Raw genomic sequence first — 53,125 nt, forward strand, 5'->3', positions numbered from 1 at the left:
ACCAATATCAAATGACGGTATTTTGTAGGAAAAAACATATCTAAGTCATTATTTTCGGTGGGCACTGGAGCAATGCCCAATATTAATAAAAATAAGGCTTAATCCTCAAATTAGTCCTTTTCTTTGTCTCGCCGTCTGATCTAAGTCCCTCATCGGAAAATTTTGTGCAAAAGGTCATCATCATTGCAAAACGTATGGAGCCAGTCTGGACTCCGGCGAGTGATGAAATAACACGTTGACTGGATTAATAAAGTTGACGTGGAATTAAAAAATAAATAAAAATTACACATCAGATAATTAACAAAATTAAAACCTATTACTAATTTTAACTCTAATCTAATTAACAATATTAATTCCCCCCCCCCGCAAACTAATCCCAATTCCCCCAAATTAACCCAATTCCTAATTCCATAAAACCCTAGCAGCCATCTCCACACTAACGCTCACCATCAACACACCAATAGCCGCTGGCCACCACCACCACTCTTCCCCTCTCTCCTAGCCGGTGTCCACACCATTACCATAGCCACTTCCTCCATTACTTCTCTAAACCATCGTCGAACCCACCATTCCTCTTTCTGATCTGAAACGGCGTTGCAACCATCACCTCTTCCTTTGAATCGCATCACTGCACAGTCCCTCGGGTCCAAAACACCATCGCTTCCCCTTCTCTCTGTCCAAATTGCCACAACACAACCCCTAACCAGCGAACCAACCTCCATCTCCTCCGCTACCACTCATTCATCATCTCATCTTAGCGAGGAAGCAGATGTAGAAGAAGAAGAAGAACAACGGGAGAGGAGAAGAGAAGAGATGCAGAAGCAGGGAAGAAAAGGAGAAGATGAAACCTAATTCTGCTGCTCCACTACTGCCATCTCTTGTTCTTCCTGTGTGTGGTTTGCATGTTGATTTAGGGTTTTCCTCAATTTGGGTCGATCTGAGTTTCTGTTTCCCTTTCCTAGTTCTGCTGCTACTAAACACTATAGAGAGAAGGGAAAGAAAAATTATGAGAGAAGGAGAAGGAGAAGGAGAAAAGGGTGGGAGAGGTGATCTGCGATTGTTATTTGAACTCACTGTCGGTTGATTGCTTCCTCTGGTGTTGCTCATCTTGTGGTTAGATCAGAAGGTTGTTGGGCTCAGGTTTGATGTCTGTGTTGTGCTGCTGATCACAGATTTGGCAGCATACTATTCAAAGGCTGAATTGATTGTGGGCTCTCCTATTTTGTGTTGGAATTGGCTTGGGTTTTGTGGCTTCTCCCTACCAATTAGCCTTTGCGTTCTCCTACTGAGATGGTTTTGGGTCATTGTTGTTGCTCTTAATTTTCTTGGTGTAGCTGCTTTGTGTTTTCTTGCTCCTTACTTTCTTCTTTTCTTCTGTTTTCTGGATCCTTGTACTGTGGGTTGTGGCACCCCCTTAAGTGCCACTATTCTTTTATTCATTTTGGCTTTCCAAAACAAAAAACACCACTTCTGGATTTGGACGAAGGGGCTTGCTTTTTCTGGGTTTGTGTTTCTAGGTTTTGGTTTTGATGGTGAAGAACAGGGGAATTTAGGTTTGGGATTAATTGGGAGGGATTTGGAGGAATTTGTTTTTGTTAATTAAATTATGGTTAATTTTGTTAATTGATTTTATTTTTGTTAATTAAATTAAAATTTCTTATGTGTAATTTATACTTTATTTTTTAATTCCATGTCACCTTCATTAATCCAGTCAGCGTGCCATTTCACCACTCGCCGGAGCTCGGAGCTCCAACGAGGACTGGATCCATACGTTTTGCAATGATGAGGACCTTTTGCACAAATTTTTTCGGGAACGAACTTAAATCAGACGGTGAGACAAACAGGGACGGACCCACGTTGACAAGGAAGGGGTGAAGTGCCCCCACCTCATTTTAACTTTTGTTCCATATACTATGTAAATATTACATTGCCCCCATGTACTTGCTATGAGTGCCTCGTACCTTGAAAAGATTTACATTTAGTGTCATTAAAGACTAACTTTTGTTCTCTCTCATCCACATTTTGCTTTCTTTTTTCATTGAATAAAATGGAAGTCCAGAGATTCTTAACTCAATTCTTCATTTTAGTGACCTCCATTGTCATTGTCGTTAATGTGTGTCTAAACCGTCAGATTGGACTAGGTTTCTAAATTGTTTTTTTATTTGATATTTTTAGTTTTTCATTTGTGTTTTTTAAGGTGTCGGTATTTTATTGTGTTTTTCACATATTTTATATATAACAAAATTTTATTATGTGATATTTTGAATCTTTATGTACATATAAAATTCCATAGGGGCAACTATTATACTTTTTAGGAGTGTGAAATTAATTATGTTTATTTGATTTTAACTGATCAAATTTGTTAGCCCCTAAAACAGTTATCATTGTGTCCCCCAATCAAATTGTGACACATTAATTAAAAATCACTTATTTATGTTATAAATATCATATCTATGCATTTTTTATGTGACATGTCACAATTTTATGGAATGGAAAAAAAAGAGACACTATTTAAAAATAGAGTATCTTGATACGATTTTAACTAGTAATGAAAAAAAAAATCATAAGAAAATCAACATCAAACACTTGATAAATTGTTAGGTTAATGCTTAGTGAAGTGTTTTTTTTTTTTGAAAGGTGCTTAGTGAAGTATTTGATAGGTGTTGAGAATGAAAAATTTGAGTAATGTTTTCAAAATATGAAAACTTAAAGTAAATATAATTATAATGTTTATATGAAAAATTTGTTTCTCGCTCTTTGTGTATTACTAGTATTTTTTACCCGTGCGTTGCACGAAGGCATTCATTTTTATTTTGTATTGTGTTTTCTTATGATTTTTTTTAATTATTTATTCGTATGAAAAGGAGAAAAAATAATATTATTTGAGATAATTATGTTTTTTTTGTCGAAGTGTTAATTTGTGTTTTTAATTGTGTTTTTTTTTGTCGTACGTTTTTTTTATGAGTGTATTTTTTTTATTTGTGTTGTTTGTACTTGTTTATCTAATTGATGCTTTGGATTTATTCTTTTGATATAATAATTTTATTGTACTTTACGGATAGAAGTAGCATTTTTTTGTAAGATCTTATTTAATATTAAATAATAATAAACTCATTTAAAATAATTTTGAGGTTAGCGGTAGAAAGCTAGTATAGAATGACATTGATGGATGAAGTTCAAGGGGAGGTTTTTTTTTGCATCACATGTTTCTGATTTTTATTTTAGTATTCATTATTTATATCTTTTTTTAGTGATATCATATTTAATATTAAGTTTACCCCTATGACATTTTATAACTCATATGAATTAAATAATAATAAATTCATTTAAAATAATTTTGAGGTTAATGATAGAAAACTATAGACTAATTAATATTAATGGAGGAAGTTCAAAGGGAAATGGATAGTGGAGGTTTTTTTTATTGAATGGTCTTTAACTTTTAAAGTTTATTGTTAATACTAATTATTACTGGATAATGATTCAAAAAATTTAAAGTAATAATGTATGTCATGGAATTCTCTAAATTTTAATGTAAATTTTTTCCTATGAAATTTCATAACTCATATGAATTCAATAATATATGTGCTTAAATACAAAATTTGTTCTTTGTTAATATTAGGTTTTCCTATTCGTTATCATAAAATTAAGTATAGGTAAAAATTATAATTATATTTACGTTGACATATAAATTTGAAAGTAATAAATATGTAAAAAGTAAATAATTCATATTTTTTTATTTGGTTACAAATAACTCATAATTTGTTCATAATACTAAACCTAATCTAAAGTAGGATGAAATTATGTTAAACCCGCCTAGATAAAATTTCCACAATCTAAGTAAATTTGGACCTTCTCATTTTCTAAGGAAAAAATAAGAGAAGTTGTAACACCCCGATTTCGGAGGCATCACTTTAGTAACCAAAAAGAAATACTTAAGCGGAAAACGTGAATTATTTTTTTTGACAATAGTACAACTAAAGACAGGAAACAATAAACTTCTCAACAAAAGATAAAAGAAACTAATATACAACTATATATACATGCCCCGCTAATGCAAACCACGTCACGAGTAACCTCCAGTGACGGGTGACAGGAAGAAAGTAACGCCCGAAGGCAATATGTACAGTCCAAGGTAAAAATCCTGTGTCCGCAACACTATACCTCAAAAACTGAGAACAAGTTGGCCCAGCGGCCTAAGAAAAGACCTCCTAAATCCAACCAGCTCTCTGTGATCTCCATAAGAAAACCACACAAAAAGCTATCGGCAGGAAACTACCCTGTCCCAAATCTGAAAGCATGACGGTCAGAGCTACGACACTACTCCTACACTAATCCCAACTCGAGGAGCCCACACTAGCACTCAGTCCTACACGCTAGTGCGGTCGTCGTCCGAATCTGCATCCAGGACGACTAAGTCGATATGCTCAATCCTACCCTCTCTCTCTCTACCCTGACGCGCTCTTGCACTGGTCTCTCGGGCTCGGGGCCCGAACCATGATCCTCGATGACAGCAGCAGTAAACGAACTGGACTCCGTCGAAGTCCCACCCACTGGCACCTCCTCAGAGGGGTCCTCATCATCCGAAGATGATGGTGGTGGTGGTCCTCCCAAACCGGGTCCACAATGCACGCCGGGCGGCAAGTTGAAGCTCACTGTATATATCCTCAATACCCCCTCCGTCAAGCGTCCGAATCGGTCAACACGGTCTTCCATGATGCACCTGGGTCGTCCTGGTCAAGCATCTCGAATCTGGTCCCCCCGAAGGGCTGACCATCGTGAACCAGTCCGCCATACTCATCTGACAATGGCGTAGTCCGCCCAAACACACACAGGAGACGCGAGGGTCAACTCCAAAGAATTATATAAATAATAAAACCAGATATATAGGATAATGATTATTAGCCTCTCAGACTTATAAGTTTAGGGATAACATCCTAGGGTTGCATGACTCACAATGAATATAAAGAATTCTAATAACAATTAGCATGCCTCAAATAGGATAAACAAGTATCAATCACACTCAGCAACTAAGTCAGAATGTATGTTGCATGCAATGCAATGCTGATTATCAAGATGCATTCCGGAAGAAAGGATGGACATCAACGAGACGGCCCTAACACCAGCCACGGTGGGTACCTCCCTACTCGCGTGTCTCTTACACCACACAAAAGTAGTTAGATCAGCAGTGAACCCGTAGGTCTGCCATTCCGTCTGCTACTAAGAACCACCGTAGTGTTCTAAATATGGAAATCCGGGTCTTATGACCATTTTGTAATCCACCGAGGTCCGGTATCACGCCGCGTATTAACCTCAAAATGTGTGCATGAATGCAAAGTGATTAGCCAAACAACGTCTCCGACCTCACTCGACACGTCGCCACGTGTTCTAAATAACTTAAAGTCTCTAAAAGAATACCCTAAGGTAAATGTCGATTCTGCGACAAAATGAATTAATCAAGAGAAGAAAGAATGTACTTTGGAACTCATGGTTCCCGGCTAAACTTTAGATAGCCAAACAACAAACTGCTCCTCGAGCGAAAGGGTACCGAAGTACTTGGAAACTTATAGTTTCCAGCTAAACTTTAGATAGCCAAACAGTAAACTGCTCATCGAGCGAAAGAGTACGATTGTACTTGGAAACTTATAGTTTCCGGCTAAACTTTAGATAGCCAAACAACAAACTGCTCATCGAGCAAAAGAGTATCAACATACTCGAAAACTTGTAAGTTCCTCGAAACTTGGACTCGACGACCCTTCTCATATTTTCAAAACTAATATTCAGGCTCTAAGCTCTTATCTAAGGTTGTTATCATTGTTCAAGGGTTTTAGAGATTGATTAATGTCTTATGAATTTTCCTTGAGAAAATAGATTTCGTTTAGTCTTATAATACTTTCTATGAGTTTCAGGGATCCCATAATCCCAAATAATTCCCTGAAAAGGTCTCAATCCATTAAAACATAACAAGGTCCGAACTCCGTTCGTCCTTTCAAACTCTCTCAAAATCTCATAAAAATTCGGCATGACTTGCCCGTAATCCTCACTTTCCAGAAACACAGATATGAGTGGAATAGCATAAATAAATCAGCTCAATCAATAAGCATAAACAGCATATTCCAACACATCCTAAATTAACCATGTAGCACATAACATGTGAATCATTTAGCACACAACATCATGGCATCAAGCACTCGACAAGATCGGCCGAAGCCTCAGAGAACATTTCAGGCAATTAGCAATTAAGTGCATAACACATAAATCAAGTCGAATTCGTCGACACCTAAAGCATTATCTAGTAATTCAGAGAGTAGCCCTCACCGGTGGGTCTTCCAGCTTCCTCCTCACAAGCTCCTTCACGCTCCTCTCCTTGGTCTCCAAGAAACTCCTCAAATGAACCTTAAGCAAAAATCACAGAAATCAACACAATGAGTCAGAAACTCAGCAAACAATAAGTCCTAGGGTCACACGGAACACTACAACCTCCGTGGTACGACAATCTGACGCGTTAAGACAAGTTTTCGAAAAAGTCGGATTTCCTCCCCCCCTTGGTATAGCTCTCGACCACTTTTCCTAATTGGGAGGGTCGATTTTTCTTCGATAAACTTGGTTCCTAGGTTATCATTAGTCGTAACTAAGTCGAATCTAAGCTCGGAAAAATTTTCGGATCGAAAACTGATATAGGGGTATTTTGGTCAGAGTTTTAGCTCGGAAAATCAGAAATTCGAATTTTGAAAATCCAATCTGATAGAAAGGTCACTAACGACGTTTATGACAACTAATCCTACTGATACTAAGCTAAGTCGTGAGTTCTAAACCGAAAAGATGAGATTTTGCCCCAAAAATGGGTATTTGATGCAAAAATTGATTCCGACGGAATTCCGGCGACATTACGGAAAAACTAATCCGACAGAAGTGCTCTTGGGCACGTAGGGAAGATGTTTAGACAGAGAAATCGAGCTATTTGGACAATTTTACAAAAACCTCAAAACTTTGAGCTCAGAAAAGTCTGGAGAAAATTGACGGAAATGACGATCGGAAGCGAGGGATAGTAACTATACCTCGAGGTCTTCGATTAGCAACTATCGGTGAAGCAAACGGGCAAAGATCGGCGAAAATCAACTTCCTCCTCTTCTCCTCTTGCTGGTCGCGGGTTTGGGGAAAGAAATGGGTGAGTTTTTGCAAAATATCTCATTTTTCTAGCTATTTATAGGTTTTGGAAAATGCGGAAAAATGATTTTTTTGCGATTCCGATTTTTCCTGCGCGTTCCTCTACGAATTCTAAGATAGGTTCTGGCGACAGAATTCCAGAACTCAAAATAGGATTCTTGGAATTAAACCAAACGATCCAAAGTCTGTGTGAGTCGGTTTATCCCGAAAAAACTACTTTTTGCAGTGATTGTCGGAAGAGAAAACTTCCTTCTGAAGAAAGATTAGAAATAACGAGAGAAATAGGCGAACGCGGGTGGAAACTTCATTTGAAGCTCCGAATAGAAAAAGTCTTCATCGTCCGTCGATCTTAGGTTTCTTGAACTATCAGGGATTCCGTTTCGGCAAACTTCCGAGGATTGGAATTTGACGTTCGTACACCCTAGAGTTTCGCCTTGAAATGATTGTTATAAAAAGGAATAAGAGAAAGTCTTATATTCCTCTTGAAGATTTTTGGAATTATTCCTATATTGTTCCAAGGGTGGAACTTAGTCTTTTCCTAAGGTTCTTGTCCTAGGTTTAAGCGAATCGATCGTGCTATACCTTTTATCGATTTTGATACAATCCTTAGACTTTTCCTGAACTTTCTCCTCCATAAATTTATTTCATCCGATAAACTCTTATATTTTATTCACTTATCCAAAGCTTAAAAACTTGGGCCTTACAGAAATTGTAAGCTACGAATACTTATTTGTGAACATGTACCTATGAAAGTTATATCAGAAGAAAGCTTTGTATATATGTAATATGCATCTTGGAGAAATTGAGTATTAGTGGTTATTGAGGAGAACGATGCAATGTAGAGTAAAGTAATGAAGAACAGAAAAAAAAAAAAAGTAATAAACAACACAGTATTAGAGCCATTCACTTAAGGGAGCAATGTTAGAGGTTAAGCTCATATGGATTATTTTTATTTAGAAGATGAAATTAGTTTTCATGTGGTATTATATGTCTTTTATTTTATAAAATAAATTAGCACTATAAACTTTGGTTTCTTCAGAGATGATCAATTAAATTGAAAATGATGTCAACTATATTAAATTATACAAAATCAAAATTTGCTGTAGGAGTAATGTCACTTGTAGCCTCCTCAGTTTTTGAGATGCTCATTCAAGTAATCTTGTATTTATGCTTTGTGCTCTATATTTTCTAGCAGATGCTTGAACCATAACATTTTGAATCGCATAAACTTGTCTTACACATAATATGTCACTAAAATGTGGCATTTGAAAAACGACAATTTTAAAAATTCATTTTGTTATGGTAACAATAAATAGTTTGAATTAGATACCATGAAAGTGGGGAAAACAAAAAAAGTGATCACCTTTTCAACGATAAAGAGCAGTTCAATACTATTAACAATTTGAGGTTTATTGAAATCACTTATTTCCCACACATGGAGCACACGAACTTTTTGAGTCATCCTACACAACAAAAAATTGAGCAAATCCAAGAGAAATTAATTTTTTAGGTGTTTCAATTTTACATGATGAAATCAATTGAAGATCATCATGAAATAAAAAGCATGTTAGAACACATGTAAACATTCTAGGTCAGTACATCAATAGTTAGTCGTTGGATATATGTACTTGGAAAAATGTCTTGAAGCTTGAGCCTTTGAAGAAATAAAAGCAAATACCTCAACAAAGCTTATGTGAAGTGTACATTTTGAATGCGCGTTGACACTTATAAATAGTGGTAGAGGAAAGGGCTAGTGATAGTCTTTTTTTTCTTTTGCTAAGATCTTATTTAATATTAAGCATACTTTTTTGAATTTCATAACTCATGAAATAAATAATAGTAAATTTATTGAAAGCAATTTTCAATTAATATATGGTAGAAGTCTATAGAATGAAAAGAAGTTCAAGAGGAAGGAATAAGAATTTTTTTTTATTGAGTGACCTTTAACTTTTAAGGTTTTTTATTAATATTAATTATTAGTTAATTAATACTTCAATAAATCTAAACTAATAATATGTGTCTTATAGAATTCATAACTATATCACATTTAATATTAATTTTGACTTATAATAAGTTTATTTAAAATAATTTTGAGCTTAATAGTAGAAATTTATATAATAACATTGATGGAGGAACTTCAAGGGGAATATCGAACGGCTGAGATTAAAAGTTTGTTGACTATCGAACAGTTCTGAAAAATCACATATGAAATAATATGTATAATTACTTAAAACCTCATAGGTAAAAATAAATATATGAAAAAAAATTTATTGATAGACTATTTTACCCTCGAGGTTGCTAAACTTCTCCTTTATATTATATCTAAATAAATAAATATAAATATATTTTTGAATTTAATAACTTATTTGAAATAAATTATAATAAATTTATTTAAAATAACATCGATGAAGGAAGTTCAAGAGGAATGATAGATGGTTTTTTTTATTGAATGACCTTTAACTTTCAAGGTTTATTATAATATTAATTATTAGTTGATTAATACATCAACAAACCTAACTACTAATATGTGTCTTATGAAATTCATAACTAATATCATATTTAATATAAATTTTGACCTAAGACTCCATAACTCATATAAATTAAATAATAACAAATTTATTTAAATTAATTTTGAGATTAATGGTTGAAAGTTATATACTCACATTGATGGAGGAAGTTCAAGGGGAATATCGAACGACTGAGATTAAATGTCTGTTGAATATCGAACGGGTTCTGAAAATTCACATATGAAATAATATGTATAATTACTTAAAAGCTTATAGTAAAAAAAAAAATATGAAACATTGTTGAATCAATGAAATGTAAAAGGAGAAAAAAATGCTTCATTGTACCGAATTAGAAGAAAAGATTATCATTTGGTCACCTTACATTGGTTGAAGATTAAACTGTCAAAGAAATAGAAGCAAACATCATAATTGTGCAAGAAAGATTATGAAGAAAAATATTTTTGAAACGAAATAGAAGTTACAAACAAATCATAATAATATTGATAATCAATAACAAAGAACAAAACATGCATAAATTACAAAAATAAAATAAAATATGTAACTTTCATCTATTGAATAAGTGATAACAACATGCATATTGCGAACAATGAATGAGAAAACATAAGACCGTTTGGGAAGAACGTAGCATGAGAACAAAATCTAAAGAAGAAATGATGATGAAATCATAACAGATAAATCAAAAGGGATAAATAAGGCGAAAAAAAGAAGAGCTCTTACCGGATGAAAGATGATGATGGAGAGTCCAAATCGGAGTGATTTCATACACATGAATGGAGATGTTAAAGATCAAAATGAGAGAGATGAAAATAAATTTAAAGGGGAATGAAAAGATGTTTTATATATATATATATATATATGAGAGAAGAAGGAAGATACTTTTTTGTGATTTTGTAATCATAATTCATAATCAGGAGTTACAAAAGTAACAAATAAAACGGCCAAGAATATGAAAAGGTTGTATACAAAGGGTTTCATAAGAAAAAGAATGAACGGTTAGGATTAAAAGCAATGAATGACCAAGATTAATTTCATATTGAATTACTCACAAATTTACGTATATAACCATGGTAAAATATTCATTCATGAGTCATAGTCTATTGCATGACTATTTTACCCTCCTTGTTGCCAAACTTTACTTTTATATAATATATATAGATAGATATAGATATAGATAGATATAGATATAGATATAGATAGATAGATAGATATAGATAGATAGATATAGATATAGATATAGATATAGATATATAGATGTGTTGAGTATCTCTTGTACTCCCATTAATGCATTTCTTTGTCTATAAAAAAAATATTTTCTACTTAAATTTTTTATATTTGCTCTCATAACATAAAATTTCTACATCTGTCACTGCATACAAAGACAGAGATTAATTTGAGGATTAACCCTAAAATAAGTTCTAAGTAGCGAGTTAAAAAAAAAAAAATTATCCGATGCGCTTTGGGGAAGTTCTTGTTTTTCCGTTTCCCACGTTAATCTGATTCCACTCATCAAAAACACTCTTCTTCTTCTCACCCCCCACGCACAATAGCAAGCAACTTACGATTCATGTCATTCCAATGTGTTTTCCCATACCTAGGGTTTATCTCTCCCTCTCTCTCTTACAGGCCCACCCACTCTTACACCTAAAACCATCCTTCGTTTCTAAACCCTACCGTTCCCGAATCTCCGTTCAACCGTCGCGATTCTCTGTCACCTCCGTCGCGGTAAGTGGTGCGCACTTCGAATCTCCGTTCACCCGTTGCCGGAAAATTAAACTTAAACAACATGTATCGGTTTATGAAATCTGCTTCGATTCATTTGATTTGGTATTGTTTGTTTCTTTTATTAAATAATCATCACATGTTCGCTATTTTTCACAGTTCTCTTCCGTTTAAATTGTTCTGCTGCATGTATGTTGTTGTTTTGATTAGAATTTTTTGTGCTTTTGTACAGGGGAAACGGTGAAGATTGATTGGGCTTTTGGTGTTTGCTTGACTTGTAGTGTTAGTTGAATGTCTGGTTTGCAATAAAAGAGATGTATAATCAGGCGAATCGCGGTTCTCATCCATTGCCGCCACCACCACCACAGCCACCGGCTTATCAACAGGCTCCGCCGCCTCCTCCACCTCCGTCGCATTTTCAGCATTTTGCCCCACCACCTCCACCTCCACCGCCTCATGTGTATTTACATGGACCTCCAAGCACATCCACATTTATGCCAAATGTAGGACAGTCATATGCAACCCCTTCTCAAATGCACCATGGAAACGGCATGGCGCCACCGCATAGTTACTCTACCCTTGGTCAGAATAGTTACTCTACCCTTGGTCAGAATTCACAGCATTCTTTGAATATAGGGGTCCATAGTCATCCAATGCCGCCCCCGGTTCATCCTCCCCATGCGGCCCACACTCACCAGGAACCATCTTGGGCTCCAGGGCCGCCAGCTAGAGTATTGCCACCTCCCCCACCCCCTCCTCCCTCTTCTTCCCAAGGACAAATTTTGTATAATTCTCCTTTCCATCAACCGCCTTCGCAGCCTGGTGACATTCAGAATCTTCAGCGTAGCCATAATACTTTTCCTCCTCCTCCTCCCCCTCCCACTTGTGGGCCGGGTGGAGTGAATGCTCATTCAACTGTTGGGAATTACCAAATGCCTTCCATTAGTGCCCCACCACCACCGCTACCGTCCTGTCCACCACCAGTTGCACCATCTCCACCGCCTATTTCCCCTTCTGTGACTTCTGCATCCTCCCAGGCTGCACGGACTGATGACCTGAACTGCTTGAAGGTTTCTGGCTCTGAATCAAAGGATATGGATTCAGTTGACAGAGTTGTAGCCCCCTGTCCTTCTGGCACTGTGCCTTTGTGCAATTCTGATGCCAATCAGGGCGGTGGAAGTTGTAGAGAGGTTGCTGTTGCCGGGAGAGATGAGCTGTTGTCAACTAGAAGTGTAATTTTGAATCTTCCCCCAGCTCCAACCAAGCCAACAGATGAAAAAACTGTGCAGAAGATTGAAGGTTTTTGTCAGCTTATTGCTGAGAATGGTGCTGATATTGAAGACAAGATTCGTCAAGATGAATTTCAGAATCCTGAATATGCATTTTTGTTTGGTGGGGACCCCGGAACTGAAGCTGCAATTTCTCACTCATATTTCCTATGGGTGAAGAAAAAATATAAATTGGAACTTAGGGGGCATGAAGAGAATAATGAATCACAGTTAAGGCCTCTAGCAGTAAGCTCTTTTCAGGAACAGCATCATCTGCATGCTGCAACCGTAAATGCAGATTCTGACATGGAAATGGAAGGTTAGTTTGCGTTCTTATAGCCCTGACATAGAAATATGTTAAGATGCTATCTCTGTTATATTAATGCTCTCATGATAACTGATAATAATATATTAACATTTTTTTTCTGTTTTTGAATTATGATAACTGTTGTTTCGGCCCATCATATTGGTTCGAGTCCTGAATAAGTGAATAAATAAGCAATTGAGTCTGCTGTTTGTATTCCTATTATGACTATTTTTATATTAGATTTGGATGCTTGTACAAGCTGCATTTGAGAAAGTAAAGTATGGAGCTCATAATCATAACCATTGATGGAAAAGCCAACAGTTTAGAATTTTGTAAAATACAAGCGCATGGATAACATATCATAGATATGTGAGATTCAGCTTTATTTTCCATCAAAGGTTACTATTTGTACTTTACTTTGAAGAGTAAAGACAGACTGTTAATTTGATATAATATGAGTTCCAATGTCCTTGAGGGTGAATGTCTCAGCTATTTTATTCTGATATCATGTTCTCTGCTTGGTTTATGTAACTGAATGGGTAAGAAAAGTGTGCATTTTGGGGGTGAGGGTAGTTGGTTATTACATTTGTTGTTTGTGATGTAATTTTTGGATGATAGCTCTGAAAATTGGCAAGGAAAAAACAGGAGTGGGCAAAACTAGACTGATTATGCTAATATGCTTATTATCGTTACATTGTATATTTTGTTTTGATAAATCCTTACTTTGAACAAGTATAAGTTTATTGTAAACTTTGAATCTGATCTGCTCTATGTCATTTCTCTGTGGATGCTTTAAGATGATATCACGCTTTCTGACAAGGACCAGGGATCAAATTATGCAATTGAAGCCTTTACTAAGCCTCATGATCAGGTCAATATTGTGTTTAGCATTGATAAGCAGCAGCAGCAGAATTCAACAGAAAATGATCCTACCAAGGACATCTTATCTGATGGTGCGTCATCATTATTATCTAAATGATATGCCCTCCTTTTTATCATAACAGTAGTGAAAGAATATTAGGAGCCTAATCTCTTATTTGGTGTCAAAAACATCCTAGAGTTAAGTCTGATTATTATTCCCTAAGAATGTTTTGTTTTGATGTTAACAATACTCTTTAAAAAAATACAGGATCAAGGCTTTTATCTGATGAGCATATGAAGCCTGCAAAGTCAGTTACTAAGGTTAGCAGTCTTGTGAATGAGACAACTGAAGTGGTTGAGTGCCCCCTGGGTAGTGTTTTGGAGAGATCTTCAACTCCTGTAAGTATTGATTTCATACAAAATGGTACTTCGGATCACGATGAAGCTACTAATCCTGTTAGAGATTCTGGGAAACTTATAAGAAGTGGAAGCCCGATAAGACTTCTTCAAGATTATGCTTCTGATGGCACTTCAGATAATGAAGATGAAGTCTGTGCTGCAGATGCTAATGTATTTACTGTCTCATCCGGAGCTGACACTGGTGTTTCAGCTGCTCATAAAGATTCAAATAGCTATTTGGAGACTGATATTGGATCTAAGAGTCCCTCTAATACTCAAACAGAGCTTGAGATGCTCTCCAAAACCACACAGAATGATTCAGAAATATCTCCACATTTAGTTCAAGAATCTAAGGGAACCTGTAAAGGATCTGTCTCAAGTTCTAATCATGGATGTATTGAGCATAATCTTGAAAATCAGGTGTCTGCTCATTTTACTCGTTCAACGGAAGCTTTCCAGGTTAAAGATGGGTTAAGTGGTACTGGCATTGACAGTGATCATAAGGGTGGTTATGCTGAACAGGAAAATGAGAGGAAAAACCCAAAGATTAAACCAACTGTTATGAAAGTAGATAAATTTGGAAGGCATCTCAAAGAAGGTGCTACAGATAGCGACTCTGATGATTCTTACAATCATCAGACTAGGAGGCTGAAGAAAAGAGATAGAAGCCGTAGTCGCAGCACATCTCCTATAGACAGGAGGAGTAGGAGGAGGAGGAGGAGTCCTCGGAGGCGAAACGATAAAAGAAGCCGAAGCCGGTCTCGCAGGTATGTATTGCTGTTACTCTCTGTAGGATGCCCTGATTACCTGCTATTAACTTTAATTTGAACCTCCCTATGTTGGTGAGGATCAATTGTCTTTCTTTACATTTCTCGACTTGTATTTTGATCACTTCAATTATCTCTCTGAAGAATATTATATTTAGAATTTTTGTTGGTTTCAGCCGGTCTCCTCGGCGCCGTGGAAGCAGGAGTAGGTCCCCGATCTTAAGACGTTCAGGTGACTTTCATGGTGAGAATGTGAGAAGGGAAAAGGGCCAGTGCTTTAATTTCCTTCGTGGAAAGTGCTATCGAGGAGCATCTTGTAGGTACAGTCATCATGAACCTGAGAAGAATGCAACTTCTAGGCGTAATAGAAATAAACATGATCTCGAAGTTTATTCTCATGAAAAAGTTTCTAGGAAGAATGAAGGCATGAAGGATATTTCTTCTAAAATGTCAGATTATGAGCATGATGAAGTCAGAAGTCAGGGTGTAGATCTTTGCCAGAATGTAAATGGCCAAGAAGCAGTGCAGAGAAAAGAAGATTCTGGGATGCATACTGTTGTGTCTACTAACTTTGGTCTTGATGGTCAATCTGTTGATAGCAATCCAAATAAATCTGAAGGTCTCAGAGAAGTTGCTCCAGAAGTGCAGGAAACTTTAGTAGTCAGAGAGGTGCCTAAAACTTTAATCCATGAAAATGATGGTTTTCAGAAAGAAGTGAGTCCTCATCAGCAACACTTGGTTGATGGCTTCCGTGCTGATGCTTTTATACCATCTGGTGATACACCTGCGAATGTCATTGCCTCAGAAGATGGTTCATTTGTTCAGCAAGTACAGTCCAATGCTTCTGGTGGAGTTCCAGAACAATCAGCAGACCCATCTCAAGTTTTAAATGTGTCATTAAGGACTGATTCATCATCTGATAAAGGATCAATAATTTCTGCTAGTGCTGATAAGATTTCTGGTAGTGAACCTTTGCCATATATGTTACCATCAACTCAGATACAGTTAGCTACTAGTTCTGTTGATCCATGTGTCACATCTGAGCAGCCTTCAGTGCATGCTCAGGTTTCTAAAGAGTTACCCCCACATAGTGGTTCCTCAGTGGAATTTCCACTTCCTACCTACCAGTTGCCTGCCTCTGCCGTTTCCCATTCTCAGAGTGAAAATGCTGTGCATATGCCACAAAATTCAAGGCAACATGGTGCGGTGCAACAAAATTCATTCTTTCCTTTCCAATCCACAATTAGAGGAAAGTTTGAACCTTACCCAGCTCCGTTCCACACACCAAACTCTCACTTCAGTGTACCGCCAAATAGCTGTTGGACATCCTTGCCGCTGCCGCCACCACCACCACCACCATCATCAGTGTATAATTCCAGTTTAAACTCGGAAGTTGCTAAACCATTTGTTTCTTCAGAATTTAATCAGAGTCAATTGCATTTGAGAACAGACTTTGTTTCTCAGACTTTCATGAATCCTGGATTGCCAACGCATTCTCAGAGTTCTAAGTTTCAAGAGCAAGCATACCCTTCAATGCAGGATCATTCACAAAAGTTCATGCATACAGAACCTTTCTCTCCAAACCATCTCCCTCAGGGGAACCCAGCAAGTCAGTTGCTTTCAGGCCCTAGTCTCGGAAGAGAAAGCCATCATAATCTCTCAATGCAGGACACACATTTTTCAAGCTCCTTACCTTTTGGTGGTCTGGATCCTCAACCAAAGCAATTTTCCTGGGAGTCAGATGTGAACAGACTCAGACCTTGTTTGGATGGAAGGTTACCTCCTGAAGGACATTTCAATACATCTTCCCACATTCATCCATTACCACAGAAGCCACAATCAGTTTATAATTTTCAGTATCCTGCATCTAATGTTAATTTGGGTGTGTCCAGAGAGACTGTTAATGCATCCAGATATCCACAAGATGTTCTTGATAGTAATCATTCAACATCTTTTCCTGATTTTGGAGGATCAAGAATTACTGCTCACTATAATCCTTACGCGTCAACCTTTGACCAGTCTCTTAGTTCTAAATTCAGTTCAAGTATTTTAAGGCAAGAAAATGACATAATCAATGGTAACACTTGTGGTTCTTCTAGATCGAACCATACTCCTATTTATGGGGAAGGAGATGGTGTTGGACCAAAATCTGCATCCTCACCAAAATCAGCTAGAGCTGTTGGTCAACCTTTACCCAGGTCTGGTGGTGAACAATATGATCCACTTTTTGACAGCATTGAGCCATCATCCTCTTTGAAGAAATTAGATTTCGATCACAAGCGGGACACTACGGGTGAATCCAATATAAGGCTTAGATCCAAAAGTTCTCATGTGTCCTCGGACATGGAAGAGAAGAAGCATCAGGAGGTTGGGGCTGTTGCATCTACCAGCTCTCAAAATAATGATGAATATGGTGAGACAGCAGATGCTGAAGTGGGTGCTGTTGAAAATGACAGCCTAAGTAATCATACAGATGTTGAAAATTCAGGGGATGATGAGATTAATCAGATCAAGTCTCCTGGGAAAAAGAAGAAGAGCAAGGATTCGCGGTCTATGAAATTGTTCAAAGTTTCCATTGCAAACTTTGTGAAAGAGGTTTTGAAACCATCATGGCGACAGGGTAATATGAGTAAGGTGGCTTTCAAGACCATTGTGAAAAAGACTGTTGATAAGGTGTCAGGAGCCATGAAAGGCCACCGTGTACCCAAGTCTCAAGCGAAGATAAGTCAGTACATTGACTCGTCACAACGAAAGTTGACTAAACTTGTGATGGTAATTGATTTTCTCCTCATTTATCGTTTGTTTTTCCCTTCATCAGAATAAGTAGGTAATTGTTACATGTTTGGCTTTTATATGGATGCATCCATATCTGAAGTTGTGCATAAGCTCTGCATTTTATAAACAAATCTGCATGCTGAGAAATGACAGAGACTTCCCTCTTTCTGTATTGGTATATGACTGCATTTTAAGTATTTCCTTCAGTGATTTTAACTGAAAATTTGCCTCCGTGTTGAACTGCTAGTTAAGAGTTACTATTCCTCGACTGTTAGACAAATCTTGAGTTCTATTGAACTTAATCTGTGGGCTGTCTTCTGATGATTGCTTTAGTATTAATACGCAAATTACATTTAATGACGTTTCATGCCCTACATTTTCTGCAGGGTTATGTTGACAAGTATGTCAAGGTGTGAGGGTTGGAAGTGAGCTATGCCAATGTTTCTTCAAAATTAGATGTGGGCATTTTAGCAAGAAATGTCAATTCTTACCGAGAGATGTCCCTTTTCAGTTAAAGGGGGTACTAGATGATGATATGTGTGACAGTGGTTGTTCAGCATTCCAATTCCTGGAGATTTCTTGGTCAACCACAAATATGTATGTATTGTATTTTCATTTTGTGATTCTTGTAATTTGCTTTTATTTTTAGTTTTCATTCCATGTTATATAGTATTTTGAATACAAGAGGAAATGAGTCAAAAATGGGATTTTTTGAGAATGTTTAGTTTAGTTGGTCAAAATATGGAAAGAAAGGTAAATCTGAGTTTAATTTTGATAATTCAATTGCTTCATGTCACATTAGCTTAACTGCTTAAAAACGGTTACACAATTTTATATTTTGATTAAATTTAAAATTTATTTTATGATGTGGCCAACAACTATTAGTTTTTAATGTAAAGAAGTTTTACTCTAACGGTTGATATACATACATTAAATACAATTTTAACTTGCTTGGATAGAGAGTTAAAGGAGAATAAATGGTGCTGTGAGTAGAGACTTATGCCCTTTATGTAAAAATATTTAGGATGAATTACCAATTTGATTCCGGAGTTTGTAAGCCGGTTCAATTTTAGTCGCTTCACGACAAAAAGTTGGATTATTGTCCTCGTCAAAGTTGATTTCTGGTGACATTGTCTAGTGGCAGTAAAGATGATGTGGCACGTCACATGTATCTTTTATTAATATCTTATTTTACGCATAAAATTATTAATTAAGAAATAAAATTGTGAAAAGAACAAAAACACTTAGTTTGTGTTTGGATGAGGGATTGTAGAAATTAAAGGGATTTTGAATGCTAGGGAATTCAATTTTTGAATCCCTTGAATTTCAAATTTTATTGTTTGGATAAAATGGTGAAATTCCCTCAATTGTAAAATTCTTTGGCCGATTCTTAGGGTTATTGGCCAATTTTTAGGGTTTTGTGCTGACTTTTGAGTTTCGGCCGATTTTTTAGAGTCGTGCCGATTTTTAGGGTTTTGCACCAACTTTCAGTTTTTTATCGATTTTAGAGTGTCGGGCCAATTTTTTGTGTTTTGGGCCGATTTTTGAGTTTTTGGCTGACTTTCGAGTTTATGGCCGATTTTAGGGTTTTAAACTGAGATTAATTTTTTTGACTGAATTTAGATAGGGTTAAGGTAGAGATGAAGAATTTGAAATTCCTTCCTATTTTGAGGTGATTTCAATTACTCTAAATCCTATTGAGTAAAATACCTCATTTAATTACTAGTAATTTGAGAATTCTCCTCATTAGATATCCAAACAAGGTATTTTAATTGAAGGGATTTGAAATACCCTCTAAAATTACATTCCCCTCAAATATTCCCTCATCCAAACACAACCTTAATCTTGAGTGTTAGTTTTTGTGTGATCATGTGTTCATCTTCCACCAAATTCTACTTCTTCAGCCAATATTCAGCACCCTCTACCCTCATTGCCCAAAATGCATCATTTCCTAAAGCATAACACCCTCATTTCTCACCCGCGCATCATCATCCACAAAAATCCATGCATCTACTCTCCAACCACGCTCTCATTTCTCATCCACAAAAACCCAAAATGAAGAACACAAATCGTCACACCAAATCACAATCATCAACACCGTGGATATCCAGAGGATTTTGACCTCCCTCTCGAAGCTCAAACAACACCTACCAGATTCCAACCAAGACCCATTGAAGGTCTTTGTCAATAAAGATTGGTGTACAATTAATGAGTGTAGACTACTAGAAAGATATAAGAAGAAAGCAGAGATAAATGATGGATGTCATGTATGATTTCTTGTGATCGGAAGAGAGAAATAGAGAGAAAAAAGAGGTGTCCTAGTGTGTAGACAGTTTCATATACACATTGCATGCTACAAATATTGCTAATTGGGTCCCCAAGCACCGGATTCATTTCCCGAGTCGGAGCCGCTACAAACTCCAACAGCCACCCACTTCTAACCAAGCGTTCCACGTCCCGACGTAAGGTCCAACATTCCTCAGTGTTATGACCTACCGCTCTATGAAAAAGACACCGCTTCGTTGGATCTATCGTGGTTGGGAGTTTCCCGGAAACCCTAGGGTAAGTGACTAGATCTAGATGTGTCGCCTCCTTTAGGATCTCAGCCAAAGGCGCGTTCAGGATGACTTTGTCCTTTTCCCCTTCTGCGTTGTAAACAGCCACCTGTTGGGCGGGTCTAGGATGTGCTTGTGCCTGATTACCTGTCGTTGCGCCCGCTCTATCTGGCTGCACATGTGGTTGGTATGGTGCAGTCTGATTGTGCCTAGTTGGCTGAGGATTCACATACCTTTGGACGGGACGGTTAGCCATCTCACGTTGCGCATCCGCCTTGCTTGAGGAGGAGGCCTCGTCCCTCTTCTTCTTGTGTTTGTTGTCTTCCTCCTCCAAAATGTAGTTGCGCACTCGCACCTGGATTTCATCCATCGTCTCAGCAGAGTGCCTCGTCAAGTTCCCATTAAGAGGACCCTCTCGAAGACCATTTTTGAAGGGGGCCATACAAGTAGTTTTTGACAGACTCTCCATCCCGCTGAACCACCGTGAACAAGGCTGCAATTGCCACCTTCTCGGTCTTGCTCACTGATAATTGTGATAGGAGGAACTTCGCAGAGAAATATGTGAAGTCTGCTATGGAACCGAGAGGGAGAGTCGTAAACCACGTCACCGCAGACTTCTTGAAGGTGGAGGGGAGAAGGTTGCACTTGACGGCGTCAGTGATGCTAACGATCACCATCCTGGTGTTAAAGTAGCTATTATGGTCCTGCGGATTTGTATCACCTGTGTATGGATCCAAGAACAATGTCTTCAAATGCTCTGGTATGATCGTATTCGCCATCATCGCGGGTTTGCGACAAAGGGTTGGAAGTTAACAATCATCCCCTCGGTCCTCCGATTTGTGTTCTGATCTCGCGTCAACTGCACTATTCCTGTAAAGCCTCATTAGGCCATTGCACCCCATCCAATCTGTCGAGTATCACTTGCATCGCACCGGGTTTTGACTTGAATCGTCCGCCATGGCCGGCTGTGTAACACCCCCCTTTTTCATGATTAGGTTATTTACTATTTAATTTTAATTATTATTATGTTATATGGTAGCTTGATAGTTTATGTGATTTAATTAGATGACAAGGTGATTATGTGATTTAATTAGATGATAAGATGATTAAGTGATTTTATTAGATAATTAAGTGATTATGTGATATATGGAGTGAGTAAATTATTTAAATTATATATGAGTGATATATGTGATTATTATTTAAATCTTATGTGATATAGTATAAGATTTAGATAAATAAGGTTGTTAGGTTTTAGTTTGAGTAATTGAAAGTGGGACCATTAGTATGACTATTTGAGGGATAAGAGTGAAATAGAAAAAAAAAGAAATCATAATTTGAGAATTGGAGAAGTTAGCAGACAGAGAGAACACATGAAAAGCAAGAAGAAGAGGAGAAAAGAGAAAAACATATGTTATGCTGTCTCGTTTCTCACGAACTGCTGTTAGTGTTAGATTTTTCCTGAATTTTGTACTTCGAACTTCGACTTGAAAATTTACAGGGATTTACAAAACTTGTATAGGGAACCATGATAAAAATATTATATGTTTCTGAGTGTATTTGAGATATTTAAAAATTCACCTAGGTTGCTGTACAGTTTATAATCGTTTTGAATAAAATGAGTCATTTTAGGTGCAAATGTGTTTTCGAAAAAAGATGTGGTGCGTGCGCGTGGTGATGCGCAAGCCACGGTGGCGCGCGGCCATAGGGAGGGTTGCGCGCGAGGGTGGTAGCGCATGTAGGTAGTGGTGCGCGCGGTAGTGCGCGCATAAGGGGGATGGTGCACGGAGATGACGAGTTTTTGGGGAAAATTAGCAAAAATCCAGTTTTTGTATAATAGTTGCAGGATCTGTCTTATATGAATTATATCTAATTTATATCTGCTTAATAGTTCATTATACGGTGCCGTTTCTGAATTGATGTTATGTTTAAGATGCTAAGTTGTTGTGATTGCAAGTTGTATAATTGATAACGTGTAATATGTGTTTTGTGCAACTGGTGATGAGGTGATGAATATGCTAAAATAATTAAGACTTGGAGATGGTCTGCATATGCATATATTAGTTGAGTTTTGCACAATACACTGCATAGTTGTCAAGAGGCAATGTTTGCTAGTTCTCATGGAGGCTAGTGACTTGTCCCAAAACTGGAGTGGTTTTGAAGCCTAGAGCGAGGGCTTTATTGGTGGTTATCTGCCTGGTGTGGACGCGGTGATACCGCTAAGGATAACAACTTTGGTACCAAAGACATTTGCACGGGTCTCACTTGAGTCATATGTGTTAGGGAGCTGTTGATGTTAAATAATGATAACTGCGATATTTTTGGAGAATTTGTTGTTGTGGTAATTGGAGATATTTATATTTGCTTTATCTGAGCTGTTAATTATGGATTATTGTCATGTCTGTGAAGTAGATTGATTATATAAAATTACATAATTTACTATTCGTTAGTGAAGTGTGAGGAATTTAGGTGGAACACATATAAGCTTTTACATTACTTATTATTATGCTTATCCATATGATATGAGTTCTCACCCTTCTGTTGGAATGATGTTCTATGCGACATCGCTTAGGTACCGAGGATAGTGGAGCTTCTCGCGAGGGTTAGTTTGAGGAGCTAGTCTTTCATTTATGGTTTAGTTAGGGGAGTCATGCTCTGTTATGTAACACCGGGGAAACGCTTAGTTTTGTATATTGATGTTAAGAGTTATTTTATGAACTCTCTTATTTATTTTCGGATTATGTTTTATTTTGGAGTTGAAAAATAAATCCGCCGTGCTATGCATATAATGTTATGACACTAAAGTTTGACATTTATATCTAAATTATGAGCATGACAGGTGTTTTCATTTATGTTTCGGGAGACTAAGTGTGACACCCTTTGTGTTATGCATTTTACTCTGATTTATGCTATAATATTTGCGCGGGGTTTAGAGGGTGTTACAGGCTGCACTGTATGTTTCGCCGCTCTCGCCACCGCAGTAGCTGATCTAGTAAAATAAGCTAGGACTCTTCCCTCGAGGTCGAAGAAGATGTTTTATCGAAGCTGTAACGCCCTGATTTTCAAGGGTTACTTAGTGATCCAAAATTAAATTAATCATGCTAATGAACTTTCGAAATCATAAAGCTACAAGTATATTTTTTGAAACATGATACCTTCTAATACTTTCCAAAACTTGATCCAACAATGCATAATAAATACCCAATAATAAATACACTTACATCAAAGAATATGGTTACAGTAAAGTCTCCAAAAGAGTATAAGAGGATCTCTTATGTCCGTCGAGCTCCCTGCAATCTCCGCACGACTCGTCTTTGAAGCAGTAGCCCATAGTCACATCACTTCGCGGCGACGTCTCCTCTCTTGCGTCTATCAGTCACTTGCTCATCCATTAGAGCGGCGTCGTCGAACATTCATAAGAGGGGAAAATGTGCAAGGGTCAACTTCTTATACCACAAGGCCATATGTAGGACTTGCACACATACAAGCAAGTAAAAGCATGCATATTCACAATTATAATCACCTAGCAAGGTTCTCGCACAATGGCATAGTCATACGTTCCTAAGGAATTCCAAGTAGCACAAGATAAGGTAAACACTTCAACAAGCGAGAAACAAGGCCCATAAACCACACGACGTACCTTATAGGGTATTCATTCATCAAACACAAGTCACAAGACAAAAACCAATATTCTAACGTCGACGACGTTCAAGGGAACCTATGTGTCTCTATATTTTTAGCGTATGCAACATGCTCAATGCACACCATGATCTAGATAAGCGCCAACTCCATACCAAGCAGGCGGGACAAAGACCCTTCACCAAGTCAATTGCCACTTCTAATGAACCTTTTTTGATTCATTAGTGCTCGATTCAAGGGACCCTTTTCACGGAGTACCCATGATCTGCCAGCGTTGAACCTTTAGTCCAGCTCCTCCTAGCTACCAGCGTTGAACCTATAGTTCAGCTCCTCCTAGTACAACTATGCAATGATATGCTCCATGAATTAGTCAAACAACGAAGTTATAATCTCTTGTCGTCGATGACGACTTCACCACACCTCGACATCAATGGTCGGGATCACCGACTCATAGGTGACACCAACTACCCGTCGCCATGGTAGCCCAACCACCTTAGGTTCCACCCTCGATCACGATCGAACAACATCACCCATACATCGCATACTAATTGATAAATTTCAAAGCATACTTCGTCATGCATCATGTGAACATAAACAAGGCATGTACTCATCATGCATATCATAGAAGTTCAGCATATTATGTTCAACAAATATTCATGTTCTAAACATCAAGGTATACAAGCATTTCATCATTTATATTCATGTTATTCAAACATCTAAGCATATGAGCAATCCATAACTCATCATGTTCATAATAAATTTCTCATGTTAACCATGCATTCTTAACTCATAAACTTCACGTATATCATGCATAACATTCAATGATACAACTTTTAACCAGAAGTGCATACAAAACAATTCAAAAGTAGCAAAAAATGTCACTTGGTGCTGAAGGGACAGTAGTCCCCCACGCATGTGCACCATGTACCCACGCACATGCGGCACATCTACAGGTCTCCCACGCATGTACGACACTCACCCACGCACATGCATCGCAGTCCTGTCCCTTTTTTCAGTTTTCATGCTTTTTCTCACTTTTAACTTGATTTTTAGCCCCGGTCTTAACATTCTAGTCCCTTTACATGATTATAAGGTTCATATATCATGCTAAACCTATTTCCATTAGTTCCTCATGGAATTAACATGTTGACAATCATCATACAAGTCTCATGCAATCCCTAGCAAACAATTGTTCACGCTGAAGTCCAAGACCCGAAGTGCCCATACCTCGATCGTTGCCTTTCTCCTTAGCTTCTCCGGTCTGAGTTCTACCAAGGTGTTCTTCACGTTCACACAATCACACAATACACACAACATTAGTCACCCAAAACACATAGTAATCACATATACACTTAACTATGCTTAACTCATCATGAATTAACTTAGCTTTAAGAGTTTCAAGGGCTTGAGTTTTGGAACAGCACTTAGAGGATTTTGAGAGTGAAAGACCTGAACTTTAACCCTCAAAGATTTTAATAACAAAGCTTGAAAACCTGCTTTTGAAGTCTTTACTTCATGAGGACATTGAAACATCAAAACTCAACCTTTTTGGACAAGAAAAAAGGTTTATGGTGAGTAGTTCCTTCCTTGGCCTCCATTTTCGAAATCCATGGTTCAAAACACAAGGGCTTGAAGACCTAACAACAAGCTTCAACCCTTTTCAAAATCATTTTCACAAATAAGAAGCCAAAGAAGTCACAAGCTCACTACAAGCACAACAACAACAACTCAGGTTCGTGAAGAGATGAAGAGAAAGATGACTCCTTTTTGAATTTGGAAACCATCACCATGATCCCCACATTGAATGCTAGCTCCTTTGTGAAGAGTGGAAGAGGTAAAGATGAAGTCTTGAAGGTGTTTGAGAAGGATTTTTCTCTAGGGTTTCCTCATGAAGATGAAGAGGAAAACCCTTCTCTATACACTCTCTCTCTCTCACTTATCTCTCTAAAACTCACCTTTCCTTTACTTTGATTCAGAAATAACTGAGTGAATGGCCTCATCGAAGGGTGATCGACGACCATCACACACAAAAGGTAAGGTTTGTGCTTTTGGTTTTGCTCCTTCCCTCATGCGTACCATTTTTGGCAAAAACCATCATGGTACTAGCCTTTTTGCCTTGGTTCATGAGTCTACTTTACTCTCCTTTTCCCTCCAACACTCAAACCTGAATACTCAACTCTTCCTTCAAAAATTAGCTGGCCAATTTCGTGATTGGCTCGTTTACGAGTCGAACTCGACTCTTTTTCTAGTCGAGAACACTACCAGGCGAGTTTCTCGGCCCTATATCGATATTACAGTCAAAATTCTTGAAATTACGCGTTGTAACACCCCCTTTTTCCCATTGTTTTATTTAAAAACGTTTATCAGAGTTTAGAAACATATATAAGGGAGTATTACACTTCTTCACGAAAACTCATTAAAATTAACACTGATTGTGTCTGAAAATTTATAAGTTCATATGGTTTTCAAAGAGTGAATTATTCCAGCCAATAAAATTTCTAAACCAGCCAGGTAATCCTAAGATGCATGAAATCACTTATTTAAATAGGTTTATCTTCCATGATATTCCAATAAAATTCATCATACTCATAACTGAATTTCATAAGCACTTCGACCATCAACAGTACGACATCGCCATAATTTAGAAAATCATTCAACAACTTCCATAAGGACAGATTATAAAATCCTCTCAACAGAAATGTAAAAGTAACGTAAAATATCTACCCAGTGTTACATTATAGAGCAAGACACTTATTTTATTATTATAATAATAATAATAACATAAACTAAGACTCTCCGAAGCTACTCCTCATGAGCCACATCTCTATCTCCAGTACCTGAGCGATGTCGCATAGAACATCATTCCAACAGAAGGGTAAGAACTTACATTGTGTAAAATATAGCATAACAAAGAGCAAGTAAACAATTCAGATTCTACTCTATAAACTCTTCACCTTTTCTTTAAAATCTGAGTGATTATAATATTTTCTCTCAAGACAGTTCCACAATTCTTATTAATGTTTCGGAAAATTATAAGCTTTAAGAAGAATAATAATTCGACTTTACCACAACAGCAAAACAATTCACCAAACACATAAAACCACTGAAAACGTGAAACTTAGTGTGTGAGACTCTAATGTATGCATGTGGTACCAATTGTTAACCTTAGCGGTATCACCGCGTCCACTCCAGACAGTTAACCACCAATGAAGTCCACTCCAGACTTCCAGAACCACGCCAGTTCTGGGACAAACCTCAGTTTTCCGATGAAAACCGACACGTTGCCTCTTGACTAAATGAAGTGTATTTCGTGCAAAAACTCATAATTAAAATATGCAAATTGAGACCACTCCAGCCCCAAATATATAACATATTTTCTCACCAAATTCCATAACGGAAATTACACCAAAATTGCACAAAATAACACTTCAATATAATTATTAAATCATTCACTATTCCACCAACATACTAGCAACACAAAATCATCAAATGTCTCACATCAATTACTAGAATCAGTTTCAGAATCAATCCCATAAATATGCAGAAACATAGCAAACTTGCATATAATTCTGGTACTAAATGAGCAGTCCACAAATTATGAAAATTTTACCAAACATAGCCTTATACGTTAGCTTTCATATAAAATTTGTTTCACCCAATTTGGAATTCTGTAGATAGAGTTATGCTCTCTACAGCACAGGTTGTTAGGGTGTCTGCAAGCAGAAATATAGTTAACTTGCAGATAATTCTGGTATTGAACCAGCAATCCAAAAATTATGAAAATATTACCCAACATAACCATATGAGTTAGCTTTCATACAAAATTGGTTTCACTCAATTCGGAATTCTATAGAGAGAGTTATGCTCTCTATAGCACAGGCTGCTAGGGTGTCTACGGGCAGAAACAGAATGAACTTGCAGATTATTTTGATACTGAACCAGCAATCCAAAAATTATAGAAATATTACCCAACATAACCCTATGAGTTAGGGTTCATAAAAAATTGGTTTCACTCAATTCGAAATTCTGTAGAGAGAGTTATACTCTCTACAACACAGACTGTTAGGGTATCTGCGTGCAGAACAGAACCCAATTTTTCCCCAGAACCTTAATTTCGCTCAAAATCAATTTTGCTCACCACATGTTAACACTCAACACAGTCTCTCAGTTCTGAATTTTCAAAGAAGTTGGGGGTTCCTTCATGTTAAACTCAACCTTAGTTATACTACAATTATACAAGGTAAATTCAAACCCTTACCTTCTATGACACCGGTACAAAGCCTCCTAGACCCTTTTCTTCTTGAAGATCAAATTCTAGGTTTTCTCCACATTTTCTCCTCTCCTTCACCTTTCACGTGTTTCTCTGTTCTGCTGCTTCTCTAATCCTAATTTTCTTTCTTTCCTTCTACTTATATCACTCCTAACCCTAAACTAGTAATATTAGCGGGCTCCACTCCATATATCACAATAAAATCCAAAAATCTTATTTATCTATATCACATAATTATTTAATAAAATCACTTAATGACCTTATCATCTAATTAAATCACATAATCATCAAATTAAATCACATAAATTTTCAAATTACCATATAACATAATAATTAAAATAAAATAATAAATAACCTAATAACGAAAAGTGGGGTGTTACACGCGTAGGTCATCGTAATGATAAGGAAAATGTTTATTTCACACTCGAATAATAATTCGATGGCAACAGGGCTCTAGGCGAAAACGTGTCGGTTTGACCATTTTCCGAAGTGCAGCCAAATTCTCTGACGAACGAAGAATGAAAGCATGGAAAATAACTTCGATATTAATAATCAAAGTATTATTTCCATTGGATTAAATCCATCACACCAGTCACACACGAGGATCATCTTAAACAAGCATTAAAGCACTAAACTAAGAAATTAACCGAGTTTATTTATCTTAATCTATCACGGGTCTTATAGGAGCCCCTTGGTGGGTGCCAAATATTTGTTACCCGGACCTCACACTCTCAAATATAGAGTTTGTGTCGTAAAGCTTAGAATAAATAGAACCTGTCTCCTTGAATGGTGGGTTTAGCCTTTTGCAGTGGGGCTAAACCCTAACCCTAAGTCAATTACATATGGTCTTTGCTATGGCTTAATGGGCCTCCTACAAGGTCTAGCCCCATTCGTGGTAACCCTTTCTAACCTATAGAGGTGAACCCGCCCCATCTTGTAAATTGTGAACTCAAGTAAAACACATGATGATTTTTGAACAATTCAATCTCCAAAATAAAGATTACAACCAATCAAAATGTTTTGAAAATTGTAGTTAGAATCATGCAACTATGGAGAGTCCCAAATACGAGTAAACTAGATCAACCACATTTCATCATTATGCTTTTTATGGATGCAAAGGTTTGTATATGGATAACCATTGCATTACTTATCGTATGTATATGACTAATAGCTTTTGATATGATTTACAAAGGGCTCTATGTTTATTTTTTATTTTATTTTTTACATGATAAAATTCAATGCACCATTTCAAATAACTTTGTTGAGAATTTTGAATCCCTCTGAAAAAGAAGGAATGTGCTACAAAATTGTCAATACCTCTGTGACAATCAATTCATACAAGTACAAACCTTCTATTCACCAATGCAAGTTTTACTTTCAGTTGATTACAGTTGTGAAACCAATAGAGCATTCAAATCAAATATGCCTTATTATGAGTTTAGTTCCACCAATTTTTCTGCTATATTGGAAGCAGCAAATTGGGGGTTTTGTATTTCCTTGACAAGGGATCATGTGTAACTTGGAGTTCTTGACAAAAGATGGAATCTTATTGCGGATTCTCTCTTAAATCTATGCTATAAATTGATACACAAAGAAAACACATAAATATTTAACTATACTAAAATTTTTGAAAATGATTTTTTATGATATAAATATTTGATTTGATTTATTTAAATAATCATTCCAAGTAAAATTTATTTTCAAATTTGAATTACTTAATTTAATTTAGAATTTTATATGCTATATTGATGTAAACAATTAATTCATGAAACTTGGAGTTTTAGTGTTTTTTTTTTTGACATAACTTGGAGTTTTAGTGTTTGTCTCATTTGATTGGTTTTATAATAATGAGAATAAATGTGATTGTCACAATAATTTACATCTAAACAGTTAAAACCTCATAAATTCATACGGTATTAAAATTTGTTTTGTTTATGTGTTCATATTTTATTTTATTATCACTTATTATGGATGGGTTCCTTTGTGACATGAAATTGTGAAAGACACTTAAGAATATGTTGGTATCCGAAAAGAACAGGTTGGTCATATCATGGGTGTCCATCACTGAATTGTTTAACAGGAGTAAGGGAAGTTTTTTTTTTTTTTTTTTTTTGCAGAAAATGCAATAAGGGCTAGCAAAAAAACTATTTAGGAATCTATCTTTTTGTCGTAGATAAAGTTCTATCTTAATTTAAGACTTTTTAATTTAAAATTCAAGTTAGATAAAGCATTTTGAGTTTAAATTTTAAAATTAATTTTTTATTTATATTTAAATAATTTAGTATTTACGGTAAATTATTAAAAAAAATCTCTGTTCAAAAACTAACGTACTATAAAATATAAGTGTATACAAAATATTTAAAATATATCAATCTTATTATATTTCATCAGACACTAAATATTTTCAAATTTCAATGAAATATGGGGGAAAACATGGAGAATATAAACATATGAGTATCATAATACATTTTTTACAATGTCTTTTAGATAGACGTGATATGAAGACAATATTTATATTTACTAGTATTTTTTACCCGCGCGTTGCACGGGAAATATGTCTATTGTATTTGATACATTAATTAATACTTTGATTATTAAAAATATATTAAACAACGAATGAAATAGAAAAGTCAGAATTAATGAGTAAAGTGGACATAAAGACTTCTCTTCTAAGCCCGATTGAGACCAAGAGGAACTCGTTTCACATTCTTCGTAAATATGAAGACGATAACACAAATCATAGATATAAGAAATTATCAACATATTAATCTTAAAAAACATTAATGTGATAGTAGCACAAATCAGGATTGTGTAAGATATATCATAAAGTATAACATTATTGTTTTTATTCCAACTAAGTAGAGGGATGACAATGGGTAGGTACTATAATATCATCTCCATATCCGCGTTTTAAAAAATTACATGTACCCGTCTCCATACCTTTAGACAATTCAATGTCATTACAGGAAGTTATCCATCTTTGCCAAAATCTAAATCTATGGATGACAATTGGTCTCAAAATCATAGGGTACCCGCAAAAAATACTCACTATGGATAGGGTAAAAAACCGCTAAATGGGTATGAGGTTGAGTATAGATAATTACCCACAAAAAATAGTGGGTATGGGTGCGGGTATGGGCACTATAGTACCCAACCGGCCCATATCCGCACACATATGTTATTATTATTATTATTATTATTATTATTATTTGAGAATATATTAACAAATTAACTTAAGCTATACCTTTCAAACTCACTCTTTTAAAAAAAAAGTTTGGGATATATTAATTAATACTCTAAAAATAAATAATAAATAAATTAAGATAAAATCAAGAAATAAACCACCTAAATCCTAATCAAATCTAAAATTTAAAAATGTATTTTTTTTACTCTAAAAATAAATCAAAAATAAATTAAGATAAAATCAAGAAATAAACAACATAAATCATAATCAAATCTAAAATTTTAAAATGTATTTTTTTTATCAGAATTAATCTGAGAATGACACGTGTTATTTTTTTTTTCCAATTAGTGAATATTCTGCACCCTAGAAGATTTTCTTTTCCTCAATCCTTTTGCTTTTGATTAAGAAGATAAAAGCAGGAATCCTTGAAGCATATGACATCTTACAATTAGTTGAAGAACAAAATCAATTCATGAAGAAGATTGAAACAAAAACCCAAAATGAAGTCTTGAAGAACAAAATACCCTCCTTCACCAATTTGAAAGGACTGTGGTGAAAGAATTGTATTTAGTGTATTTGTGAATCTTGGGGTGGAACCCTTGTGAAACAAAAAATCAAAGACACATTTCAGTCAAGAGAAACAAAAAATGGTGTATTGCCTCATATGTGCGCACCCCAACAAATTATCTATATATGTGAGAAAAAAACAAAATAATTCTCCCACCCAAAATAATTGTGGTTACTTGACCAATAAACTTATACTAAAAATCAATTTAAATTGAACTTAAGGAAATATATAGAGTAAAGTAAGATAAGTCACCCAATTGGCATACTAAAACATGAGTATATGCAAAACTAATGAGTTTGAGGAAAACATGAACCAACCTTAAGAATGGGCTAAACATACTCATGAAGAATAAATGTGAGCTCTTCATATGCTTTCATCAATTTGACTGACCTGTGCATCATTAAAAAAAAAATTAGTAAGTTGTGCATCATTCACATACAGTGCAAATAGTATGCTTATACACACAGCTCAAACATGATGAATAAAAACGTGCAAAATTTGAGAAATGAATATAAATTCAGGCTATCCTAAGTTTTGTAAATTTCTATAAATAATACCAAAATCTGGTTTAGAATGGTTTCACACGCATGGATTTCTACAAACTATACTAAAATCTGGTTTAAAAAAATACAAAAGCGGAAGAAGAACAATAGAAAAAACATTACATCAGAATCAAAACATTACGTAGTAAATCTAAAATAAAATAAAGTATTTCCTGGATTTAAAATAAAATAAATAATGAGATAAATTAAAATAAAATTAAGAAATAAACAACCTAAATCTCAATCAAATCTAATATTAAAAATGGTATTAAATAAAGATAGATAAAAACTAACAAAATCTAGCAAATCACAATAAAAACTCATAAAATCCCGAATTAATAAAAAATTCAAAAATTCAATAAAAATTAATCAATATATTCTAAAAATAAATTTAAAATAAATTAAAAGACCAAATCTTATCTTTTAAAATAATATCAATCAATTATTTTAGAATATATAAAATTAAAACATATATCAATTGAAAATTATATCTTCTAAAATAATATCAATTAATTAGGTTAGAATATATAAAATTAAAACATATATCAATTGAAAATTATATCCTCTAACAAATTGACACGTGGAATAATTTTTGTAACGCCCCGATTTCCGGGTGTCACTTTAGTAACTCAAAATTAAAATAAAGCGGAAAAGCAGGTATTTTTTTTCGTTTTGTTTTAAATAAAAAGACTTGTCGAAATAAAGACTCAACCCAATCGCGATAAACAGCGATTAATATACAATACAAGCACAGCCCTCGCTTCAACTAAAACATCGTCACGAGTGTCCTCAAGTGACGGAAAGTAACATCAAGTAACTAAAGGTATTGCCCAACGGCAAAGAAGTGCGACCCATAGATAGAGTCATGAGTTTTATAAATACAGTCTTCCAAGAAAGTAAGTCAGCCCAAAACGGCCTCCAAAAAGACTTCCTACGTCCGACTACTCCATGCGATTCCCATCAACGGAGAACCACACCGAAAAGCAATCTGTCGGAAACTACCCTGTCCCAAAAGCACAAATGACGAATCAGAGCTATGATGTAAGGCCCGAGTTTTTAAGTTTATGCTAAGTGAATAAACTTCTTATTCACGATTAGGGCTGATGTAATGTGAAGGGAAACCTGAACGAAAGTTTATTAAATGAAATATATTTATGAAGGAGAAAGTTCAGGAAAAGTTCAAGGATTGCATTATGATCGATAAAAGTTATAGCACGATCGTTACACGCTTAAACCTAGGTCAGAAACCCTAGTATATAGCTAATTTTCACTTTTAGGCACGATGGCAGTTAATTCCAAAAATCTTCAGAGAAATGTTAGAACTTCTCTTTTTCCATATATCACAATCGTTTCGAGGCGAAACTCTAGGATCTACGAACGTCCGATTCCAATCATCGGAAGTTTGCCGAAACCGAATCCCTGGTATTTCAAAACCCTAGAATTTCTCGACAATGAAGACTTTTTCTATTCAGAGCTTCAAATGAATATTCTACACGCGTACACCCATTTCTCTTGATGATTTCAATCTTTCTTCAGAGGGAAGTTTTCTATTCCGACATTCGATGCAAAAAGCAACTTATCGGGTAAAATAGTTTTATACCGACTATGCTTTAGTTGCCAAAAATACAAGGAGACCTCTTTATAGTTTTGGAATTCTGTTGCCAAAACATATCTATTAATTCATGGAGAATGAAGCCGGAAAAATCAGATTCGCGAAACGTTCATTTTCCCGCGAACTTCCAACCTTTATGTATAGCAAAGAAAGGAAGAAAAACACAAATTCTCCTCCATTTTCTCTCCCAAAACCGCGGCCAAGAACAAGGAAGAAGGAAGAAGAGTTTTTCTTCATCGTTTGCTTGATCGTCGATCAATCAGTTGCTACTTCAAGGCTTCGAGGTATAGTCGCTAATCCTTACCTCTGATCGCTTTTTCCATAGCTTTTCTGTAGAGTTTTCTGAGCGGATAGTTTATGGGTTTTTGCAAAACTATCCTGAATCTTTCATTTCTGATTCTAAACCTCTTCCTTATGCGCCCAAGATCACTTCTGCCGGGTTAGATTTTCCGTTATGTCGCCGGAATTCCGCCGGAATCAATTTGAACCTAAAATACCCATTTTTGGAGTTTTTGGTGTAAAGCTTCAACCTTTAGGCTGAAAACTATCGCCTTAGCTTAGTGCTAGTAGGATTAGTTGTCATAAACGTCGTTGGTGACGTCCCTGCAAAATTTTATTTTTGGGATTTCAGTTTTGAAAATCCTAAGTTAAAAATCATGACCAAAATACCCCTGCGACAGTTTTTGATCCGATAATTTTTCCGAGTTCAGAATACCCTTAGTTACGGCTTATGAAAGCATAGGAACCGAGTTTGATCGAAGAAAAATCGAGCCCCACAATTACCAAAAGTGGTCGTGCCCTATAGGGGAGGAGGAGGAAAATTTCCTTTTCCGAAAACTTGTCTTTCGCGCTAGTTTATCGTACCTTAGGGTATAGATTACTTCGAGTAACCTTAGTAAGTATCGATAGCTTAGTTTCCGATAGATTCTGATAGTATTCTGTGATTTTATTGTAAAGGTGCTTTTGAGGATTTCCCCGAGGACCAACACTTTGAGAGCGAGGAAGCACTAGTTGATCATTCTGGAGAACTTTCAGGTGAGGGCTTCTCACTGAATCTCTAGTTAATGCTTAGGGTCGATATTTTCGACATTGTTTACTGTTTATGCACTGGATTGTGTGTGATTGGAAAATGTTTTCTGAAGCTTCGGCTGACAATGTAGATAATGCATCTACTGAATGTTTTTGATGAGTGAATTACATGCTAAGTGCTAATTGGGTAATTTAGGATGTGTGGTGCATGCCTTATATGCTAAGTGCTATGTGGTTATTGCTTAAGATATTGACCTATGACATGTTGATTGATTATGATAAGTTAATTCTGCTTTTGCACTATAATCTGAAATTCTGAATCGTGAGAATAGCGGGCAGGTCATGCCGATTTTTATTTGAGAGTTTTGAGAAAGTTTGATAGGACGAATGAGATTCGGGCCTTGTTATGATGTGTATGGATCGAGACATTCTCTGGAGTCATTTGGGGATTAGGAGATCCCGAGAACTTATAGGAATTTCGATAAGACTAAAAAGGATATTATTTTGAAAAGAAAACTCATAAGACATTAAACAACCTCTAAATCTTTAAATAAAGATAATAAACTCGAAAGGAAGCTTCGGATGCAAACCTTAGTTTTTGGAAAACGAGAAGTGTCGTAGGATCCAAGTGTTGAGGAGTTTGGTAAGTTCTGAGTATGTTGGTACTCCTTCGCTCGTTGAGCATTTTGTTAGCCATCCAAGGGATGAGCCGAGAAGCTTCACTGAGGCGTGAGACCTTGTGAATGCAGGATACTCCACTGAGGCGTGAGACCTTGTGGAAAGCATGGAACTCCACTGAGGCGTGAGACCTTGTGAGAGCATGAAACTTCACTGAAGCGTGAGACTTCGTGAGAGCATTGATGACCCGAAGAGTCATCGTGAGTGGTTGCACTCATTTTATGATTATTGTATTTTGTCGCAGAATCGACTTTACCTTAGGGTAAGTTTTTAGAGACATTAATTTAGCTAGAACACGTGGCGACGTGTCGAGTGAGGTCGGAGACGTTGTTTGGCTAATCACTGCATTGCATGCACTCATTAAGTGGTTTAAACACGGCGAGATACCGGACCACGGCGGATTCCAAAATTGGTTATAAGACCAGGATTTCCGCGTAAGAGCGCTGCTAGGTGACTCTTAGTAGCAGACCGAAATGGCAGGCCTTCGGGTTTTATGCTGATCTGACTACATGATGATGTTGGAGTAAGAGGCATCACGGGCCGAAATGGTCCCACCGTGGCTGGTGTTAGGGCTGATCCGATGATGTCCATCCGTTCCGGAATGCATATTGGTTGACTGGGTTAACCTGCATTGCATATCATGCAACATACATACTAATTTAGTTGTCGAGTGTGATTGTTATTTGTTAATCCTATTTGGAACATGCTATTTGTTATTGTTGTCATTTACGTTCGATATGGAACATGCAACCCTAGGAATGACATCTCTAGTTATAAGCCTAAGTGGCTATTTATTATTTGTACCTATTGGGTTTATTATCTACATAGTTCTTTAGAGTTGACCCTCGCGTCTTCTGTGTGTGCTTTGGCGGACAACGCCTTTTGTCAGATGAATATTGCGGATTGGTTCACCATGGTCCACCCTTCGGGGGGATTAGGTATGAGATGATCGATCAGGACGACCCCGGGTCGTGGGTGGTTGACCCCGCGAGCCATCGAGCGACGTATTCGGGGCGCATCATGGAGGATCACGTGGATAGCGGAGGACTTCTGAGGTCAGGAGTGTTGAGGCGATGCTCTATCAGCTTCAACTTGCCACCGGGCATTCACTGTGGACCAGGACTTGGAGGACCACCACCACCACCATTGTCTTCAGACGAGGAGGATCCCTCGGAGGAGATTCCAGTGGGAGTGCCTTCGGCAGGGTCTAGTGCACCCACCGTTGCGATCATCGATGATCAGGGTTCGGGCCCTAAGCCCGTGAGTCCAGCATCGGAGCGCACTGCGGTTGCGAGGGGAGGACGGATAGGGTTAGTAGACTTGGTCGTTCTGGATTCTGATTCAGACGACGATCATGCTAGCACATAGTTTTGAGTGTTGGTATGAGCTCCTCGAGTTAGGATTAGTGTAGGAGTAGAGTTTTAGCTCTGACAGTCTTGCTTCATTTGTTACTTAGGGGACAGGGTAGATCCGCCTATAGCTTTTTGTGTGGTTTCCTTACGGGAATCACAGAGAGTTGGTTGGACTTAGGAAGTCTTATTTTCAGGCCATTGGGTCAGCTGATTCTCAGTTTTGAGGGATAGTGTTGCGGGCACTTCACCTTTTCATTTGGTTTGTATATATTGCCTACGGGCGTTGCACTTTTCTTTCCGTCACTGGAGGTTACTCGTGACGAGGTTGCTACTACAGCGGGGGCTGTTTATATATTGTATATTAGTTCTGATTTTTTGTTATTGTTGGGTTTTATTTAATTCCGTCTTGTCTTAGTTATTATTATAAAAAAAAATATATTCACGTTTTTCCGCATTAAGTTTATTTTGGTTACTAAAGTGACGCCACCGAAATCGGGGTGTTACATATGACACTAACACCCAACCTTAGTAGGCTCTAAACACCCATACCCTATACTTCCATCATCGACCCTCATCTGGTCATGCATTCAGTCCGGTCCTCTTCGAAAGCTTCAGTAATAGTCATTACGCTCCTTGTCCTCCTCGAGTGACGAATCATCACGAATCGACTGACGGACGCCTGGCAGCAGGCCGACCGCCCAAACACAAACATGCAACCAAAGCCAAGGCGCTAGGGTCAACTCACGGAATACAATAGATATACAAACAACATGTGATAAAGGAGGTATATACTTATATAGGTTCTCAGTTGCCTATCTTAAGGTATATACTTAGCATGTTATCAAGGCTCTAATAAACAATTCGATATCTGCTATCTCAAGGTTCAATAAACAATTACTCAACAATTCAATAAGGGTGCATGTATGCATGCAATGTCAACTCAAAAGATAATCCCAACAAGTAGGCATGTCAAGTCGATCCAACCCATCGGGTTGAACATACGGACTCGCACACGCAACTCCCACAATTAGGCATGTCGAGTCGATCCAACCCATCGGGATGAACATACAGGCTCGCACACGCAACAAATGACAACGCCAAGTCGGTTCACTCAAAAGAGTCGAACATACGGACGTTGCGCGTGTCCAATGACTATCGCCGAATCGATCCATTCCATCGGATTGAACATACGGATCCGCGCGAGTCGAAAGGTTATCGCTGAATCGATCCAATCCCTCGGATTGAACATACGGATTCACGCGAGTTAAAATGGCAATTGCTGAATCGATCCAATCCATCGGATTGAAAATACGAACTCACGCGTGCCTGAGTGACTACCGCCGAATCGATCCAATCCATCGGATTGAATATACGGATCCGCGCGTGTCAACAATTATTTGCGAATCGGCCCAACCCGTCGGGTTTGGACATACGGATTCGCGCCGCAAAGTCGAAGATACACTCTTGGTGTTCTTCGTGAAGGCCCAGTCTTTTGACCGTCCCAAACCCCAAACGTATGCATAATGCGATATGGTTAACCAAACATCGAATCGTCCTCACACATACGAGTTTAACCACAAATCTCAATTTAAAAGTACCCGAAGGTCAAAGTCGTCTTTGCGACTAGGATGTGAAAAGCCGGAGTACATATTGCACTCAGTGACATTTCCATGGTCACTACGGTTCATCCCCGTGACGACCATCAAATCATCTCAAGTTCAAGGCTTTTCGACTATTTCCCGTTTTTCACAATCATTTCCAACTCTTTAATTTTCCTAAAGGTCTTGTTAATTAATCAAAGCATTTCAAGTTGAGTTAATCAAGTTATGAGGTTTATTATCGAAATCCAAGTTCCATAAGTTCTCAAGTTCCAAAGTCCAACTATTCAAAGTTTCTCAAATCTCCCAAATAAAATCCCCGGGAAAAGTCTAAGTATTTCAAAGAGGGCTAGATCTCAGACCTCAGGTCAGGACCTGCCTAGGGCTTCCTCTCAACCCGAAAGATCAACAAAATCAACTCAAATGTCCTACGCTCCGCAATCGCGTCAACACGCACAATTCGATATCAATTCAACAATATTCAGCTTTAAAGAGCGATGCAATAATAATATGGTGCGGGAATCATAAGACAGAAACCAGTAAACGGCCGAAGCCTCTCAGAAAACGGAGACGCACGTCTCATATAAGTTCAATCGGCCGAAGCCTCCAGAAAACATTTTCCAATTCAAAGCAATAATCAATATCCAAGCAATATTCAATATCAAGCAATAATCAAGTCGAAGTTATCGATGCCTACAATACAAATAGCTAGTAAGTAAGTTGCCCTAACCTCGAGTTGTTCTAGTCTCGCGGTGCAGGTCTCGCACACAAGCTTGTTCAGTCAATCCCAAAGTTTCCACAATTGAACCTTTGAGCAAACAAAGCAATAATGAATCAAAACAAGTCGATACAATCGAAACAATCCTAACTAATGTTCGACAAAGCTCAAGAAGCTTCAGAGTACAACATTTAGGCACGAATGGAAGGGCTTTCCCCGAATGGATGAGTTTAGACTCGATTCAAGTTTTGTACAAAAACACTTTATTCGCTAAAACGTGCATAACTCGAGCTACAGTACTCGGAATGACACGAAACCGACGCCAAAATTTCGACAATTGAAAGGGCTACACTATAACTCAGGTCATACAGACCAAAAAATTATTTTTGGACACGGTACCACGGCATATAAGTTTCGGCCACTATCAAAATAGGGCTTCCCGAACTTTTTCTTCGATCTAATTTAATTCCTAGGTATTCTTAGGCGATATCTAGGCCAGGAAAACTCTCAGAAAAATTATCGGGTCAAAAACTTTCGCAGGGGTATTTTGGTCAATATTTTTAGCTCAGAATTTAAAAATTGGAATTTCGAAAAACAAATTTGATGGGGACGTCACCAACGACGTTTATGACAACTAATCCTACTGACACTAAGCTAAGTCGAGAGTTTTAAACCGAAAGAACGAAGCTTTGGCTCAAAATGGGGTTTTCAAGCAGAATTGGAATTCGGCGGCATTTCGGCGAGATTCAGCAGAAAACAACCGGATATTCATGCTCTTGGGTATGTAGGCAATAAGTTTAGACACTGAAATCAAGTTATTTGGACAGTTTTACAAAAAAGCTCAAAACTTTGAGCACAGAAAGACATAGAGAAAAGCGACAGAATTGACGATCAGAAGTAAGGAATAGCATCTATACCTCGAGGTCTACGCGTAGCAACGAACGGTGCAACGATCAGGCAAGAAACGGCGAAAATCTTTTCTCCCCTCCTTCTTGCTCGCGGGTTTGGTGAAGAAAATGGGTGAGTTTTTGAAAAATTTTCATTTTCTTGCTATTTATAGGTTTTGGAAAATTTGGAAAAATGAAAATTTCGCGATTCCGATTTTTCCTGCGTATTCCTCGGAGAATTCTAAGATAGGTTATGGGGACAGAATTCCAGAACTCAAAACAGGTTTCTTGGAATTAAATCAAACGGTCCAAAGTCGGTGTAAATCGATTTTACCCGAAAAACTACTTTTTTGCAGTTGATGTCGGATGAGAAAACTTCCTTCTGAAGAAAGATTGGAAACATCAAGAGAAATGGGTGTACGCGTGTGGAGTCTTCGTTTGAAGCTCTGAATAGAAAAAGTCTTCATTGTCGGTTGATTTTAGGTTTCTTGAACTATCAGTGATTCCGTTTCGGCAAACTTCCGAGTATTGAAATTTGACGTTCGTACATTCTAGGGTTTCGTATCGAAATGCTTGTTTATAGACGAATAAGAGAAGTTCTAACATTTCTCTGAAGATTTTTGGAATTAGTTTCCATCGTGCCTTAAAGGGTAAATTAATCGTTTACTAACGCTCTTGCCCTAGGCGTAAGCGAATAAGACTCGCGTTATAACTTATATCGACTTTAATACTATTCTCAGTCTTTTCCTGAACCTTCTCCTTCATAAATTTATTCCATTTGGTAAACACTTGTTCAGGTTTCCTTCACAATACATCGAAACCCAATCGTGAATATGAATTTAATTAATTTATTCTAAGCTTAAAAACTTGGGTCTCACAATTTTTATGAGAATTAATCTGGTGCTGACACGTCACTAAGAATTAATCTGGTGCTGACACGTCACTATGGAAGTTCTTCTTTTCTAATATATATTGATTTAATATTCTTTTATTCAATTTTTATTATTTGAGAGTTTTTCAATGAAAAAAAAAAATTTTAAGAGTGCTTTTTAAAATATTTTAGGCTTAAATATGTTGGAGGTCCCTCTAAAATAGGGTGTTTTGGTTAAGACCCCTACAAATTTTTTTTGTTGGAATACACCCTTATGTTGAAAATAATATAGAGGGATAAGTCCCTATTGTCAAATCGGTTAGTAAAATCCGGTAAATGTTGAGGTGGCAACGAGAATGCTTAATTCTCTCTCATACATGGCACTCCACATCATTCCATCTCATATATTAATTTTCTATTTCATTAAAATTAAATTTTGGAAGAAAAAAAAAAACAAAAAATTCTTCATCTCTTCTCCCTCCTTCTCCCTCCTCTTTCCCTTCTTCATCCACTGATCACCACCGGCCATCACCAAGACTCTCATCTGTATCCCCTCTTCTAGTTCTCCTCCATCGTTCCCCTCCTCTCCTTCACCATGGCATATGGTCAAAATCCCTAAATCAGCATACTGTAATCGATCTTGTTCTGGATCTAGATCTGACATGAAGAAGAAACCTAATCCAAAACCCTAGCAGACAAAGCTAGGAGAAAATAAGAGTGTAATATAATAATGGAAAGATCATTTTTACAATAAATGACCTCCCCTTTTTATAGTGGGATGGTCCAATATCCTAATGCTATACTAGTTGGGCCCTTGGGCCTCAAAAATCCTCGGCCCAGAGAGTTGATCGCCCAATGGAGGTCTCGCCTAGTTGTCCTATAGTCACGCCAAGGTCTAACTTTGGGCGGGTCCTATCATGAGCAGGTCCCGCCTAGTCCACAAGCCTACAAGACACGCGCCCGAAGTATGAGGGCAAAGTGTCTTAATTGTCTCAAGTCTTAATGAACATATGCCACCCTTGGATGACTTGTTATAGAGATAACCCTTCGATTGGCGGTCACGACCAATAACCCAGGATGTCCCCCCACAACTAGTCTTCCAAGCTACATTGCTCTAATCTCGACTTGGGCAATAAAGCTCGCCCTCTACAAAGCATATAAGTCACTATAAAGCATATAGGTCGCCAACATGGCGTCATAAACATACAACCCGCCGCAAGGGGCACCTAATAAAATTAAGTGACAACAATGGCTTAATAAATATACAACCCGACAAAAGGGGCGACTAATAATCATAAGCGTCACTGAACCGTCTACGCCTCAGGAGGTGGTCCGCCGGAAATTGAGTTTGGGAAGTATCTGACCAGCCCACAAGATACTGCGTCTGAAGCATGAAGGCAAAGTGTCTTTAGTGTCTCGCCTGTCCATGATTGCATGGTGTCCCTCAAGACTTGCCATGAAGCTCGCCAATCAAATCATGCTCGCCTCAAGTCATGCTCGCATTTCTAAAGTAGATCGTCACGCTTTGTGTGACCTGTTACCTGTCTTTCACATGTGTCAACTTGAAAATAATGATTAGCTTTTCCAACAATTATAATCATCATGCTTAATCACCTCTTTATGGCGAATTATAGTATTTTGAACTCCTTGGGCGTTGCTCTTTCTCTCTCATCCATCTTAAATGAACAAGAAAACTATCATTCATCTTATATGAACAAGAAAACTTGTATATATGAAATTACATATCATAGAAATACTTAAACAATCAAATGTGAATAATTATATTCTTTAATCTTGTCACCTTGAACTAAGCAACAATTCTTTTAAGAACTTAACCATATTTCAGTCATTCCAGAAAATGCAAAAATGTGAAAGTATAGAAGATGCCAAACTATGCTTTATTTTGCATCGACTTCCCTTTCTTATAGGTCGCCTCCTTTTGAATGAGTACATCCCTTCTTTGGAAGTTGGGCGTGTCTTTTGCCCACATTATTTCATTTGAGTATCACCTGCAACAAGAGATTCAAACCCTTTGCCAAATTCTCTATTCTTCTTCTTTTTTTTTGGTGCTAAATTTACCGAGACTTGGCTCGCCATGGTGAGGCTTTACATTCATTTGCTCGATTTAAATTCAAGGCTTAGGCACATTTTACTGGTCTTAGTCCTTTTACAGACGGGGCTTGGTTTCTAGTGGCCACTAGAATTGCCAAGGCTGTGTATGCTCAGTGTTGACGCTTTCTTATTGCGAAAGTCTTACACGTGGTAGCTTGTACCTTTGACATTTTGTCATTGCGCACTATAGTTTGGAAACAAACAGAATCAATTCCCGCCCATGGGCGACCTGAGATAACTGCAATTTTCTTGTTTTCTTCTTTTTTTTTTTCTCTTCTATTTTCTTTTTCAGTTTTTTTTTCTTTTTCTTTCTTTTTTCATTGCGCACTATAGTTTGGAAACAAACATAATCAATTCCCGCCCATGGGCGACCTGAGATAACTGCAATTTTCTTGTTTTCTTCCCCCCCCCCCCTTTTGTTGATATATCATGTTACAACTTGTTGTAACAAGTTGTTGTAACAAGAAGGGATGCCTCGACTGCATCTTCCTTTCCTTTTCCTCAACCTACTTGCTTATCAATATGTCACTTAGCCCGCCCATCTCACATTGCTCGTCAACAACATGCTATAGGCGAGCTTAATAGCTTCCCTTTGATATCACATAATATTTGGTATGAGGGAAATTTAGAATATGTCATTAAAGTGAGAGCATACCATTGAATTGATCTTCCCAAAACATGCTAATTCTTGGTAATCACATTTGAAGAGAAGCATCATGAATAATCTTTAGAACAAAAAATCAAAGTCAGCTTATTAGATATGCAAACTCAGCATGCCAAATTGGTTATTTTCAACATCTACTTCTATCATATTAACATAAAGTACATTGCAAGAGATGGAGCTCACCAGCATTTCATAAAAAGATTGAAGCCACATGCTTTAACATTCCACTAATTAATTTGAGAAGAGATACATGATCATTTGAACTTCATACATAAAGTGTAAAGACTTAACCACTTTGTCAACCACTTATTCTCTTCTCTAAGTTCCAATCCATAACAAGCATAATAAAGAGACTGTTACACAACAATGGAGCTGCAACAACACCATTCTCTATAATTTTGCTTTCAGATTAATCAAACCACTCTCAATCTCCCTCTTTTTGAAAACTGAAACGAAATCAACATCCTCTTAAGGACTTTCAAAAGCAACACCATTTTAAGATCATCCCACATTCCAATACATCAATACTTATAAAAATGAGTCATGTCAAAGTTGTTGACATTAAAAGGAAACAATGGTGCATGAAAGCATAAGGTAGCGATAGGGAGTACCTCAGGTTCTTTGTGAGCAGTACCATTTTGATTGTCATGGGCGTTGCTTAGTGACATGCTTAATGACATCACCATCTACATAAAAGTTATGCTCAAATTTCCCTGTTGCACTTCTGTCTCATAACCATCCACGAAATTGAGCTTCTTCACCCCAATCCTTTTCTATCCTCCACTTCTTTTAAGCTTAATAAAGCAACCAAACAGTCAGCTACTAACCAGTTTGCCTCCTTAAATTGATGTTGGTGGGACGCCAAGCATAATTTTGGTTGTTAAAACTAGAATTTTCCAGATCTTGCAATATGCATGATCAGAACTATGTTCCCTTAGCTTGCAGATGTAAATATCAAGGCAAATAAAGGATCTAAGGAACAACATAAGCTCAGCAAGGTAATAACAATGTGATTTTTCACCAAGGTGTCAAGCACCTAAAACATATTCTAGATTCCAAACTAAACCCAAAGAGAAATACGTGAAGCTTCAAATATCGCTTTTTTAAAAGCCCAGGATAAAAGAATAAATACCTGTTCAATATTCACAATAAATGTAGATGTGAGATTACCATACTAATTGAATCATTACATGTTCAATCCACTTTCATAATAATGGTAAGATTTAACAAAAACTATGAATTAAAGCTGAACACAAAATAGCCTAAAATAGGACCATTTTTAGAGCTGATTTACAGAGTTTAAATGATATTTTCATCATCCCCAAACATTGCCAATTTCTCATAGCTCCATATAACATACAACAAACATGATTTTTGTTCAAAGTCTTAGATTTATGAAATAGCATGGTATATGAAGGCCAAGGCTGATAACATGAGTAAAACTGAGAAATAAATGGTGTAGAGAATTAAAACAGTTAAGTAGGCAGTGTAACATCAATAGTAAATTTCAGATATCGACTATGAAAATTTTCTTTCTTGAAAGAAGAGTCCAACAGCCTTGTAAGGACATATTCATATTTATGAACAATCATGTGGCCCCTATTGAGGTATATAACCAACATATTAGAAAGATGAAAAGTTGGATTAGTGTCCTAAAACCTGATCCCATATCAGTTTATGCATTTATTTAAGAGCTCATCAAGATATATTCTTCCAAAACTCAGCAGAAATATGAGGAAAACTATCAAATCACTATGATATTGATTTATATCCAAGTTTAGATGAAAAATCGGAGCATTAGTCATTAGGCTATTACACTAAATAGCTGGTAATGAAATTTAAAGAAGAGTCATCCAACAATTTCAATGAGCAAGTAGCAAGCATTAATATTTCAATGAGAACACTTTAAGGTAAATCTTGTTAATCAGTTTTCCCAAGTTGTTTGCATAAATTCAGAACCAAGAACTGAAATGAATATTTCAACCTAAATATGACAAGCAGTGCAATATTTCATTTCTTTATCAATAGATCACTTATTTTCTCTCCCAAGAGGAAAACTGATTTCAGCATATCAAAGCATTATTTTCTCTTGCACACTTGTGTTTTATTCCCCTACCTTGAAGAAAATAAACAAACACGACATATATAAAGAATAACATAAGTTCTCCCTAAAAATTACAAGGTAGTTTTCCCACAAGTCAACTAGCATGCTAAAATAATATGTGCCCAAAGCCAAATAATTTCACCTTTATGTCATTTATACATGAACCAGCCTAATGCTTTGACACTTAAGCAATAGAAGTGTATAGAAATAAGCAATCACATACATTTCAACTTCCCACTTTATCAACAAGTGAATCAGATTTGTGATTATCAAGTATGCTTTTTATCAGTGCTATCATTCAAGGAGAAATGACACAGAATAGGGAACATGTAAATTTAACCACTTGCAAGAAAATTCTTGAAACTTCCCTGTCCCGAGTGAGGCATATTATTAATCACTTGAAAGGTGAACCTTGACCACACTATGCACTTTTTGCATGACACAGGCCTGAGCTTCTCCTCATCAATCATGAACATATGAAGAAAAAGAGATAGAATTAGTCAAGAATTTTAATGACAATATGGAGTAAACGAATATATGTTGATTAGAGTAAAGACGTTTTAGAGCATCAAGACAAATTTACTGTCAAGCACATAAAGCATATGCTGTCATAATATCCTTAATTTCTTTTGAACTCACATAGAGAATTTTTCAAACATGTGGTAGTTATTTGGGGAACACTTTAAACATTTAACATATGAAGAACATATCATTCTTGCATTGAAACATCATGGATTGACTGTAGGACCCCGTTAAAACAATCAAAGAAGCCAATCACAAATCAATATGAAATTGTCAACATAAACAGGAAACGACCAACATATACTTAAGATAAGAAACCATTCCATTCAGCAGGAGGGATTGCTATGTGCATAGGAGTCACAGCAAAGTAAATTTTAAACATATGGAAATGTGAATTTACTACATCATAGGTTCTCCATCAAAACATGATAAGCTTACTTGTTTTGTTCATATATGGTAAAGTGACAACAAATACATCAAGATCAATGTAACAAGTTTCAGATCACACGGCTGACATACCTTAACATCTGTTCAAGAACCTTTCTTACAGGAAATATAACAAACCATTAGCAAAGGTAACTTCTATAAAATCACCTCTAAAACTACCTTATTCATCAAGGTTGAAGCTCATTTATATTTTGTAACTCAAGCAGTTCAGATTCATATAATGATATATAACATCTTCTAAAATTAAACACTTTCCAAAAGTTCATTAAATTAAATCTGCAGGATTGTTCTTCAAAGTATCATTATCAAAAGAAAATTTAGAGTTTCCTAAATAATCAATTGAAAATCTTAATCTTAATCAAAACAGGCAGCATGCAGATTGTGCAGAAGCAATATTCAATTTAACAGAAAACTAGTTGTACTCTCTTTGAGAGTTAAGGAGCATGAGCTCTTGTTACCCCACTTAAATCGAAGCAGGAGAAATCAACATCAAACATCCTTCATTAATTTCCAATCTCTCAATGAATCATAACTAACCAAAGAATGATCCAAAAAATTACACAGCCATCGACCAAAGTAAGAAAAATTGGACAGTGAAAAAGCCCAGAATCTAACGGGTAAGCAGCAGATTTAAGATAACATTGACCCAATTTCAAGTGAAGATTTTGTCACATAAGTGTAAAACTCACATATCCAGCAAACATGTAAAGTTATAAATTAAAACCTGAAGCAAGAGTAGCCCAGATATAAGCCATTTTCAATACACCAAATCATGGAAAACTCTCATATCTGACATTTGAGGAAACAAGATAAAGAAGCTTCCAAATTAACCAAAATTCTTGCTCAACTAAATGTGAAGTAAGTTATTCATTGTTAACATCAATCATTTGAATAATTATGTGAGGAAAGCAAACGAGAATTAAAAGGGGAATGTGATATCTCAGCTCCAGATTTCTTGCATTCTTCTTATGCAGCAAATCCCCCACAAGCATTGTTCTCCTTAGAGGTATCCTTATCTTCCTCAATACCCAGTAATATTTTTGACTGCTGGAACTATCATTAAGTTGCAATGTTGGCCCTTTCACCTCATTTACTCCCCCATTTATGGTCTCATGCTCCTCATGAGTATCCAAAATAAAGAGGTAATCAGCAACCCTGGGTCCAAACAGTAAACAGTCACCAAAAAAGTGTTTATTAATGCTCTAGAAGAAACAAAGAGTCAAGAAAACTCCCACAAGTTGATGCGTGATGCCAATTAGCGAATAAAACAACCAATTAAACATGAAACAAAATAATGGAACTAAGCTCATAACAACAACTTTTATTGCAACAATTTCTTTGTCACAGAAACCTACTGGATAATTGTCTCAAAAGCTGACTGTATCCCCCTTTAGATAGGAGGTCCCTGCAACAAATGCTATCAATCCCATTTTCTTATAGGAAACTATTCTTCTATTTTAATTTTAATTATCACCAAAATTATATCAACACATTATATTGTTAGTTAACATCAACATGGTCTTTCTCATTTGAGTCCTTACTGTATGTTAATTCTGACTTTAAGATATCATCAGAGAACACACTTTAAAATTAAGAGATTCATACCAGAAGTAGAACACTCAAGCAAAGTATTGAAATTAAAGCAAATTCAAGTTGAGCACTTCATCAAACATTTAGCTTGCATGAAAACTAGAACAAAATTATTGAGGAAAATCCTCTTAGTCATTTCATCAAACAGTTAGCAAGCATCCTTCAGTATAAACATTGAAAGCAATATAGAGAAATGGAAGAGTCTGAGTTAGAATGAATATTTCTCTGAAGCGTTTCATCGAGCAGTTGGTGTGTCTCGAGTCATCTACTCCTTTTCCTTGATCTAATCTGCTTCTCTCTTTCTCAACCAGAAGCGTGGTGTAGGCCGCATTCCCCCGAAACCAAAACTGTTTCCTCCTTCCACTCCATTCAAAGCGACGCGAAGAGTAGGGTGAGCCTTGTCGAACACTGTGCTGAAGATCAAGAGCATTACAGAGGAATCAGATCCAGAAACGGCGAGAGGAACTTTGGCGTGCTCTTTGATTTCTAATCCTACATGTTCAGCACCCACAAATTCGTCATCGTCGAGACAGTTACTGCTTCCAAAGTTGAATCCATCATGATGAAGGTGAAGATGATTGAACGTGCTTTCATCTACTTCAGCTACTGCTACGTTTCCTTTGATTCATTAGTTTGATTGACGTGACTACTCCACTCAGCAAGAACACGAAGGAATTTCCATGGCTATGGTGAGCCACACACAGACAACGTCAATGTTCAGGATCTAGATCTGACATGAAGAAGAGACCTAATCCAAAACCCTGGCAGACAAATCTATGAGAAAATAAGAGTGTAATATAATAATGGAAATTAAAGATCATTTTTACAATAAATGACCTCCCCTTTTATAGTGGGATGGTCCAATATCCTAATGTTATACTAGTTGGGCCTTTGGGCCTAAAAAATCCTCAGCCCAGAGAGTTGATCGCCCTATGGAGGTCTCGCCGAGTTGTCCTATAGTGACGCCAAGGTCTAACTTTGGGCGGGTCCTATCATGAGCAGGTCCCGCCCAGTCCAGATCTCCATGGTCATGGACAGAGGAGGAGTGTCGAAACCCATCTCCATGGTGAAGAAGACGAGGGGGCGATGGAGGCAAAGTATAGGAGGGAGGTAATGATGGAGTTCTAACAGGTTCACGACAGGGATGGGACTCAGCGACGATGGCAAGGTCAGATCCGGCGAGGATGTCGGCGGTGATTCTGGCTTGATTTTTCTCTCTCCCCATCAACATCTCTTCCTCTTCTTCTTATTCCCGTTTCAGATTCCTACTACTTCTTCTTCTTCCCTGCCCCCTTCTTTCATCTGGTGACGGCGGTGATTATTGATTGAGATGACAAAGAAAAGGCATCGAGATCTGGGTGTGAGGATTGGGTTTAGTTTTTGTGGAATTTTTGAATTGAAATTGATTTGGGATTGACATCTACTATTTAGCTCGAAACTTGGGGGAGGAAGGAGGAAGAAGAAGAAGAGAATCCATAAAAGTTACAGACGTCTGATTTCATAAATAAATAAATATATAATCATGGACGTTGATTACCAAAGTTTCATGCATCCTAGTGGTTAAGTCTTTGTGAATTTTACTAGAGGTCCCATGTTCAAATCCAATGGAAGCACATTTTAATTTTTTTATCATTTGCTTACTTGGTGAGGTTGATGACGTGGTCTGAGTTGTGGCCCGCCACGTCATCCTCCGTTAGAGAACTAACGGTTTTTACCCCGGACATATTTAAGCCAATATTTTATAAGTTTATAATTATGAAAACAATAAAAAAGTAATTTTTTTTCCTACTTATCAAGTAAACTTATTATCCTAAACACGCGATATCATTTCTTTTATTATTATGATTTTAAATTGAAATATCTTATGTAAAATTATAAGGGTAAAATAAGTTTTTCGTTCCTAAACTTTGAGTGAGTTTTGATTTTCATCCCTTGTAGGAAAATCTTCCGAAATACGCCTTCAGCCTTTAGAAAATAGCTGGGAATCATCCTCGCCAGAAAAACGAACTCTGGTGACTTGTCAGGTGTGTCGCGTTGTTGACATGGCACGTGTTTAAATGAGGGACTAAACTCAAAAAAAAAAATCTTTGATTAGGGACTCAACCTAAACATCGCGTATTAAAAAAAATTAATCAAAAGTTTTTAATCTTAATCATTCATCTTTCCCTATCTTCATCTCAACCTAGAATTTCCCCACTCCAATAACCCAAATTTTCAACTTTTCATCATCAAACAACAATGATTCTTCATCTCCATCATCAAACAACAACCCTTCACTAGAAACCCAACAACACCACACCATATTCAATAACAAAATTCATGTCCCCTTTTATGCAGAAACCATAATATAATCCGACCCTTCCAATAGAGCACGCGAGGTAACCATGGAAAACATACAAATTGAAAACCAACATCTGATGAATGATTCCAACTTATATAGTTCTTTCACAAACGTCACCAACCAATAACAGGACCCGCGCCGCACCACTTGGGGGAAATAACAATGGACATGTTCCAACCCACAACGAAACTTAATTTGTTTTATACAAAATGTAAATATCACTAGTAGCTTTCTTGATTCAATCCGAAATGTAGATAATGAAGTTGATCAAAGTAGCACAAGAAATTGGGGTTTGAATTTTGCATCAAAATCCTTGGATTTCCAAACGATTAAAAGATTCATCATCTTCATTGGGATCGTTTGGTGTAGGGGAAATGTGAGAGTAGGGAAGGAGTTAATGAACGCCATTGTTTTATCCTGGTTCACCCCCTGAACGATAGGGCTACATCTAGTCCTTGGCTATACCAAGATTTCACTAAGCTCAAATATCAACGACTTCTCCTTACAAGTATTATTTGACCCCTGCCTCTTTAGGCAAAACAAGTATTCTTTGTCCCTGCATCTTCAGGCAGAATTTGCCACTGCCTCTTCAGGCATTACAAGTATTAATTTGTAGGACTCCTCCTCACTAAGTATTACCAGGACTCCTCCTTTACAACAAGTATATATGACTTCTCCTCAAATGATTTTTTTCAAGATCATTTCATCTACAATTTGTGTCTTCTAGAAAGAGTGATGGTTGATACATTTAAGTTCATGAATCATAAAGTATTTTGGTGAGGTTTGACTCTAGGAATATACTTTATGTTCTATCACATGAGAGAGTTAGATAGGATATGACTCTTAAGAAAATCTACTCTTCATGTTGAGTTAGACAATGATTAAAATGTATTCATTTGAGTGTATCATTGACTTCTGAAGTTGTGGGCTAAAGGCTTATTTTCTTGAGCACAAAGACTCCTTTAGTTGTGTACCTAGAAGCAATTTCAATTCTTCACTTATTCCCTTTGTACTTCCGAATCTTCTGTGAGATAGATTATAGCTGTTGGAGCTTGTTCTTCATGAAGATTCTAGTCGTTGGATCAAACAATACAGAGTGTACTTGCGTCAGATGCGTAGTATTGTTTGATTGAGACCTTTTGCCGAAAAGATGTATTCTATCATCTAGCAGGTAGCATAGGTCTGAACTTCTATCCATTGGTGTACAAATATGACAATTTGATAGTGACACCACAATCACTTTATCTTCATCATAACATTGTGTCAGATCATGCGACTTTATCTTTGAAACTTATGCACAAAGCTTCTTGGCTTCTTCTTCAACAAGAAGTGTTGATTTGATATTGTAGTTTTCTTTGAGTGTAAGCTTCAAATCCTTCTTCAGATAATCATTCTACTTCCGTCGTCTTCCTTTTGCTTCAGACGATCTTTCTTCATCGTTCTTGTATTCTTCAGACGATATTTCTTTGCTTCATTCATTCTAATTTATTTCAGATTATCTTATTTGTGTAGCTTGTTAAGTTCAAACGCCTTCATAGTCTATCTTGTTTTGAATGAAACAATTTTCAAGAGTCTCTAAATACAATCTAATGAATCCTTGTTGTTTATTTTTCCGGAGCAAATAAATTGTCACTCACTTGTTACATCTTGGAACTTCATATGATTGAATTTCAGGACAAAGAAGCATAGTCAAAGACTGAGAACTTATGATCTACTAGTTTGTCTTAGATTTCAAATGAATTGGAATTTGAGATAAACAAGGACAGTCTAAGTAATTAGTCTTCCGCTCAGACGATCCCTTTAAGGAAAAGTCATATCTGCAAGGATTGTCTACACAAGGAAAAGACAAAGCTCAAGAAAGAATATCATTGTCTGACTCTACGATGAAAAAAGAGCTTAGGAGGAAAGTTAGAGATCGTATCAAGAGGAGATATCACGAAAATCTAAAAGTACGATTCTTCAACGGGAAGATTCTGATCAGAGCTGAAAAGAAGATAAGACAACACACATTAGAAAGAAGATTTATCGACAGAAGATCAGAAGACCTTCTAGCAGAA

The 53,125-nt window shown here is 36.8% G+C and overlaps 1 protein-coding gene and 1 long non-coding RNA gene across 4 annotated transcripts; one reads left to right on the forward strand and one right to left on the reverse strand.

The window, feature by feature from the left end:
• Positions 1–11,180: 11,180 nt before the first annotated feature.
• LOC130734508 (uncharacterized) lies at positions 11,181–18,512 on the forward strand. Of its 3 annotated transcripts, none has more exons than XM_057586989.1 (6): positions 11,181–11,516; positions 11,644–12,998; positions 13,784–13,939; positions 14,116–15,013; positions 15,190–17,785; positions 18,175–18,512. In XM_057586989.1, the coding sequence occupies exons 2-6, from the start codon at positions 11,726–11,728 to the stop codon at positions 18,202–18,204; spliced, it is 4,953 nt and encodes a 1,650-aa protein (XP_057442972.1). In that variant the 5' UTR covers positions 11,181–11,516; positions 11,644–11,725; the 3' UTR covers positions 18,205–18,512. The 3 variants fall into 3 exon arrangements, with proteins under 3 accessions (XP_057442972.1, XP_057443117.1, XP_057443044.1); XM_057587134.1 differs by having other exon boundaries at positions 11,181–11,421; XM_057587061.1 differs by having other exon boundaries at positions 11,181–11,414.
• Positions 18,513–41,964: 23,452 nt separating this feature from the next.
• Positions 41,965–50,278, reverse strand: LOC130734686 (uncharacterized). The gene is made up of 2 exons (XR_009018085.1): positions 44,676–50,278; positions 41,965–44,510 (listed from the first exon to the last, which is right to left on the reverse strand). It is a non-coding gene; the product is annotated as an uncharacterized LOC130734686 (long non-coding RNA).
• Between the last annotated feature and the right edge of the window lie 2,847 nt (positions 50,279–53,125).

The sequence above is a fragment of the Lotus japonicus genome, chromosome 1, assembly GCF_012489685.1.
Source record: "Lotus japonicus ecotype B-129 chromosome 1, LjGifu_v1.2".
In the NCBI taxonomy this organism is placed as follows: domain Eukaryota; kingdom Viridiplantae; phylum Streptophyta; class Magnoliopsida; order Fabales; family Fabaceae; genus Lotus; species Lotus japonicus.

Excerpts from the sequence above, each read along its gene's own strand:
- LOC130734508 (XM_057586989.1), top strand. The coding sequence starts at position 11,726 with ATGTATAATCAGGCGAATCGCGGTTCTCATCCATTGCCGCCACCACCA. Across the intron at positions 12,999-13,783 it reads TTCTGACATGGAAATGGAAG|ATGATATCACGCTTTCTGAC; the intron begins GTTAGTTTGCGT and ends GGATGCTTTAAG. Across the intron at positions 15,014-15,189 it reads AGCCGAAGCCGGTCTCGCAG|CCGGTCTCCTCGGCGCCGTG; the intron begins GTATGTATTGCT and ends TGTTGGTTTCAG.